Below are 72,089 nucleotides of genomic sequence, written 5' to 3'. Positions count from 1 at the left end.
TTTGCACATGTGAAGAGGGAATGAAAAACGAGGCACACCTGCGAACAACAATTGGGAAAGAAAGAAGCATGAGAGAGCTACAAAATTTCAGTCGAAGTAAAGTCCTTCAACTATGGCATCCGTCCGAGCACACCTGTGGACGTGATATAGAGCAGAAACGAAACGAGCAAGATGCAACTTGGCTGCAGGGAAAAATTTTATAAGCCTGCCATATGTCCCAGCACAGAGAAGTCGAGTCCCATCAAGACAAAAAGTCATTTTTTGTTATGTGAGCAAACCAAATAGACATGAGGGAAGGAACATGAGGTGTCAAAATTGGAATTAAAACTACGATCTGACATGAAAACGAGATCAACAAAAGGGACAATGATGCCAACCAAATCAATAACGCACATATCCAAAAAAAGAATGTACTTTGGGTGGATATGACCCTTAAAGAATGAGACATGTCTGGACAACCAAAAACAAGTTAAGACACAAGGCAATTCAGATTATTTGATCTAACTCACCTTTATCCTTGAGTTCAGAATGTAGATCAAGATCCTTATGAGAAACTATTGTCTCCCCTTCCTGGATGCCGCAACCCTAACTGGCAAGAAAATTTGCAACTTGATTAACCTCTTTGTAACAGTGCATAACTTGAAAGTTTGGGATATGTTGGGTAAGTGATCTGATTTCCTAGATAATGTAGTTTATTCTCCGATTCGGGGTATGAAAACCATTGAGTGCAAGGATAATGTTCAGAGTCCCCCTCAATTATGAGATTGAGCATGTGATTTGAGATTGCCAATCTCACATCAAATACGAGAGCTTGGGCTTCAACAGTGTTATTAGACCCATATGGGATCCTTGCCCAACCTACAATAATAAGATTACCTGAATGATTTCTAATTATGCAACCGATAGTAGACCTCCCTGGATTACCCTTTGAGGCACCATCAAAGTTAAGCTTGAAGAAGTTAGATTGTGGTACTATCCATCTAACCTCTTTACTATTTATCTTTTTGGATGAATAATTCAAGAGACTACCTTTAAAAGGAGGTTTGACATGTTTCCAATCCCTTAAGACATCATTATCCTAAGATGTGAACAAGGAATCAAGCTTTTTGAGACTAGTTGTGCATGCACTCACCACCTCTGATATAGACATTTTGATTCTTAGTAAAACAGTCTCCAAGGAATAGACTTCTTTCCAGAAGATGTAATTGTTTCTTTCCCACCATATACTCCAAATAATGATAGCTAGAGCCACCTCCCATATGACAGCTAAAAAAGAGTCACCATATAGTTTAGGCCAAGACTCAAAAACACTATAGAGATTGGACTGAAGAGGAGCTTCCCAATTTAATTTCTTTTGACACCATTTCCAACAGCTTTGTGCAAAACTAAAGTTAAGGAGAAGATGATTTGTGGTCTCTAAAATACCATCGCAGAGTGCACAATTGAAAGGAGGGGCAATACCAAGGGCGGATAGTCTACAAATAGTCAAAATTCTACCCCTCAAAGCTAGCCAAGTAAATGATCACGCTTTATGAAGCCCAGCCCCAATCCAATAGAAAGAATAACCTCTGGAAAAGTTCAAACCATGTTTTTTTGATAGCACATTATATCCTCGTTTGATGGAATACGAACCGTTATTTGAAGGTGGCCAAATGAGTTTATCCTTTTGGTCTTTAAATTATATCATTCTCTTCTTCAATTCTAAAGATAGAGTGAGTTTTTTATTATTGGGAGCATCTACCATGGTTAAGTCCTTCCATTTGACTATCCAAATTCCATCTACACAAGACAACTGAAAATAATCACTTACTTTACACCTCCATTTAGATTGTAATGTGTTCTTGATGGAGTCTAACCCTTGCAATTGATCCAAGGGAGGAAAATCGTTCCATGAATCCTCCAAAAATCTAATTGAGTTCCCATCATGCACTAACTATTTCAAATCGGGGAGAAGTGGATCTCTACATTTAGTCAAAAATGAACACATTTGATATCCTAATGGAGGGTCTAAGATGGTGAAATTTTTTTCCGGATTTGGTGAGTCAAGGTATTTTGCTCTAATAATTGGAGCCCAAATCAAACCACTATGAATATATAGCTTCCATACTAATTTGGCACCCAAAGAAATATTTCTCTTATCAAAATTGTGAATACCAACCCCCCCATAATTCTTAGAAGAACAAACATTATCCCAAACCATTAAATGGATTTTACTCTTGGGGTCCCTATTTCCTTTCCAAAAGAATTTCTTCAAATGGGATTCTAGATCAGCATTAACTTTTTTAGGCATTGAGAGAACAAACATCATTCGAAATTGTTGATAAAACTGATTTAATCAACAAAATTCTACCAGCTAGAGATAGCCAAGTGTTCTTCCAAGAATCAATTCTATTTTTAACTAAAGAGGTCATTTTGGACCAAAAGCAGGCCTTGTTTAGACCTTAAAAGAGGGTAATTCCAAGATAACTATAGGGCTAACTACCCTGTTTAAAGCGCCAAAACTCCAATCAATTTGTTAGCCAACATAGGAGAGCAATGGAGGAGAAAAAATTGCATTTATTTGCATTTATTTTTTGGCCTGAAGCCTCACAATACAAGTCAAGAACTGACTCGATGACCTTTGCTTCATCCATAGAAGCATAACCAAATAAAATCGTGTCATCAACAAATAAGATATGTGTAATGGCTATATCTGTTTGTGGAAGAAGAATTCCTTTCCACATCCCACTATAATGAACCTCTACAATTTTCCTACTAAGAGCTACCAAAATGATGAATAGAAAAGGAGAAATAGGATCACATTGGCGCACTCCCTGAGAGGAAGAGAAAAAACCAATCGGACACCCATTAATAATGACAAAATTTTTTGTTGATATGTGGCAATTGATCAACAAAGTATTGTACACATAGCATGTATCCTTGTCGGGGTCCAAGGTCGGGCCGAGCCCCAGGAAAGCGGGCAAAGCCCGTTGCGAGGGTTCGGGGGCGGCAGCCCCTGAGAAAAAAAAAATTATCATTTTTTGTTGATGAAAACCGACATTGTAATAAAACCCTAAAAAGGCCGACTTTGTTTGTTGCCCTAAAAATGCATGTTATAAGCGGCTATGCTTAAGGCATGGTAAGGATGATGTACTATTTTTGCTGGATAATAAGAAAGATTGGACAGTTGTGTATGGTGGACGTAACCCATTCTGAGTGAACCACGTTAAATCTTTGTGTTATCTGTGTCCTGTTTTATTTCTTTATCTTTTATATTTAAATCTGCATATAATTGTTAGTTCATATTTGCTTCGGATCTGCTTGAAACCCTAACAATTGGTATCAAAGAGAGGTTTTCTGTAAATTGGCAGGACTCTCAGATTTGAGTGGGAGCAATGGAGGATTCCAAATTCAAGGTCAAAAAGTTTAACAGCCAGAACTATCAGTTATGGAAAATGCAGATGGAGGATTACCTGTATCAAAAGGATTTGTGGCAGCCATTGAAAGGAAAGGCAAAGAAAGCGACCACAATGTCAAATGAAGAGTGGGACATTTTAGATAGAAAGGCACTAGGATCCATTCGATTGTGCCATGCACCGTCTGTAGCATTCAATATAACAGAAGCAAAAACAACTGTAGAATTGATGGCGACAATGGCTAAGTTGTATGAAAAACCCTCGGCTTCGAATAAGGTATTTCTTATGAAGCGTTTGTTTAATTTGAAAATGAGTGAGGGAGGATCTGTAGTGGAGCACTTAAATGAGTTTAATACAATTACTAGTCAATTGTCTTCGGTAAAAATTACCTTTGCAGAAGAGGTTAGGGCTCTCTTGATTTTATGTTCTTTGCCAGAAAGCTGGAATAGCTTGGTTATGGCTGTAAGTAACTCTGTTCTGGTAAAAATACTCTGGTATTTGATGATATTGTTGGTGTTATCCTAAGCGAGGAAATGGGAAGGAAAAGCACAGTTGAGACTCCAACATCATCGGGTAGTGTTTTGAATGTGGAGAACAGAGGAAGATCAAAGGAAAGAGGAAAAGGCCCTGGGAATGAGAAGTCACGAGGGAAGTCAAAGAAAGGACGCTCTCAATCTAGAGGAAAGAAAGATTGCTGGTACTGCGGAAAGCCTGGTCATCTAAAGAAAGATTGTTGGTCTCGGAAAAACAAAGGAGATAAAAATGAAAATGACAGTAAGGAAGCTAATATTGCAAGTAATACTTTACAAGATGCTTTAATCTTATGTTTGGATAATGTTAATGATTCCTGGGTAATAGATTCTGGGGCTTCATTTCATGCTACACCCTATAGAAAATATTTTCTAGATTATGTTCAAGGTGATTTCGGATAGGTATATTTAGGTGATGATGAGCCCTATCAAATTGTTGGAAAAGGAAAGATAAAGATCAAGTTGCAGAATGGAAATGACTGGTTTCTGCATGAGGTAAGACATGTTCCTAATTTAAGAAGAAATTTAATTTCTGCAGGGCAACTAGGTAGTGAAGGTTGCATAGTTACCTTCTCGGACAGTATGTGGAAGGTCACTAAAGGATCATTAGTAGTAGCTAAAGGTGCGAAGGTAGGCACATTATATCTGTGTACTGGTAACACTTACTCTACCCTAGCTGCTACAGATAAAGTTACTGCAGGGACAACAACAATAGATGTTGCAAGAACAGATTCGATAATGTGGCACCATAGGCTTGGGCACATGAGTGAGAAAGGGATGAAAACCCTTCACTCCAAAAATCTGTTGCTAGGACTAAAGAAGATTGATTTAGAGTTTTCTGAAAATTGTGTTTATGGTAAACAGAAAAGAGTCAGATTTCTCAAGGTTGGGAAAGAGAAGAAGAGTGAGAAGTTAGAGCTTGTGCATTCAGATGTATGGGGACTGGCTCAGGTATCATCTCTTGGTGGCTCTTGTTATTATGTTATTTTTATTGATGACTCAACCAGAAAAACATGGGTATATTTCCTAAAACAAAAATCAGATGTTTTTGAAACTTTTAAGAAATGGAAAGCTTTGGTTGAGAATGAGACAGGAAAAAAGTTGAAGTGTCTCAGATCAGATAATGGAGGTGAGTATTGCAGCAAATAATTTGAAGATTACTGCTCCTTAAATGGGATTCGAAAGCAGAAGAAAGTTCCAGGAACTCCACAGGAAAATGGTGTGTCAAAGAGAATGAATAGGACTATCATGGAACACGCGAGGAGCATGAGATTGCATGCTGGATTACCCTTACATTTTTTGGAAGATGTTGTACATACTGCTGTCTATTTGATAAATAGAGGACATTCAACCCCTTTGGATGGTGGTATTCCAGAGGAGGCATGGACTGGTAAAAAGGTAAATTATTCTTTTCTGAAAACCTTTGGTTGTGAAGCTTTTGTCCATATTGATAAAGAAAACAGAACCAAGCTTGATGCTAAATCTCAGAAATGTACCTTCATTGGACTAATACATTTAGGGTTAAATTCCGACGGAGGTTTCTGACGGACAAGGAGCATTGTGTGAAAATTTGATTTTTTTTTTAAAAATGCCTGTGTTCGTTGAAATTCCGACGACCTATGCCCGTATTCGTCGGAAGTCCGACGACCTCGGGCATTTTATTAAAAAAAAAAAAGGCACAGCGCATTTTCATTTTGAAAGCACAAGCGGCGACCATCTTGCCTCCCTGCCCCTCCCACCGAAGCGATCTCTGCACAAGCAAGGTAAGGTTTTTTTCAAATTAATCCATTTTGTGCATTCCTGCGATCTTGGTAATGTATTTTATCACAGGTTGAAAATGATAGGCTGGGGATTCTTTCAAAATCGTAACCCCTCCAATTTCTTGCTATATTTCGATTGGCCTGCAAAGGTGGAGTTCAAATTGTTTGAGACCATGCCATTATTTACTTCTCCTCACCACAAATCGGCTGGGTAATACTTTTGGTATTCATTTGTTTGTTTTGTTTGTTTTCATTTCACAGTTCCTGCAAATCGTGGCAGATATATATATATATATATATATGTAGTATCGATCTTTTATTGCTTAATTTCTCAATGTTGTCTCTGCTCTAAATTAAACCCAACCAAATATGCCATTATTTTCGATCTGCATTAACCTTGATTATTTTTGTTTAGCACCGATCTAGCGAAGTACATGGGTAGGGATCGATTTGGTTTGTTTGAAGGCTTAATCGGTACCCATGAGGGTAAATTCGCACCCTCCATATCTCCCTTTTTGAAACCCTACGTCCTGAATCTTGTTGGACAAGAACCGACCTATATTCCAATGCTCTCTCGATTATGCTTTGATGGATGTCCATACCTTGTTCGAAAGCTCCTATTTTGGCACATGCAGGGAGGATGCTGGCAAACGTTTAATTATTTGCTATATGTCTGTAAAAAAATCCTTTCGTTGTCAAGGTAAGGTTTATTTATCAACAATAAATATGAGAAAACATTAGTGTAATCTCTAAGACAGTATCCAAAAGAGTAGGGTATAAATGAGGGAGAGATGAATGTCAAGACAAAACAAACACTAGTAATGATGAATTCTTATTAAGACAAATCAAAAGCCATCATCAGAATTCTTGACCAAAGACAATATTTTTGGAATCTTAGAGGGGCTCGTGGAAGTTGCAACTCTGAAAGTTTGTAATAGAAGTTTGTAATGGAAACAAGTGCATGGACCATTAGCTACCATGATAGTTTCTCACACCTGTTAAGGAATAGTCTCCACTCTAGAACCAAAGGTTTCACATGGACAGACATCCTAACATGAGGAATTTGTACCATGAAAAGGGCAAATTAGTAGTCCATTGTAAAGAGCCATTACTACAATAAGAATGCAAAAGTGACAATATGAGAATAAGGATAGTATGTCATATTGTCATGTATTTTTGTGACGGTATAGAGCAAACTCTAACAAGAGCAAAAGAAAAAGCAATTTCCTAGAAGCTTTCAATTAGTTGGCATATCAATAGTACGGTCCAAATCTTAATGAGCAAGGATCGTGCTAGTGACAATTGTAGACTTTGAGGATGTTCCATAAATGGAGGTCAATAAGCTATAGAAAGGCAATAATGATCATCCAAAAACAAGTTTTATAGAGTCCATCAGATAGAGACAACCAAAGACAACCAAACAAAAACAATGACACAAGATTCAATTGAAATCACCTTTTTTCATGCAATCACATGATACAGTGCAGCCATCTGAAAACAATGATTAATGACAGCCAAGTTGTTGTAGACAATGAAGATACCTAAAAGATTTTATATCTTGAAGAAAACCTATAGAAAGGACTTACAAGATTAGTCCTATGACTATTGAGATAAGAGCACATCAAGTGACCAGAAGAAAAAAACATATTATTTGTTGAGTCCATTGGCCTTTAGGAAGGCATGAGTCGTAACTATTCTCAAAACATCACTCATCATTTCAAAAAAAAATCTTTACATTTTCTATTGTAGGAGCAACTATATGTAGTATTTTGCTTTCAGTTTTAACATCTTTTCACCTTGTGCCAACCAAATGATAGAGAATAAGGAGTGATTGAATCAAAGTTGACATAAAAAAACCCTTCAAAATTGCAAAACGCAATTAATTTAAATAAATGGCAATGCTAACTCATAATTGTAATGTATCCATCAAATAAAAATGTGTACATTGCATAACAAAAAATAGAAAGACATAAACTTGTTCGCAAAATGAAAGATAGTATAAAACATAGGGTCTTGCCCAATTTCATCAATTTGTGTTTTAACGATACATAAATGTCAATAAGTGTTTTGAAAATAATACATTTCATTTTAATCTTGTTTAAGAGTCAAATCTAGATTGAATCCTACAAAATCTAGACCATCTAGTTGTCCTGCTTCTTCTCCTGAACGAGGTTGTGTAGTTCATAAACAGTAGATTAGATGAAAAATGATTGGCCACACGTTCAATCGAGTCACAATACACTGTAATTGTGGTTCATCCTTGTGCATGGGTGTATGTAAACATGCACAACAATTCAAACTATGGAAGAATCATGGGCCAAAAGATCATGGAAAGATGAATGTGCCACAGTTGTCGACCGACACCAACATGTGGCATGAGAAACCAATTCCAACAATCAATTTGAAAGATCGACATAGGGTCCAAAAAGTGTTGTATTTTGACACGGACATTCCACGCATCCCTATTGGGGTCATCAATCATTTTTAGAACAATGGTTCTCATTACATTATCAGGAAGTGCCAAAAGACGTGACAGATTTTCACTGCTAGCAATAAGAATGGCCAATAACCTGTAGATGAAGAGAATGAAATACTGTAAGTTTTGTGTTAACTATAGCATTCAAAATATGAAACAAATAAAGGCTTCATCTTGATTATAAATAGGGATAGAAAATCACAAACATTCTCCGCAGCACACATGTAATGTACTTAATTGATGTGTCACTTAGATAATGCAAATCACAAGTGTGACAGACCTGTATAGACATATACATCAATAGAGTGAATATGAGGTGTATATAGATAAATGTTATATGAATATGAATGAAATATAAACATGGAAAAGGAAAAATAGACATTTGAATATGTGGGACTTTTTTGTTTAAAAGACAAATCAGTGAGGTGCCAAGTAAGCCCAAACCGTTAAGTTTGACAGTCCATGTTGGATAAAACGTCATGTATCTCATTGCAAGAAATCAAAACACGGGGAATTGTCAAGCATATCTACACTATCACTGCCAATATGAAATAACGAGTATAAATAAATGCATTGTTTGATATAAAAATATAGCAGTGACCGATAATCAGTCATAAACAGATATGCAAAGTGTACTTCATGCCATGTAATGGCCAACAACATTTTTTCTACAATAAGGCATTAGAGAGGACATCTATCTATATACGTAGAGAATGCGTGTTACACCAATTGAATACCTTCGAATTACCTTCGATGGCCACAGATTGTCAACATGCTAACATGGTATTTTATTTTGTCATTTACAGTCAACGGCATGTATCTAAGAGAAATCAAAATGTCAACCACTAATAACAGTCCTACATTACTCTTAGAAATCATGTGAATGTTGTTTGCCCATAGCACTATCAAAATCCAAACACCTACCTGGAATTCTTTGGGCAGAGTTCAATGATGACTTCAACACCGAGGGAGCAATTTTTGCACCATTTTCATCAACAACAAAACATAAAACATCTAAAAGGACAAGAATCATTGAATGTTCAAATACCCCTTCACTGTGATAGTTTAGAATTAACTTGTGTAGGATGCAATAGACCCAGAAACATTCACATGAGCTTCCTCTACTTCATCCATTCTCTTCTTCCTCTTTCTCCTCGTATAACTTTATGAGGGGTTCACAAACAACTCAAAATTAGGGACATCGTATGACATGTCATTACCACTACTCTATCTACATTGTCGTTGAACTTGAGCATGATCCTTTCTTGCATTAAACCATGGCCACATGTGAATAGGGGTAGTTTCTGTTGGATTATTATGTGGACTGAAGTTGAATGTTAGAGCATAAAAATGCTCAAGATCAAGAAAGAATCTCTTCACATAGAATGCATAAGGATAGGTGGATTTTCCTAAAGATTCACATAAGGATAGGTGGAATTTCCTAAAGATGAAGGGATAAGACTTAACAAAAAGAGGACTTAGGATGATGACAAGGAGGATTCATTTAAGGATATGGCATATTCACCTAAGGCATAGTGTATTCTCCCAAGAATATGGAAAAATTATTGATTGGTGGAATGACATACTAGATCAAGGAATGATACAAGGGTAGATTCACCTAAATATAGGGTAAATTCAGCTAAAAGGGTACCCATGAGATTGTGGTACTGAGTACCTATCTATGGATGGTGTATTTGGATACAAGTATGATTAAACCATGCTTGTGTATGATGAAACAAAGTCCATATCTCTATTATAGGTCCAACATAATCTCTATTATTTGAGACACCATTTTATTAGCATATCCAATTAGGGTAATTTATGGGTTTAATTATGGATCATGTTGTCTATTTCCATGCACTATTGAACTTATTTGGATGTATTGTGATTATTTTAATTTTGAAGTTATAAATAAATTATGTTTGTACCTTAGAAAGGGTAACGCCAATTGATGTTTGGGCAATTTATTTGAAAACTTATGGTGATTATTGCCCTATGTTATGTAATGGATTTATTTTTACACTAAGTAATTAACTAGAAAAATGAATTTGTATTGTTGTACAAGTATGATAAAACCATGCTTGTGTGTTTACATGTTTGTGCATCCTATTGAGAACCAACCTCGCTGTTGAGGAACTCAATAAATGTGGTGTTAAGTAGAAGAATGGAAAACTCAAGAAGCTATGGTGACATATTGTGGCATTAGTAGGGATTATCTCTATTGACCACACCTTTCAAAGATAGTATCCCCTAGTTCTCCTCATAGAATGGACCATTGGATGGCTCATAGCGGTATCCTATCCTACATTTATCTTGATGGCATTGCCGATAGTTGGTGTGTGGTTCTTGGTACGGGTTTCCTCTTACCCTATTATCTTATTTATATCTTTGTTCCAACATGTGGAGATTGATTTTTGTCATGCTATGATGATTTTCATGTTTGCATGTGTTTTGACATTATGCAAATAGATATGATGTCACACCATACTTATATTTTGATATAGTGTAGGTGATGGTTACATGTTGTTGATGGTAGCGATTTGGGTTCAAAGACACAATTCCACACACACACACAAATATTTGAAGATGCATTTTATATTATTCCTTCTTGGTGGTGATTAGTGTTGGAAGATTTGCACACATGTAGAGAGGAACTCATGTTACATACAATAGGTTGTGTTTGATAACATATGAATGTGCCTCATGATGTATACATATAGCTTTGGTGTGTGACATGCATGCACATTTTTCCATAAGACACATTGCTATGTGGCATGTGCCCTATGCATGTCTTCTTTGTGAGGCACGTTGCTATGTGCAATGTGGGCCTAGGTGTGTCTTCTCTATAAGGTGTATTGCCATGATATGTTAGGATTTGTAGTGTGCAGGCCACAAATGCATGCATGAGGGACTATTATTATAGTCATGTTTTTTGGGCATGTAGCCTAGGCATGTCTTCTCCATTAGGTACATGGCCATGCCATGTGGGAGTTTTTGTGTTCATGCCATAAATGCACACATGAGGGACTATTATTGGAGTCATGATGAATCTTCACTCTATTTAGCCACAATTTCTAGTCGTATAGTTATGTAATGTGTACTTTTAAGGATTGTGAAGTTTCCTTCAATTATTGATGATCTCTCATCTTTGTTGCATGGGCCAACAATTTTATTTTATCTTGTTTGAATTAGTTTAATCACTATTGTGAGTTTTCTCTATTGTGTAGTTATTGTGGCTATGTTTGATTTGCTATTGGAATTGAATACATTTATTTGACTTATTATTGGTACTATTTTTTCTTTCTTTCAATATTTATGATCTTTGGTAGTTTAGTGAAACTCTTGCTATTTTTAAATGTTGCCTTCTTTGTTGTGATGTGATTCCTCGCCAACATCGACGTAGATAACCTTGGATGAGTGTATATAAGGAATCAAACATTGGGAAATTTTGAGGATAGGGGTAAATGTTTGTTGTATGGGTAGCTACGATCCACTTGTACATTCTTAGTGATTATTGACGGATGTCTTGGAGGCTAATCCCATTAAACAAACAAGGGGGAAGTCATACATAATCGTATGGATCCTCCCTAGTTGTGTGTGGATTCAAGACCATCATTTCATATGGTTCTTGGTTACTTTGTGAGACCATGGCATCCTCTTAGACCAATATGTGAGCCTTGTATTGTTATCCCTGCAATGTGGATGAATAAGTGTATGTTAAAATAAATGCTTTGCATGCCATATAGTTGCATATGAGTTATTCACATCATCAGATCATGATTTAGAATATGTGAATTATTTTATCCATGTGAAGTGGAATGATTGATTATGAAAATGTGTTATACATTGAAGCATAATCTATAAGATGTTCTCTTCAAGAAAAAATATTTATGCTTTCATAGTGAAATGTTGATGAAATGGGGTCCTAGTCTAGGAAAGTAAACTACAAACTTTTACATTCACCATTTGAAAACATTTTATTGGGGAATAGTCAATTTGGTTCAATTTAATTCCTCTAGGAGAGACCAGCAATATGATTAACTGTTCCATTTTGATGTGATTGGATATGATTAGATATAATTTCATTGAAGATGCAAGAACTAAGTAAAATTATGCAAAATTGACAAGATTAAGCATAAACAGGGAAATAATAAAGCAAAAAGCTAACATAGAGGTACATATTTGGAAATAAGACTCTAAAATGAACCTAATCAGTTACCTATAGGGAAAATGAGGTTAGAGATAATCTACCTATATGGAAAGTGGTTAAACTCTACCTCTAAGTGGCTCATCTTGAGCATTGTCGGTATATGGGCATTGATGGCATATTATATCTAGTTCTATCATTTTTGTGGGTGCAAAATTAACAAGGCAAAATAGTATTAGTGGGATCATGATCTCATCAAAATGGTTTTGGCTTTGCATTTATGATAGCAAATTGATCACACCTTACAAAAGGTTCCAATCTCATACATAGCATCCAAAAGTAAGGTCAATAATGATGTAACTTAATGCTTAAACTAGTGTTCTGGGTAGTCATATACCGATCATTTCCAGGATTGATGCTTAAACTGGAGTTCTGGGTAGTCATATACCCATGGCATAGGGTAGGGGTGACCTGCAAACAATGCTAGTTCTAGATGCCTGTTTGCTTGGTGTATAACTTGTCAAAATTAGATCGATTGGCTACAGGTCTACCATAAAGTTTCCAACTTATCACCAGTGAAAATACAAGAACCAAGGCTTAGAATACTCAAAAATGTCTCTCAGAAAGTTTGCAACAAGTAAACTTTTAGTAAGAATTTGCAGACACAATGCTCAGAAATTCACACAATCAGCTACATTAAATACGTTCTCTATTAAGTTCAATGTTTTAAGATGAAAAAGAAGAGTTAAATGGTTTTGGTTCGATTTGCAATTTTTGTGAAGCTTTTGCACTGAAGTTTCCATAGCCTGATTTTTTTGCTTGTGAAGAAAGACCTTGTCAAGTAATATCAGCGAAGAACAAAATAAGGAGACAATTGCTAGATTATGGTCTAACTTGAAAAGAAAAGGTGATGGGAAATTTTATTGTCCCTGCAAAATTTGTAAGGGCTTAAAGACTAGAAGACTTCTAATCAAAACAACTAAGAAACATTGTAGGCAGCATGGTCACATTGAAGGGGGACATGATTATCATCCACTGGTAAGTTGTTCATTATATTGTTTTAACAATTTATATACATAAGAAATCACTTGATAATGAGATCACGATCATGGTTTATTTATGTTGATAATTTTTATATAGGTCGAGAACCCCAGGGCACATGATATGGACCAACACAACCCGAAGAATATGGTTTTTGAAGTGGAGGAACATGGAGGTGTGAATCTTGAAGCTGAAGATAATGATCCCATGGAAGATGACGATCATGCACCAGAAAACACAATTGAAGATGATGGTACAAATACATTGATCCATGACACATTTAGTACTGGCACAACTGATCATGATGATCAGGATGACCTTGATGTTCATGATTTACCTCTTCTTGAGAAGGCAAATGAGCCCCTTTACAAAGGCTCTCAAACAACTCTTCTCTCTGTTGTATTGTTGTTGGTGAACTTGAAGGTTATGAATGGTTTATCCAACATAACAATCTCATGTATGTTAAGGTGTGTCATACATGTCATTACAGTTAATAAATGGTGAATCATGTACCATTAATATTCTTTATATTAACACCTCAACCCTTTTTTTTTTGTTGTAGATTGATAGGTGAGTTTTTCTTACCACCATCAAATATTCTACCTCGCTCATATCGAGAATTATCTGCCATTATGAAAGATATTGGATTGGAGTATCAAACAATAGATGCTTGTCCCAATGATCATATTTTATATCATAAACAACATGAATTTGGAATAGAATGCCCTGAATGTCATATCAGTAGATATCGAACAGATCAAATAACAAAAAAGGTGCCTCGCAAGGTTCTTCGTTATATTCCCATTATTCCACGTATGCAACGATTATTCAGGTGCAATAGCTTGGCACAATTTATGGATTACGATGCACGCAATAGAAGTCGAGATGACATTATTCGAATGCCTGTGGATGGTTCAGCATTTATGGACATAGAGGAAAAGTGGCCACACTTTAAAGAAGAACCTCGTAATCTCAGGCTTTCATTGGCAGCGGACGGTGTCAATCCATTTGGAGAGTTGAGATCTGTTTACTCGGTGTGGCCTATTTTTGTTATCAACAATAATATTCCTCCATGGATGTCAATAAAGAGGGAGCACATAATGTTGGCAATGATTGTTCTAGGTATTTTATCATTTAATAGTTATCTACATTTAATTATAAATATTGCAGTAAAATGGTCATAATAATTATGTTATGTTTTTGTTCATTCCACTAGGCAAGTACCAAGTTAAAGATATGAATGTATATATTGAGCCTCTTATCAACGAGTTGCTGGAGTTATGGAATGGTGTGACCATGTATGACATCTCTAGACCAATAGGACAAAGACAATTTCAATTCCATGCAATGCTTGTATGGACAATACATGATGCCTCAGGGCTAACACATTTTTGTGGTACGTTATAGTGTTCAAGTTGCACATGATAATTATAATTATAAAAATTAACAAATTTAATAGAATTCTACATTATCTTGTAGGTCTTCAAACAAAGAGAAAATTTGCATGTCCAGTTTGTGGTCCAAAGATGAAATCCCGTCATTCAAAAAGTTTAGGAAAGCAGGTGTTTGATGAGTATAGGCACTTCCTTCACAAAAATCATAAGTACCGGAATACTGAAAAACATCTTTTCAATGGGAAAGAAGAGACTACATCAAAGCCACGAAGAATGACTCCTCACTTACAGAAGTTGGAATATAATAGAATTAATTGTCAAGGTAATGTCATTCCATCTAATGGTTTATGTTTGGAATTTGAATTTTTCTATCGTGTTTTGTTTACTGATGATGTAATTGATGATACTGAAGGTCGTCAAGGCATGGATGGCCAACTTCCAAAGGGACTAAAAAGTTATCCCAGACAATTCAGTAGGTTGCCTTACTACGAGCAGCTACAAATTGTGCATTTGTTTGATACAATGCATATTGGAAAGAATATAACAGAGACATTATGGAAAATATTGGATGGAAGGCATGACAAAGAAAAAATTATCAAAATTTGTAGCGACATTGTGAAATCCAATCATGCAATGAAAAATGTCATTCAATCAAATAGCAATGGAGATCAGATTAATATAAGTGCCCTTCCTTGGTTATTAACGGAGCAGCAAAGCAATTCTATAAAAGAAGTCATACAAAAAATTCGATTTCCCACAAGATTTGCTGCGAACATAAACAATCTCATATCAAAGAAGAGTGAATTTGGGCCAGAGATGAAAATGCATGATTGGCATACCTTCATTAAGGTAATTTGCATTCTTGTGTATTTACTATATATTTGTATATTGTGCATGTACTTTTCATTGTATTATGTTAGAAAACAATGAAAAGATCATTTTATAATTGTTGCAATACGTTCTACCTCTATCTCTCCCAGACCACTTCGACAATAATATCAAGCAAGTCATATATGATCTTGGAAAATACATGAGGTAAGTAGTGATGTTTGTTCAATTTGTTGTACAGATATTATATTTGCCATTTGGTTTACTTGTTATGCAATATATTGTATATTATTTTGTAAAGTCTCGTTTATATATTTTTGCATCTTCAATCTCTTTTAGGTGGTTGTCATCTAGAGAAATCCACAAGGAAGATATAAAATATTGGAAGAGAAAAATCCCTCATCTAATGTTTGAAATGCAAAAGTGTCTACCTTCAACTTTTTTCAATGCACAAGAACACTACCTCATACACCAAGTTGAGGAGATCGAATTGTGTGGACCTGTACACACTAGGTCAATGTGGATGGTTGAGAGGAACTTGAAATTTTTGAAGGCTTTGGTTCGACAAAGAGCACATCCTAAGGGTTCTATGGTGGAGGGATATATGGTATACCAAACTATGGTGTACATTACTGAATATCTTCCTAAGTTTGCAGCAAAAATCCACGTAGATCACATTTGGGATCCCAACCCCATTAATAAATTCGAAGGGGAGCACTTGATGGAGAAAGGTAGATTGAAGAAAGTGAGAGGTAATTATAAGATGTTATTGCAGTAAATTAATTCTTCATCTTCTAAATAAATCAGTTGTAAGTGGTCTATTAATTATTTGTACAGTTGGTCGGGAGTGGGATGCGCTACATTTGTATATTGCAAACAATATTGATTGGATGACGGTGTGGATTGAACGATGTCAACATTCTGGTCGCACATTAACATGGGATGGTGTCGCTTCATTGGTTAAATAAGCTCATCATAATGGAGATTCCAATGTTACACAAAGGGAAATTGGTTTAGCATATGGTTTAAGAGATCAACAGGTACGTATAATTTTATTAATCACCCGTATGTTTATCAACTCATGATGCAATAATTTTAATATGTTAGACATATTGCAGGTCAAACACCACAAGGCTATGTGCTGCAATGGTCATAAATTTTGCATCAAACAGTTGGATGACACGAAGAAAACTTGTGATTCTGGGATAACTATAGTCTTTGAGGTGACCAATATTTCATCTAGAAACGACATACATCCTCAAGAGTCTCAAAATCGATACTATGGCATTTTGGATGATATACTTGAGTGTGACTTTAATTCCTTCAAATTAGTTCTGTTCGTCATCAAATGGTATAGGCTACGACTGAATAAAAATGATCCTGATAGAACTATTATCGAACATGATAATGGATTTACAATGGTTAATACAAGGTCGTTTGAACGAGTTGGGGATGAGCCCTATGTTCTTCCAAGTCAATGTGAGCAGGTATTTTACTTGGAGGTTCCACATAAACTGGGTTGGTCATTTGTTGTTAGACATGATCCAAGAGGAAGGCCAATAATGTATAATGTGATGGAAGAAGAAGATACCAAAGAAGTAGAAGATGATATAGATGATGATCACGATCAACAATTAGTCAATGATGTTCCTGACGGAAATGTACATGAAGAAGAAGCTGATGATGATGATGTTGTTGCTGCTGATGATGATGATGGTGGTGATGGTGATGGTGATGGTGATGGTGATGGTGATGGTGATGGTGATGGTGATGACGATGACGATGACGAACACAATGACGACGACGACGATGATCATCATCATCATCATCATCATCATCATCATCATCATCATGGTCATGATCATGATGGTCATGATGATGAGTTGGATGAAGAAGAAGATCAATGACATGAATGAAATGTATGAGATGCGATTATTATATTATCTATTTAATATTGATATCTTGATAGAAATTGATTTGACTTATATGGTTACATAAATAATTCATATGTTTTGAATTCTAATGCCATTACTTAATTAATTCATGATGCACCTCTAGCTATGTGATAGATGGTGATTTAAAATACATATGTGATGGATTACATGCTTATGATGATACATGTGACATTTTTTGAACTTTGTGTTTATTTATGGAATGTGGACTACTTATTAGCTATGTGATGGATGGTGCTTTATGATACGTATGTGATGGATTACATGTTTATGATGATACATATGTGATTCTTATGATGCTCAATTACATGTATGACGATACATATGTGATGCTTATGATGCTTATGATACTGCAGTATTTATTGTTTATCAAATTACAAATGTAATGCTTATGATGCTCAATTGTTGGTGCAGGAACCTAAACCCCTTTGACGAGGATCATGCACAGTCTCATGGATCGACAGGTATAAGTCAATACACCTTATAGAAATAATATATTTTTAAAAAATTACAAGAAAAACAAACTTCCTCATTTTTTCAAACCTCAACATTAGCAGCAAATCTAATACAATTATCAACACTTGAGGCCCTAGTTGGACTTACTCAAATTTTAATCTCAACACCAACTTTATGACCGACTTCTTCATCAATATTACCCTCATTTGCAAAATATCTCTCTCATTACCAACTAACTCTCTCATTTGATGGTGCACAGGTATCACCAAATAGGTATTTGTCAGATGTGTCTTCCTCGAGTGAGGGAAATGCAGGAATAGAAGAGGAAAGTGAGACATGTAGTAGATCTCAAATAGGGAGATCAACTAGAGGTCAAAAGATTAGAAGAAAATTCAATAAACGCATGGAATTTTTTCTTGCTCAAGGGGGGTCATGTTCTTATGATGATGAGACCAAAGGCAACATTGAGGTGCCCTTGAGGTACAAACATCTATTGAAACAATGTGTACCCAAGGAACTTCCTCCAATAAACACTGATTTTTGTGTTAATGAGAGGATATATCGCATAGCACCTTCGTCATTACATGGTTTGGGCCTATTTTCCATGGACAACATAAAGGTCTATTACAACAAAGTTGCTGAATTGATGGAGTTTGTTGGACCTTGTTACAATTATAATGATTGGATGCAGATTGTTCGATATAAAAAAAGTATGCGTAGGTATGCACTGTCAGCCAATTATATACAACAAAAAGATAATGATCAAAGTAAACGAGTGGTTGTATACATTGATGGAAGGCCAAAAGCAACAGGGAATATTGCAGGTTTTATAAATAGTACACGACCTGGGTCAACTAATAAGCAACCCAATTGCATATTTGAGGCACGTGAGGGAAATTGTGTGTTTGTATGTGCGATAAAATCAATAAGTGTAGGGGAAGAGCTGCTAATCGATTACAATTTGAATCGTATCGATACAAACAAAGTTACTATCATGGAGGTGGTATGTACTATATATATACCATTTAAGCCAACTTCCAATTAATGAATCCAATAAACCATTGTATTATTAAGTTTTTTTGCTAAGTCTATTGGTTTCATTTCGCTAACGTTTTTATATTTTTTCTTTGTCACAGGGCCACATGGATCCACCACATAGCACAGATAGGGGTGTAGGTCCCAACACTTCTACGAAGTAGGTAAACCTCATTGTAATTGTACAAATTAGATAGAAGCAAACTGTTACATTATGATCTTTTCTTGAGTGTTTTGAAGTAATTTTGATAGTGTTAATTATATTCTTGTCACAGACAGATGTTCGGGATAAGGGAAAGGAACCTGCAGTACCTTAGCACCTCCATAGGGATGTGGGGCACTTGACAGTGTTATGCGCTGATGACATCGCACTTAGCGCAAACCCTATACAATTTGTACAAAAGAATATTAGAAAAATTAGGCAAGAGATTGTTGATTTGGCAACCATAAGCCCTCAGACTAATGAGATAACAAAGAGGGTGCAACTATTGTTGCGGACAATGGAAAACTTGCAAGTAAGCAGTAATGAAAGCTTTAATCATAACAAAAGTTCAATAATGGTTTATATTTTTTTCTCTTTTATGTCATTAACTAAAATATGTATGTGTTGTTTTTACAGAAATTTATAGGCCTCATCATCCTGGTGGTGATGAGGGTATTGTGGGTAGTTCAGGTGATGACCATGTTCTATATATTAAAACCACTCCTTTGGACTTGTGAACTTGCTTTTTTAATGTTTTACATATTTAATGTATTACTCTTCAGGTGCTGACATGGGTCCGAGGTCGACCCCAATTGTATTGTCGACTGCAATGTCAGCAACATGTAGCATGCAGACATCGTCTGTTGCACCGGCTCGTGTTGACCCGCCCACTGGTGGTAGATCCCTCTTTTTCTCTCTCTTTCGTTATGTGTTTATTACCCTTGAAGTGTTCTTTCTTGGAGGCATTTCATAGTGGATTCATTTACTGTGGCAGGAGATGCGCATGAGGATGCGCCAGAGGCGAGTACTGGTGATAACATACCATCATTTCCTGGATCTTCCCATATTGCTAGTACGGGAACGTTGCAAGCCACATTGGTGGTGAGCGACGAAGAATTGATTCCCTTGAAGATACAGAAGGTTCCAGGTAATTTAAAATTATTATTATATATAGTCTAATTGTAATTTACTTATTGATCACTCATTTTGGACTAATGGTCCTATGTTTTTTTTGTAGGAAATGATATTTTTTATAAAAATCTTAATGACATTACATTGCAGATATTTGGGCCCACCATACGTAAAAGGTGGAACATCATACGTGAACTAACCCTTATCCACTATTTTGATTTCATATCATTGCTAGAATAGTTTTCCTTTTATCCATTTCTTGAACTATATCAAAGGTAGCTTCAGTTTCTTTCTAAATCTAACAGGTTTGTTTTTTCTTTAAAGGTGGAATGACCAAGAAAAAAAGTTAAAAGATGAACTCACAAACCATATGGTAGGGTTGTTTGGAAATGACACATTCGACAAGACTAAGCTCCTGGAAAAAGCTGGCACATATCTAAAGTATGTGAGGGACCAATACAGGACACATTTAGAGAAGAACGTAAAGTATGAGCATCCCCCCATGATTCCAGAGAGGGAGTGGAAGGACCTGATTTTGGATGCAAAGGAGAGAATTGAAAGGGAAAAAGGAAATACACCACCAGACACCAGAAGAAGGTATGTGATACTATTAAGAATGTGAATATGTACTAATTATTCATTATATTTATATAATCTAACATATTTCAAACTTTTCATAGATTGAGTGACACGTCAAAGGCAACCAAGGCAAGACAAGAAAAGCATGGGCAACACAAACTCAGCTCTGGTGGTTATATGAAACTTGCCGCATGAATTGTAAGAATCGGTAAATTAAGTATCACATCAAAATATTTATAAATTGTAAACAATTTTTTTTTTTATCAAACAATACAAGCAAAATTCACAATACTAAGCAAAAATGCAGGGCTCTGAATTCAATAGACCGCCCACGGAAGATGACAAGAGAATTGGCTACCAGCAAGGCTATATAGCTGTGGCTGAATGGCTACGAGAATTGAGTGGGCAAACACGAGATTCTGATGCATCTGTCACAATGGTAAATAAGCTAAATGAAAATTATTTCAAATTGAATACTTAACCAATAATCTATTTGATGTTAAGTTTCAACATAAAGTGACTATATTTTTTTTAAATAAGCAAGCAATGATAACACTGCACGTGACATTGGAATGCAGCATGATAATCGTGGAACAGAACCTGTACATGAAGGTCCGGATGTACATCCTAGTAGTGGAGGTATTCATTTGCTATTCAAATTTTTTTATGTAATTATTAATACAATTAAACATCTTAAATTGAAAATTAGTGTAGTAATTAATGTAACCTTTATTGTTAATATTTTAGAGCATGTAGTCGGTGGTGACCAAGTGGAGCATGATCCGGGTAGACAACATCAGGAACGTGATGTTCCCCAATCAGGTAAAGAGGACCACTGTTATTCCTTTAAATAAATTTAATTGCAATTGGTGTATTGATTAATGTAACATTTCGTATTTCAACTGCAGAGGATCTAGAGGGTGTTCAGCATGTCGAGATTGAGGCTAGAAAAAATGATGTGGAAGATGATGTGGCCCCATCAGGTAAAGAGTGTAACGGTTGTGTTCTTTAAATTAATGAAATACTTGTAACAATAATAAAAAAATGTTTTGAATTTAACCCAATTCTTTGTTATTGCAGAGGACCCCCCTTTGGTTCAGCATCCTCGTCCTTTGTATAGGACTAGGCATACATCAAGAGCATGAGAAGAGGGCAGAACATCCGAAGATGGGGGAAATGATGAAGAAACCGATGTTCCACTTAGTCTTTTCATAGCTTCAAAGAAAAAACAAAGAAAGAAATGATTGTAATCTACCTTATTTGATAATGATTGATTTTTATGTGTTAATGAATGTAATTATGTGCTAATGAATATTCATGAATGATATGTGTTGATGATTATTGATGAATGTTGCATTTTAATGAAAGTTAATGAATTTTATGTGTTAATGAACGTTATGTGATAATGAATGAATGTTATATTTTAATAATGGATGAAAGAATGAATGAATGTTAGATTTTAACGGGGAATTTAGAGTGATGTTGGGCGGGGGGCGAGGGGTCAAATGAGCTTCCACCTTCACGTGGTTGGCCCTATTAAGTAGAGAATATTAAACTATTCTCGAAACAAAGCTAAGCTCAATAAGATAACACACTTTTCAATATTTCATTATGTTGCACATTTAATCTTATTGAATAATGTATGTATATTGAATCTTAATTGCAGGGTCCGACAGAGCCAACACGAACAACACCATGGTGCGACTGCAAAAGTTGTGAATATGCCTCATCATGAATAAAGTTGAATTAGCGCATTCTCTGTAAAATCTCAAATGCTCTATACTTTGGAAGTTTTGAAATTTTTATGATCATATCGGTCCCTTGCCTAAAAGCTTTTTTCCTTGATTTGTTTGTGATACACATTGAGAGATTTTTGTTTTCCTTTTATTTATGCATGTCTTAACCATTCTCCACATGCTTCCCATTCTTATTTAGATTGTTGTATTTTTACCTATGTTGGATTTCGTAGTTCCACGTACATGTTTTCTATGTTCTGTGTAACTGTATGAAAAGGTGTAAAATGTGGGTATAGTCCAAAATCTTGATTACCAACAAGCTATTGTTGTTTAATAGTTCCAGTGTTTGTATTAATTGAAACAGTTTAACCCTTTTAACATGTTTCATAGCAAACCTGCACTTTGTATGCAATCTTATTGTTACAATTCAATTACTGAGGTGATGTGATTTATCTTGACAATAGAATGTCGGAATTTATCTGAATTTATCTTGACAATAGAATGTCACAATTTAATACCATTATCCATGATGAAAACTACCAAAAATGGAAATTTATCTTAGTTCGCAATTACAAAATGCTTTTGTATAGGCCTCTTGAAGATTAAGTACATCAAATTGAGACTTTATAAATTGAGTGTATGTATTAGCAATCTCCCAAATTGTTCAATGGTCTCCAAACCTTGTCAATTTTTTATTTTTATTTTAACTCAAATATGTATGGTATAGGCATATCATTGGTTGTGTGATTTTTTTTTTCCTTAAATGCTTCTACGACCAAAAGAGACAAGTTTTAGATGAAAATGGGGTCTTCTGGGCCTTTCTGACACAATGGTAGGTTCTTTAGACCTGAAAATGCCCCAAAAACTAGTCGATTGCCTTAAATTACAAACAAATCCTTATTTGTGAGCATGCTTCTTGATCTCCAATTTTGGTGGAATGAAAGATAATATTGAATTTCTCAAACCTTTTGGATGCTTTGAAACCACCAAAAAAAAGCTACTTTGATCATTGAAATGTTGTAGTGACTTGGATAAAAAAAGAAAATTAAGTCTAAATTTTAGAAGTTAGTTTTTTCTTGTCAAATTGTTTTCAATTTTCAAATCATCCAAGGATGCAAGAGGAGTATATTTTGTTATGACAAGATAAAAAAAAACTTAGAATCTTTTGAAACCATTGAAACACAGGGACCCCTTCCCCCCCTCCAAAATCCCTATTTTTTCAAGATGCAATAATTAGGGGAAACATCCCCTTGCCGCACCACTTAGGGACATCCTAGGGACTCCAAGGAGTCTCTTGACCATCTTGAGGATGCCTATGAGTCTCCCATGGCCCCCAATTAGAAACTCCAATTCTAAACAAAAATGGTGAAATTATTGTGAAAATGTCATCTGTATTAAAGGTTTGGCAATGCCCCCTAACCTTGATGGGGGCTCTGCCCCAAACCCCCCACAAGGGGCACTACCCATTGACCCCAAACTTCTACCCACCATTCTTATTGTTAATGCAATCGTTTCCATTTTTTTTATGTTGACTAGTTTAAACACTTGGTATGCCAAAGTTTCATCTACAATTCTTATACTTATTCTTAGTTTGTTCCCAAAGTTCCAAAACTCTACCACCATTGTTAATGTTCAAATTTCAATGCAATCATTGACATATTTTTAATGTTTATTGTAAAATTTACATAGTGTGGCAAAGTTTTATTTACAGTTGTTATACTTATTTTATACACATCCTTTTATAATTAATTTTTTAAGTTATATATATATATATATATATATATATTTGCATCCCACCCCGCCCCCTTCGTCACTCCCCTGTCGTCCCCAAACTTAAGCCCTTGGTATGTTAAGATATGAAAGCTCACAATAGTTTCATTTGATATGTTAATTGAGGAAAAACCTACAATATATAGCTTCCAAGATTCCAAACCCATGAGGATCATGAAGAGGTAGAAAACCAAAAAAAGAAATTGCTTATCCAATCCAAATTTGTGACAAGGAAAAAGTAGAATCTCAATCAAAGAAGGAGAATGTGCAACTCATTATCTTATTCTACCTAAGTAAAAATATTACTTAATTAAGCTTTTTAATAGTGGAATATCACACTTAGGATAAAACATATCCAAGGTAAGTAAAATATTACATTGATAGGCTTCTTTGGTTGCTCTAAAAGTGGTGCCTTATGAATTATGTTCTTGGATACTAAAGTTTCCAAATTCTGGGCACTCTTGATAGCTTCTCGTAGAGATTGTGATTCGAAGGCTTTAACCAAACCTTTCAATGGTTTATGTTGATGTGTTTTTTATGCACCATGCAACACAAAATAAAATACTAAGTATTCTATCCTCTCTTGAACAAAATCCTCCCAAGTGCTAAACTACGTGATCAAATGGGATGACTCCAAGATTCCAATAGTCAGGTCTTGACTTTATATTGCAGATAGACTCAATGATTGTGATGTGATATCTTCTGGAATCACAAGGGGGACTTACGTTGCTTGGGTCAAGACCTATCCATTCTCATGTTTCATGATTGATTTACACTCCATGATTTAGGTCTTGAGCAACATCTCGACTTAGCCAAATTTTGTTTTTTGTACCCTAATTCTTTAATTTTGACCCCTTACTAGCATTGCCTTAGGTTTTATTGGAATTCTTGCTTCTCTAGCATGGGCGGATTTCTAGGGTTCATTCGCACAAATTGCTCTTGATGAGCAAGCTAGTATCATGACCATGACTTAAACAAAATTTTAACTTAGTCAAATTGTCTCCTCCCAACTTCTATGAGTTCATCGGCTTCATTCTTCATCATTTGGATGTCTTTTGTCATTGGAAGGTAATTCTTGACCACCATACCTCAATCTTGACCTATGCTACCCTAAAACCCTAGAACCTAGTCATGTTTACAGTTGAGATCTTGGTGACTTGATCACTTAATACAGCTTAATCATGCAGGTCTCATCTAACTCTGACTCCAACACTTAAGCAAATCAACCCTAGCAACCAAGTACTTTGGGAAATATCTTGTAACTTGACAACATTGGTAATGATGGAGGAATGGAAGGTGAGACCTATAGAGGTGAGAGAGAGAGAGAGAGAAGGTGAGAGGAAGAGATAATGACCTGGAGAGGTTAGAGAAAGAGAAGTAGAGAGGGAGAGAAGAAGAGAGGGATGGAGAAAGAGACCTAGAGAGGGGAGAGAGAAGAGAGATAGCAGAGAGGGATAGAGAAGAGAGATAGAAGAGAGATACCAATGTCAATCTTTTTCTATAAAAAAAAATTTCCCGAGAACTCGGCCTATCGTCGGAATTCCGACTCCACAGGGTAAAATTCCGATAGAGGAGTGTCGTCGGATGCACAACATCCTCGTCGGAACTCTCCTGGAGGCCGTCATAAAATTCCGACAGAGGAGTGTCATCGGAGGCACAGCATCCTCGTCGGAACTCTCCTGGAGGCCGTCATAATTACGACGGCCTCCAGGAGAGTTCCGACGAGGATGTTGTGCATCCGATGACACTCCTCTGTCAAAATTTTACCCTATGGAGTCGGAATTCTGACGAGGATGTTGTGCATCCGACGACACTCCTCTGTCAAAATTTTACCTTGTGGAGTCGGAGTTCCGACGAGGATGTTGTGCATTCGACGACACTCCTCTGTCAGAATTTTACCCTGTGGAGTCGAAATTCCGATGATAGGCCAAGATAGCGATGGTATTCTTTCTGGGTATGAGCATCCATGGCGGTCGTCGGAAAAGTTGGAGGTGATGTCGGAATTGCGACGACCACAAGGATAGTCGGAACTTCCGACAAAAAGTTTTCGACGACTTTTTTTGTTGATAGTGCGACGAAATTTCGTCGGAATTCCGACGATTTGCCATTGAAATTTTGACCCGAATGTACTAGTGATGGGATAGATGAATATGGCTATCGTTTATGGGATTTTGAAAATAAGAAAATAATTAGAAGTAGAAATGTTATATTCAATGATAAGGTTATGTATAAAAAACAGATGCAGGAAAAGAAGCATGAACATGACAAACAAGAGTATGTGGTGTTGGATGAGATTTTTGAAAATGAAATGCCACAGGTACCTGATGCTCAGCAACAACAGATTATCCCACAAACTCCTACAAGTGTTAGACGTTCTACGAGGTCAAGTAGACCCCCTGAAAGATTTTCTCCTTCTTTGTATTCTATTTTATTAACTGATTCTGGTGAACCAGAAGAATATGAAGAAGCAATGCAGGTGGATGTCAAACAACAGTGGGATCTAGGCATGAAAGAGGAGATGGACTCCTTGATGAAAAATAAGACTTGGGACTTAGTCCCTTTACCTGCAAAAAAAAGAGCCTTGCCTAACAAATGGGTTTATCGGCTGAAGGAGGAGGAAGGAGGTCAAAAAAGATATAAGGTCAGACTTGTGGTAAAAGGTTTTGCATAGAAAAAGGGTATAGATTATGATGAAATATTTTCTCTAGTTGTAAAAATAACTTCAATTAGAACTGTACTTAGTCTTGTGGTTGCAGATGATTTACATCTTGAACAATTAGATGTCAAAACAGCTTTTCTCCATGGAGATTTGGAGGAGGAAGTTTGCATGCTGCAACCACAGGGATATGAGGTCAAAGGTAAGGAGAACTTGGTGTGCAGGTTGAAGAAAAGTTTGTATGGCCTAAAGCAAGCACCGCAACAATGGTATTTAAAAATTGATAGTTTCATCGCTGAACACGGTTATCATAGATGTCATTCTGATCATTGTATATATTTTAAGAGATTGGATAATGATAGTTATATTATCATGTTGCTTTATGTTGATGACATGCTTGTTGTTGGGTCTAACATGCAACATATAAATGATCTTAAAAAAAATTAGCTAGATCATTTGCTATGAAGGATTTGGGTGCAGCTAAGCAAATTCTCGGTATGAGGATTACACGGGACAGGAAAAATAGAACCTTGAATTTGTCCCAAAGAGAATATATAAAGGTGTTGAAAATATTTAACATGCAAGATGCAAAAGCAGTTAGTACACCTTTGACTAGTCATTTCAAATTGACTAAGGAGATGTGCCCAAAGGCACAGGAAGAGGTAAACAAAATGTCTAACATCCCGTATTCATCAACTGTTGGCAGTCTGATGTATGCAATGGTTTGCACAAGGCCAGCTATTGCACATGCAGTGGGAGTTGTGAGCAAGTTTATGAGTAATCTAGGTATGGAACATTGGAATGCTGTGAAATGGATTCTTTGGTATTTGAAAGGAACTACTACGAAGGCATTATGTTTCAAAGGATCTAATGCTGCTCTGAGTGGATTTGTTGACTCTGATCTGGCAGGTGATATTGATTCACGGAGGAGTACTATAGGGTATGTTTTTACTATAGGGGGAACTGCAGTCAGTTGGATTTCTAGGTTGCAAAAGGTTGTTGCACTTTCAACCACTGAAGATGAGTATGTTGCTGCTATAGAAGCCAGCAAGGAGATTATTTGGTTACAATGTTTTCTAGAGGAATTGGGTCAGACACAGGAGGATCGCCCATTGTATACCGATAGCCAGAGTGACATTCACCTTGCAAAGAACTCTGCTTTTCATTCAAGGACAAAGCACATTCAGCTCAGGTACCATTTCATCCGGATTGTTTTGGAGGAGGGTCAGTTGCGGCTTGAGAAGATTCACACAAGTGAGAATCCTGCTGATATGTTCACGAAGGCAGTTCCACATGAGAAGCTGATTTCTTCATCAGTTTCTATTGGTCTTCTTAATTGACAAGTGTGGAATTTATACCAGTCAAGTCCAAGTGTTTTATCTAGTGGATGTTGCAAGTACAGTGGTGTTGTCTTGTATCAGTCTCCAAGTGGGAGATTGTTTGGTGTGGAGCCTGATCAGTCTCCAAGTGGGAGATTGTTGATATGTGGCGACTAATCAGCAAAGTATTGTACACTCAACACGTATCCTTGCCGAGGTCTGGGCCCGAGCTAGGCCCCGAGAAAGCGGGCAAAGCCCACTGCGAGGGTTCGGGGGCGTCAACCCCCGAGAAAAAAAAATTTGTCGTTTTTTGTTGATGAAAACCAACATTGTAATAAAACCCTAAAAAGGCCGACTTTGTTTGTTGCCCTAAAAACGCATGTTATAAGCGGCTGGGATGCTTAAGGCATGGTAAGGTTGATGTACTATTTTTGCTAGATAATAAGAAAAATTGGACAGTTGTGTATGGTGGACGTAACCCATTCTGGGTGAACCACGTTAAATCTTTGTGTTATCTGTGTCCTGTTTTATTTCTTTATCTTTTGTATTTAAATATGAATATAATTGTTAGTTCATATTTGCTTCGGATCTGCTTGAAACCTTAACAAATTTAGCACTAGAGATGCAAGATAAAATCCATTTGCACCAAAATTTGGAGAAGCCAAATTTGAGTAAAACTTGGTTGAGGAACTACCAATTCACTTTGTTGTAGGCTTTCATCATGTCAAGTTTAATGATCATGGATTCCAACTTATAAGTTGAGGTAGAATGAATGATTAGAGTCCCTTCTAGTTGTTTCCTTCCCCGGAATAAACCCACCTTGTTGCTAAGAGATGATTTTTGGAATAATCTAGGCCAGTCTAATTAAGATTGCCTTTGTAACTATTTTGTAAATAGTATTAGAGAAACTGACCTAAAATCTACAAATGAAGAAGGAGAAGCCAACTTAGGGATAAGCACAATATGTGTAGTATTGATTTGCTTCAACATGTAGGCACTCTTTCTTGATTCCTCAACCACCCTCCAAACATCAATCCCTAAAAAACCTAGCATTTCTAGAAGAGCAAGCATGATATATATATATATATATATATATATATATATATATATATATATATATATATATATATATATATATATATATATAAACACACCATTAAACCTGCACAAAAGCTCAAACAAGAGGATTAAAGCAAGCTAAAACAAACAAACAAACAAACACAAAGAAATCTAGGGTTTTAACAAAAAAAAATCTACCACTAAAAGAAACAATACCCATGAATACAAATCTAAGCATGGAGTTTTTCATACTCCATTTCATATCCATGCCCTTGTAAAATAATGGCTACATTGCTTTTCCCCTTCAACCTAGACAAACCAAAATGAATGAAATGAAGAAAGAAAGTTTTTTTTCTATTGTTTCTTTTAGGATCAAGGTCTCTACATGTTGCCCTAAAATCTAAGGGTGGAGATCGATAGAGTTAATCAAACGGTTGTGGTTTCTTGCACATTCCATTAGGGTTTGGTCAAAAGGTAAATAAAGTAAAATTAATTAATCCTAATTAGCTCCATGGTGGGGGCCTATGTTGCTAGGCACCTATCACTTGTGCTAAGAAAAACAACTTAAGAAGTCAATTTAATATTGGATTTAAAATGAATCTAATTAGTGGAAATTCCATATTTAAATTGGATATAAGTAAAAGAGAACCTTGAAGAGAAACAATTGGATATAAGTAAAAGGAATCTTAAAGAGATAAACAAATGATAAATGTTTTAGGGAGATTATTGAGCCAAGTGAGGAAGTTAAATATGTGGTTAAAACTTAAGTATTATATCAGTTGAAATTAAATAGATTTTACTGAACCTAGATATTATCATTTGTATATTAAGTATAGGGCAAATAAGGAGGATAGAGATTTGAAAAGATGTAAATTTAAATGTTTGAGATTTTTTTTAAATTAAAAATTTTAAAGTATTTAATTTAAAGACTAAAACCTTTTATCATGGAATATTATTCCTAGAGAGAGGACCTTAATATAGTGGTTATCTATCGAATTTGTTCAGTTAGTTAATGATTATTAATTGACTTAATTAAGGGGGATATATCTTAATGAGTTATTGTTAAATTAAAGTATGGTGGCGTAGCTTGGGGCGCTAGGTGTGCACAATTGATTTGAGAGACTCTCAATTTAATTTATAGTTGAAATTAACAGTTGAAAAAAAAAATGTTATGCATTTAGTCAAAATTTGGTGGTCAAGTTTAGGTTGTGTCATGTTTTCTTCTTGAGTAAGGAGTGGGCATGACATGAGGCACCATATATTAGACTAGAGTGGAGGTCCAATGCAAATGTGAAACTCTAGTTCTCTCCATGTTGGAGCTTCTCTAATATGCAAGCATGCATACCATCTCATATATTATTTCTCTACATATTTAGTACAAGCTCAAAAACATTATTTGCATAATTGAACACTAGGGAAGAGTCTACACAATTCTCTTTCTTCAAAGCCCTTACAGTCCCTTGAGCCTAGCAAGCTTCTCTAAAGTTGTAGTTGAAGCATAGGACTAAAAAAAATTTGTACATGAGAAGCAGTTCAACATGTTGGATAGGTTATGTTTCTCTCTCATTTTGACATGCTTCTGAGTAGTTGCTTGAACAAATCGCCAAATTCTTAGAATAATAAGGCAATTGGAAAGGTGCAAATGACAAGGAGCACTTGCAAATTTTACAAATTGACTTAGGAATAGTAACATTTTGTATCCACTTTCTCCTCTATATAGTTTCTTTGTATGGCATGAGTTGCAAAGATATCATTTAGTCATAATCACCTCACTATCTAATAGGCATTGTTGAACCTATACTTGATCATTTATATTCACATTTATCAAATGTCTTCTCTATTTACATAGTGATTTTTTTTAATTGCGAGATGTGATATTACTCATGACCAGATATGAGGTAATGAAAAGATCTCCATGATGAATTGTCCTCTTTTTAAAATGGTTACCTTTCCTTAAATTTCCAACAAGATGTTGCTATTAATCTAATTTGTTTAAAGTTGCATTTGAGTCTTTCCAAACTAATCTTGTGAGCAAGTAATTCTATGAACATTTTGGAGCAAGAATTTGAGAAAGCTTAGCAAACTTGCATGGCAGCAAAAAAATTGATGGGTAGCCACTGAACCAACTCCATCATGGATCTTTACCAACCTATTATTTTGTATTCTTCTCTCAGTTTCTCTATCAATCTCAAAGATGATAATCTGAATGATGTTTTGACCTAAGGAGATCAACGGTTTATATATCATAAAACATTTAAATTTCAACCGCTAGGGCTGGGTAGGCATTTCTTGATCAAATATTCCTTTTTCCACTTTTAAGTTAATGACATGATGATCTATCTTACCTTTCCAAAGTTAGGAAGATTTTTGAAATTCTAAAAATGGTGCAAAGAACCATATCATTATGTGAAGTGATTCATATGAATGTAAGAAACCATAATCTCTAGAACAAGGGCCGGAAGGAAAGAAGGAATGCAAACTAATAAATGTCTTTGAAAAGACGATACACACAAAAAAGGTTGAAATCAGTTGTCCTTGATTTCGGCATGGCCAAAATCGTGGTCCAACCCCTATGAAACTTGTCCATTCCTTAGCCTACGTCCTCCAAGGTCAGTCAACTTCCCTCATAAGTCGTGTCGGTTTGCGTCTTCATTTTTTTTTTCATTTTCATGTTTTTGCCTTCATCTTTTATTTTATCTTTTGTCTGCACTTCGGGTTTTAAAACCTCGAAATGCAGTGTTTCTTGTGTTTTCCTGCACATCGGGTTTTAAAACCCGAAGTGCAGTTTTGGTCTGCATTTATGTGCAAGTCTAAGTGCAAGTTAGGGAATTTTTCCCAACCTGCAACTTTGTCTTTATGTGCAAGTTGGGAAATTTTTCCTGACCTGTAGGTCTACGTGTAGGTCAGGGATTTTTTCCCGACCTACAAGTTCGCCTAAGTGCAAGTCGAGAAATTTTCTCGACCTGCAAGTCTACCTTTATGTGCACGTTGGGAAATTTTTCCCGACCTGCAAGTCTAAGTGTAGGTCACGGAATTTTTTCCAACATGCAAGTTCGCCTAAGTGCAGGTCGAGGAATTTTTCCTGACCTGCAAGTTAGGTTTTGCCCTTCTTGCATATCGGACTTTAAAGTCCGATATGCAATCTTTGATTGATTTTCCTTGCACATCGGACTTTAAAGTCCGATGTGTGAATTTTGAGTTTTTCCCTTGCGGATCAAACTTTAAAGTCCGACCTGCAAGTTTTTTCCCATTTTGTCTCCCAAGTCATTTATGACTCCTGTTTCTTGTTCTGATTGATGAAATTTGCTCGTCCGATGGTGATCATTTTCAAAACACTAATGATCCATGTTGAAATGTTTGAGCCCTCTCCCAGCAAATCGACAGAGAAAAGAAGATGCACTGATGAGATTGTTGATATGGCACCAGACAAAGCTAAGATGCAAGTTGCTTTGACTTGTTTATAGAATTTCAGAAATCCAATGAGGAGAAAGATGAATAAAGTGTCCCCTTTTTGACACTTTCTTTTCATGTAGTTGCATTGTTAAATGCTGCAAGTTTTCTCATAGCTACATATTTTCTTTCTGTTGTAGTTGTAGTCAAGTGGAATTGTGCAGTTGAATTAGTCAATTGTGCCCACATTTTTCTCCACTCTTTTCCTATGTAAGGAAGACCCTCATTTGTAAATATTTATCTTGAATATGCTTAGCAAAACTCTGCCAAATTTTTATCTCAATTAAAACTTTGTGCTTTTGATGTAAAAAAATGGATTGAATGAAATAAAAATAGCAACCCGCTAGTTTCCAAAATTTGCGTTGGACTCAAGATTGTGATTGTGATTGTGATTGGAATCATTCTTATGTTTAGTTCTCATAATCATTCTTTGTGATCCTGAATCTTTTGGTGAAATTGTTAAAGTTTATGAAAGAGCTTTCCAATTGTGGAAGTAGACTTTGTACTCCTTGCATATTTGGGAAATTTTTTGATGTTAAGTGATTAGTGGTAAGCTTTGTATTGCTGCCATTACTTGTAGTTTTAAGGATTGGTGAAATACACTTGAAGACTTTGAGCTGCAAGTTGGATTTCTTACCGTTTGTGATAATTAGCTTAGTTAAAATTACATTCAAGAAAGACTTTGTGCTTCTTGATTGTAAGCTTTGGTATAATTTGTTGGATTAGTTTGTTCATTTCTTTAAGTATCAAAAGTGATAGAGAATTGTAACAAAGTGGAGGGAGAATACATAAACTCTGAAAAAAAAGAGTTATATGCCCAAAACTTACCCACAGATTTTAGTTTCTTGTTAATTAGAGAAGAAATTTCAAAGGGAACCTCCCCTTGATAAGAAGAGAGATTAATTTCTCAACATAGCTATGTGTGAATCATATATTTTGTCATTGGTACGCTAGTGACAAAATATTCACCCAACAAAATCAGACCATATATTGCATATTTGTAGTGAGAACAATGCATGAGCTTGTGTATGTAATTTGAGATACATCTCATTGATGGTATAGATAGGACATAATCATTCATGTATATAAGCTCAACGAAATTAACTTCCTTACATGTAAAAAATATTTAGGGGCATCTCCATAGAGAATCAAACTTAGATTGTTGCTCTATATTTGTTGCTCTTTCTTCCCATTTCAAGACCTTGTACCTAACCTTGAAACTTGACTCTATGGAATATCAAATAAGCACTTTAAAATCTACTGATAGCTCTTAATTGAATCCCAACGGGTTCCCTCTTCTCTTCTAGTTCTAATAGTTTTATAAGCCTAACCTCCATGGCTTTCTTTTCTTATTTTTTTGTTTGTTTAGTCATTTTTTTGCTAAGAGACCTAGAAATAACAGGGAAGCCTCATTACCATGTAGTAAAGTGAAGGGCACATATTGATTGCCCATTTTGGGTTTAAGCATTCTACTTGAAATGCTAGCTCGAGGTGTTGGTGTCATCCCTTTTAGTGCTCAAAACCAATCCTCTTAATGATCCTAATTACACTCTTTTTGTGAATTTGACAAATCCATTACCCTAGGGGCAACAATTTGACATTGTTTCATATAAATACCATACCTCAAAGAAAATTCAAATAATTTTACATTAATGAACACTTTTTATTTGTCTTACATAATTGAATGAGGAACCCCAAACCTTGAGATAATACTTTACAAAAAAAATCAACTACTACTGCCTTTATGGCTTCCTTCAATGGAACTGCTTCTATCCACCTCATTAAGTAGTCAATTAATGTAAGAATCCCTTTGTACCCTACATGGTAAATAATATTTATCATGCCAATAAATTCAATATCCCACTGACCAAATGGCCGATAGGTAGGGGACAATTTCCACTCTTTTGCACATAGAATTGGCGTTATTATTTTCTCACCCATTGATGGCAATCTGTGAACATGGTAGGCCACTGATATCTATCTTGCATAATATTTGTGGTTGTGATAGAGAAAAAAAATGTATCCCCGAACAATCCTTGATGGAACTCTTGGAGTAACATATGTACTTGGTCTTTATCTACATGCCTAAGTAGGATCCCATCGAAAAAATTGGAAGAGTAAACCATTGACTAATTCCCTTCTATCTGATGAAGATAAATCACTAGGGTACTACCAGGTTTCCATGAATTGAGTTCTTTCATCAATCCATGACCTTGGCTCTCCTTCATTTGCAAAGTGTTGAACAGAATTACTATCAATATTTGCTTCTTGAGAACGAGTATGTGCATCTTGTTGTGAATTCAAAGGTGTTTCCTCTGGAGACAAATTTGACAGACCTTTTGGCTTGCAAATGAAGTACAAAATGAATAATACTGCAAACAGTAAAGTACCTGAAGAAGCAATTATTAGCGTAAATTAGTGAACAATGAACATTAATTACAATCTCAATAAACACATTGTAATCTTGAAACCAAACTTCGTTACAAAATTATTATCATTTTGTTCTGATAAATTTGAGACTGAACTAACCATCAAATATGAGATATGTCTGCCAGCGAGTCCTATATGAGACCTCAACCTTCCAAAAATCAACACCATCCTGCATGGTAAATGGAAGTAAAGACAAACAAAATATTAAATTATGAGAAGCAAAAATTCAGGTGGTCATTCACCGTCTAAAATATGACTGCAAAGTTTACATGAAAATATTATCAAATATCAATTAGTAAATATCTAAAATAATCAAAATTTGAGGGAAAAATGTAAATATGTAAAGGTCCCATGAAAATGTTCTAAAGCAAACAATTGAAAAGAATATACCATAATTGTATGAATTTAATAATTTTATCACATAATTTATTATGAAAAGAAGAAATTAATATTCAAATTGTCACCATCAGATTTTATCAACGGTTTAAAAGAAACCAAAAACTAAAACTTGATCATCATGCATTGATCAATTTCACAACTTATAAATGATGGTGTAGTAAATCTTGAGCAAAAAGTCTAGATATGATAAACTCAATATATACTTTAAAGGGTGACAAATCATATGAATGACTTTCAGGACTGGCATGCATAGAAGTAACTCATTTAAGAGATTTATTGGCAAGTTCCTTGGATATTCCAACAGAAACAACTTTGATTCCTCTACTTCAACTACTTTTTTGAAATGTTACAGAAATAGAAAGGATTTGCTAGCGCAAACATCCCAACACAATTATTAAAAACAGTGAAGAAATGCAAATGACTGCAGAACATGGAGAAGAATGAAGCTACATCACATATACACATTATTTTCGTAGGAAACCCAACACATGGAAACTCAAGCAAGGAAATGGGTTGTGCCTCTGTTCTTCCAATATATTCCATCAATTAGTAAAATGCAAATTGTAAAAAGTGGCTCCAAATAGATTAAATCAAGTACTATGGATTTAAATAATCTCTCTTTCACCATATTAGTACTATCTGTCCCGCAAACTCGGGCTATAATTTTCTATGTTGCTCAAACTCTAAAACAACTGCTGTTTCTAAGGGTGGTGTTTCTCAGATCATGAGATGTTCCTTTCTTGAGCCAAGGATTCAGGTGGCTGCTAAGAAAGATGTAGCTACTGATCTGGGGCCCCTATAAATACTAAGTTGACTCTTTTTGATCTGCTATTATTATGATTCTAGGTATCAGTTTGAGTTGTGGTCAGTTTCAAGTTTTGTATGCTGGGCTCTGCCTTGTGCCTTGCTGGTTAGGCCATTTAGTTTTTTGGGTTCTCAATTTAGCCTTTACAGGTTTTGTCTTCACCAGTTTCACCAGCCCCTTTTGTACAAGTGCTTTTAATTTTAAAGGTTGAAATCCCCTATAGAACCCTCAATTTACCTATTAAAACAACAAACATGGCCATCAACTTTGTAGGGACACTACCCATCAGTCACAGCCCCTAATCCATGTATCTAACTTATATCCTTATTATTTTCACTTCACCTATCATATTATTATTATATAATATTATTTTGTATTTCAATATGTAATAATATTACATATTTACTAGGTACACCTAATATGTATATTATAGTTGCACATGCTAATATATATTTGTCCTGGAAATATTTTCCATGTAGATGCCCTAAAATTGATCAAAAGAATGGAATTTCTCTATTAAAATTAATTTAAAAATGTATGAAAAAGCTTCTACCCTGGTGCTATCTTTGTAAACTGTTAAAAGAACAAAATATCCACTTTCATTTTCATTAGCATTAAAAATGAACGAGAGAGTTTTTAGTTTATAAAAGTGTGATGGATCCATACTAAACCATCCAATGCGAAAAAATCCTGAAAAATTTGTGACATTAGTAAATACCTGTGGCTTATCAGGAGTTGTCAAGAGGCCAACCTTGGAGCCCCTTAGTGATGGTAAAATTTTGCATGATTTCACATCCAGTGGACACCAAGAATTTGCTGTCTCTGTCTCATATGTTTTACTTTTGATCTCCATACAAAATTTTATCTGTATAATGATCATTAAATAAATTCAGAGAAGTGAAGAATGATAACCACCAAACAGAATAAGATCTCCACTGTATGTAACAATGTTCTAGAAATTCACTTACTTCAACACTCTCTTCATTAAGATTTCCTAATCCAAAATAGTAATCATTATCACTAACAGCTTGAAAACTAACCGTCCCATGACCTGTTCCATAACAGTATATAAATAATATGTTTTATTCAAAAGAAATAGTTTCCACCAAAATATAGGTGAAAACTTCCAAATGTGAGTTCATGAAATAAACTTACATACGTTTAAAGGATTAAGTAATACACAACATTTTCACAATGTAATCTGTTTGAAATTGTGTAATAATGACCTCAGTTACTTAGAATTGAGAGTGCCATGAGTTGACCATAGTACATTTCAGGATAAAAAAAATGCACCTACCCATAATTTTCCTTTTGAAGGATGCAATTCAAACAATGTTTATCATGTGTCAACTGGACAGTACTGGGTAAGACCAGGATTAACTAAAAAATTCTCTGCCAGTTCTAGGATATTTGTCTTTGAGCATGTCCATGTCTGTGTGTATGAGCACATATGTATATGTGCATGTGTGTATACATGTAACCCATTGAAGACATCAAAGGTCTTCATTGGACTTCAGCAGCGACAACAAACCTTGTAGAAATGGGCAAAACTAAGAGAGAATCAAATAATAGAAGATATGTTAAGCACCCTTATAGCAGTTTGACAGGACATCCTTTTTTGGATTTTCCATATGATAACAGAAAACACTCTAAAGGAATATAAGCTTTCAGAGAAATGCATGGGATTGATCTTCTCCGCTTATTGGCTTTTTCGTAAAACAGACCAATATATAATATGAAGAGGGGCAGTTACATAAAAATTCCGATCCTGGGTGTGAGGCTGAAGACTCTGTATCAAAAGTTACTGCTGAAAACACAAGCATTTGAAATACAAAACAATCCTACTCAAATTTTCCTTTACCGCTTTAAACTTGTAAAACAGAGCTACTGACAGGCATATAATAAGGACTCAACTCAGATAAAGATGTAAAGATACAAGCTATTACGCTAGATATTTTGAAAGATCAAATATCAGTCCAGTCTGTGGTGATCCCTGGTTTCCTGGCCTGATGTCTCCAAACTGGGCACATGCTGAAAGAGCAACATGATGATATATCCATGTGTGTACATGCCCCATATAGCCCTTTGACCAAAACGAGTAAGAACTTCTCTGTGGTTCATATCTTTCTGTAGTTAATACCAAGTACAAACATGTGGATATGGAAGTTCTTGCCTTTCGTTGAAGAGTTTCAATTCCTGTCTGCCCAAGAATTCAATACAAAAGCATACATGTTAAAGAACATGAATAATCCTCTCCAACACTGTAGAGCAGCTTACTCTACCTACTTCTCTCTATAACACAAAATCTCAAAATGGAAGGGCCCCTGTCTGTACTTATGTCGGTAGAATCCTTTGTTAATAAGATTTTGATCTCTCTTTTTCCTTCATGTTCCTTACAATGGAATATAGATTATCTTCCACAGGCAATGGCCTAGATTTGTCAAAAGAGAATCCATATTGTTCAAAAAGTACTCAATTTAAATGAGGCAAATAAATGCAAACAGCCAAAATCTTCAGCTTGGTGGCTGATACTTCTCCAATATGCTTAGGCATGAATGAAAGCATACATGTGCTCCTAGGCACAAATTCTAGTTAGGGTTAAACAGCTTCATCATATCCTTTAAGATCTATTAATGGTGTTTTCTGATTAATCATTAAAATGATATAGACTAGAGTATCCATGCCCATTTTGGATTGCCTCTTCGTAAATAATGGAGAATGGTATGTAATGTCCCCTACTTGGAAGCTGCCATATTTCCAACAATTATTATACATTACTGAATGCATTACCAAGTTATTATGCCTTTTAACAATTAATTCTACATTTCATAATTCATAGCCTTCTATATTATGCTCTAACCTTGTTACAACCAAACCCTAAGGGAGGGAGGGGTGATTATGTTGCCAGGGCACTGAGAAACCAAACTACAAGAGGCTCGCTCAAGGTTTACAGATGCAGACCCTTACCCCATCTCAGGACTATACCCTCAAGGTTTACAGAATCTGATCCTTACCCCATCTCAGGACTACCTAATTGGTTGGAATTAGACCGCCTTTCCCTTTGCACAAATCATTCCCATCCTCCATAGGTATTAGCAGAAGTCTAAGGACTGGACTATACTTTTAATTTTCTTTCATGTACTATGAATGTTTCTGAAATTAAGTATGACTATCATACATATTGCAGTCTATATTAGTATTACTACTAAATTCTGCATAAAAATATTATCAGGCTTCATATATTAAGCATACATATTGAGCACATCCCCATGCATACAACCAAGAACAAGGATGTTAGTGCCTGTAACTTAATAACAGTTCTGATCTGATATAATCGATGGTGATGTCACTGGATGCTTTGATTACTTTCCTTTATATATCTCAATGTGAAGGAAGAGGTCACACCTCTTCATCTTGTATGCCCTTTGGCAAAAGACATACCCTTTTATTATTAGCACCCTTTGAAAGAGTGCAACTCTTCATTATTTCTGCCCTTTGAAAGGGACACAACCTTTCACAATCAGATCTGCACTTCTAATTCCCAAATTATCCCCCCTCAAATGAGGTTCTCTTCTCCCTTTTATATTGGTGTTGGAAATAAGCCACAACCGGACCAACAATGGACTGGTCCAAGAGGGGCCAGTAGCTCAGTGGTAGAGCACTTCAGCAGCGTATGGAAGGTCCTAGGTTCGAGTCCTAGCTGGTCCATGTCTCAACATGGTATCAGAGCCAGGTTCAGGCTAGGAGCCCCAAGCACACGAGAGGTGTGGCTTAAGGGGGGGTGTTGGTGTTGGAAATAAGCCACACCCGGACCGACGATGAACTGGTCCAAGAGGGGCCAGTAGCTTAATGGTAGAGCACTCCAGCAGCGTATGGAAGGTCCTAGGTTCGAGTCCTAGCTGGTCCATGTCTCAACATATATCACATGTTTGAGGGAGTCCAACTTTTCATTTTGTCTTTTGACCATTCATTAACTTAATTAAATTTTAATTTAATTTTAAATATTTTAATTTTATTATTATTATTTACTATTAAATTCTATTTCAAAGTGGGGACATTACGCGGTATTCGGTATTTCAATCTAATCCATGCATACTTATTTAAAAGTTTCCCTTAATTTATGAACTCCCATTGAAGTGGAGAATAAGAATACTTGTCACTATTACTAATTTACTACTACCATTTGTAGTGAGATTCTATGAGAAGGAACCCTGTCCACTTCTATTTCTTACGTTAATTGTTTGCTACAAATATACAAAATAAACAAATTGGAAGCGGCCAAAATAGGTGTTCCCCACTAGCCAATGATCTCCAAGAGTATTTTCACCAGCCCCAAAGTCCAGGCTGGTCCTTTAGTGACATTACTTTAGCTTGCATTGGGGATTCTTTAGCTGTTGGGAATTGGGACTCTACAAAATTATGTTTCTGCTAGAGACACTGTTGATGTGTTCATCTATACCATCCAAAGTTGCTTTTTTAGCTTGGATTGTATTCAACTGTTAATTTTATGCTTTTAGTTTAAAAGAGTTTCAGGGTTTATTGAGTTTTTCTTTCAATAACTAATATACTTATTTTCCCAGTCTCCTTTCCTTTTCAAGAGTTTCTATCTTCTTTGGCAATCCCTTGCTGGTGGTCTCTTAACTTATTGCACTTTGCAGCCCCACTAAACAAGCTTGGTCATCCATGGACATGAGCATAATTTCTTTCTTTCTCTAACGTTCTTGCCCAACTACCAATGCAAATACAACTCCTGTTTACTTGTCTCTAGATGCAGATATCAATCTTTTAAAAGGAACTCAAATGATAGAAGTGAGGAGGTGACTTTAATGGATAACAGGACATTACTCCATGCTTATTCTAATGTGCGTGCAGCAAAATATCAAACATCAACAATCTAAGCATACACTCACATGAAATATAGATCATTTTTACACCTGCCAGCTTGATCAGAATAAAACAGATTTACACCAATGAATTGGTTACATATCGCAATTTATGTTACTTGCAAGTTCTATTAATCAGATATCCATCAAAAGTCCTGAAATATTTGAACAACAATTTGATTACAGGAGAGAAAAAACCTGCTCTAGTACAAATATCATGGATCATTTTCATCTTGCTCACCAGTTCATCCTTTTTAGAAGATATTCTCTTTGGATTCTTCATGTGAATCAGAGTGAAATGCCATACGCTCATTTTGTATTTAACAGTAGCAGTATAATTTTTAATTCTTATATAAAGTCAGTTGGGTATTCCTTTTATTATATTTTTAGTACCTGATGATTTTAGGATTCAACTGCAAAGTTTCATGTCAGGACTGTCCCACAATTCATGAGTAGCAGTTCACAAAAGCCCATCTCTTATGATCATGACTGTTCCACCTGGTAATCACTGATTCAATAGGGTGCTCAGAAGGACGAAGCAAAGGAAGTTCTCTAGAGGTTCCCCATCCCAAAACTTTTAAGAAAGCAGATAATCAGCCATCAGAGTCTCTATAGAAGCTGTAATGTCCCCAAGTAAGTTTAACCATTTAAGACGTCATAATTCCAACATTCTCAAAGCAAATAGAAATAGAAATAGAAATTAACATCATGATGGAGTTCAACTTAAAAACCTTACAACCAATGTAAGTTTGGAAAGGATTATGATCTTGAATAGGACGCTTTGATACCTCAGCATGATGACTCCCTCAGGTTTTTGGATCCAAGCCCAGGCCTAATTTTGGGACGACACCCTCAAGGTCTTACATGGGTCGCTGATCTCTACCCATCTTGGGATAGACACGCGATGGTTTTACACAAGCCTTTCCCTATTCATTCATACGACCTTCCGACTACATTCATATTAAGGATTAACAATTTGTTTTTGTCTTGTTTAATTTTTCCAACTTGTTCATTTGCTAATTACGGATAAGAGTTTGTATGATAAAGAATAAATAATTCTGGATTCATACATGTGTGACAGATAAGAAATTAATTATTGAATTATTGTGGTTTTATTAAAACACTGATATATTTGACATCCCCTTTAGGTTTATTCTAGTAATCATTGTTGAAATATGTAGCATCGGTTGGATGAACCAAATGTCTAATTGGCCTTACGACCTTAGACATTTGTCTTGTATTTATCCATTAATCTATCCTTATTATTATTTTGATCATGATATAGATATATATTTATCTATGTGACTATTTATTTATTGATCGATTATGATTAATATTATAATCAATATTATGAATAATTAGTAACAACCTTGTGTTACTAATTATTCATAATATTAATTATGTTATTTCATTATTAACATTGTCGATTTAGTAAATGGCCGCATAGCATTTGGAACCCGACAATATTATTGTGGGTTATGTGTTAGTCAAAGGCTGCCGATGTGCTCCACATAGGAGTTACGACTCCTTGAGGAATCATGTCGGTTCCACAAGGAGTCGTGACTCATTTGTGGACCACTATTGAGTACAAAGGCCATGTTGTCGATGGAAGAAAACGGACAAGGTGAACGGTTAGCAGATCAACAATCTGGGAAAGGTGACAGCCGTGAAACTAATAAAACACTTGTGTATATCACGTTTATTCTATGCCTTTGCAATCTGCAACTTCTCGGATTGAAGGCAAGGTTAATGTAATAGACAATAGCATAGAGAGAATACAATAACCGGCCATCATCTGAAGATCATCATTATTCTGCAGTACGATACGATAAGAAATATAGATACAGTTCGACCCAATATAACAGTGCATGATAATATTCTGCAGTCGGTGAATATAGATATGCAATGATAGAACAAGGAAGTCGACATACAATAGTCGACATTAGTTTCTGCAGTCCGTGAAAAAGACTCACATCTGTCAATTATCTCCTATAGATCATCAAAGGATATCAACAGTCCGTATTAATAATCTACAGGATACTGCAGTGCGTAGATTTAATAATCTACATCAAATTATTATTATTCAAAGGCAGTGAATATATAAACCCTGCAGATCATCATAAATTGAATTAATACCAAACTGATATACAAAGTTAAATAAGAATAAAATACTTGCTTACCTACATTTGATCAAAATTTAACAATCATGAATTAAATTACTGATGTTGTATTTTGCTGTATTATGGATGACTTTCTTTAAATATATATTTCTGTGTAAATTATGTGTACCTTGGCAGGATCGCAGCGGAATTCCTGTAAACTGATCCCAGACGCGTATTCCCAGCCTAAGGAAATCGTATGCAGTGGATGTCAATCAATGACTAGTGATTAAAGCAGCATATATTCAGACTGAAGTCCAGACGTGATTTTTCCTCAGCGATTTCCTCCCCTTTATATCTCTCAATTTGAGGGAGAGGTCACACCTCTTCATCATGTATGCCCTTTGGAAAGAGTGCAACTCTTCATTATTTCTACCCTTTGAAAGACACAGCCTTTCATAATCAGATGTGCACTTATTATTTAAATCAGATCTGCACTTCTCATTTCCAAATTATCCCCCCTCTCAAATAAGGTTCTCTTCTCCCTTTTATATCTCATTGTTGAGGGAGTCGCAACTTTTCCTTTCATGTCTTTTGACTTTCATTAACTTAATTAATTTTTAATTAATCATATTTAATTATATTATTTTATATTTTAATTTAATCTTTAACGTTTTATTATTATCATTTATTATTAAATTCTATTTCAAAGTGGGGACATTACAGAAGCAATATACCCCCTTGTATTTCACAGAGATGCACCATGTAGTAAGACTAGAATCAGAAGCATAACAGCTTCTAGAGCATAGCTGCAAAAATGCAAAGCCTGGATAAAAGTGGGAATCAAGAAAGTCTCATTGCTAATCATGAATTTATTGCATTCAAGGTTGATTTCCAGGTCGAAATTTTGATACCCAAACTTGGGCTGAAAAAAGAAGATTGTTTGGCTTCTTCCCAAGTTGAATTTCCTTCATAATGGTTTGAAAGTTTGAATCAATGTGTCAATGATTTTGCATTATTAAAGAGATATATTTTAAAAATATCAGCGTTCTATTTCCTTGCAATTATTTGGTACAATCAACATCGTGGATCTGTTTTGATGGCATATATTAGCAAACCATGCCCTTTATATTATGTTGAGGTGAGTTGAAAAAAATGTTGCAACTATTTCAATATCAATAAAAATAAAAGTAATAATGTATGGAAACTTCATACAGGCAATATTTATTGTTGATATTAATTAGGGAATGGCGGATTCCAATTGCCTTAGGCAACATTGGAATCCACCCAAAAGGGCTAGGCCCTTTCCCCAAACGTGTAGGGCAGAGCCCTATCCTCACGGCAACCTTAAACTTCGCCTCACAAGCCTAAAACACTCAACGTGTTGCTAATAGGGCCAACCCTACTTACAAGGCATTTAAGAAAACAAATATAATTAATTAAAGTTAATTATAAAGGAAGCCGACCTATCCAAAAGGGTTTCTGTCCTCATATAAGTAAAGGTAAGATCTCATCATTATTCATTCAATTCGATCTGCTTCTTCATTCATGCAAAACCTACATGCCTACCTAATGCGAACTCCAAGGAAACACATGATATCTTCACTTACAGCAATCTGCCATTAGAAGGAGGTGCGAAATACATGACATCTGCAGCAACATACATCTGCCATTAGAAGGAGGTGCAAAATCCATCATAAGGAGTCAGTGAATTCCTTGAAGGTCTGCAATCTAGGTTAAGGCAACATCAGCATCCATCTCTCACATGACAGCAAGTGAATGTTGAAGGCAGCCACCTCAATCTGCCATACCTCCAGTGACAGCAACATTTGAACCTACAAACACATGAGATAAGTGTTGTAATGTTTGCATAACTATAATCCATAATCAGATCTGAGGATCTTTTCTGGCTGGGTTTTTCCTCCTAGGAGGTTTTCCCAAGGTAATTGTGTCTTGTCTCTATTTCTTTATCTTTCTTTGTTGTGTTAAATCTGAAACTATAAATCTCTAATCTAATTAATCTAATCAGTAAATAAATTCTGATTTTGTGAGTTTTAGTTAATCTGAAAGTGTTAAAACTTAACATGGTATCAAAGCTATAGGCTAGATCAACTTTTACATTTTAGAATTTTAGTACTCCTTTATTTCCAGATTGTTGTCGCATTCACAGGTCAGGTCAATGGGGTTGAAAGTTGAAGATAGGCTTGATGGGAATCTCAATTTTACTGCATGGAAGATTCGAATCAAGTTGGCTCTAGAGGAAGAAGATCTTCTCCAATTCATAGAAGCGAAAGAGCTAACTAAACCTACGGATACAGCTAAGCTAAAACAATTCAAAAAGGATGATGTCAAGGCCAGGAAGATTCTCATTGATTCAGTCAAAGACCACCTAGTCACCTCTATTGCCTCATTTACTACTGCAAGGGAAATGTTCAGCCATCTACAAGGTACATATGAAGTTAACAATCTCAGTAGGGCAATTACTTTAAGACAACAACTACTTAATATCAAAATGGCAAAAGAAGATTCTGTTATTTCCTATTTTATGAGAATTTCAGAACTAAAGAATCAGCTAGGTTTAATTGGTCATAACATGGAAGACAAAGACCTTGTCATGATTGCCCTAAATGGTCTACCTCACTCATGGGAGTTGTTTATCCAAACCATAAGTGGCAAATCTGAGTTACCTACGCTTGATCGCCTTAAGAATGATTGCATCCAAGAAAAGTCTCGCCTCATCACAAGAGGGCAATCCAAAAGTACCCATGTAGATGATCAACACATGCTTGCAACCCAATGCAAGAAAGGGGAAAATTGGAAGAAGCCCTATCCAAAAAGGAATAAGGAATTCAAACCATTTAGTTCCCAGCACCTCTAGAAGAAACCAAGAGACACCTCGCGTGTCCGATGCTTTAGATGTGACAAATTTGGTCACTATGCTAAAGAATGTCATAATAACCCTACCCAAAGAGAAGCCAACCTAAATGAATGTCTAGCAGTATTCCTACAGATAGTAATACATGGTTGATTGATAGTGGTGCTTCCAGACACATCACAGGCTACTATGATCATCTTTCAGACTTAGTAGAAAAGGATACCAGCCTTCACGTGGTAATCGGTGATGACGCTCGTTATTCGGTAAGAGGTTCTGGCTCTACTTCTTTAAATTTAGACTCTGGTATTAATTTGGACCTTAGTGATATCTTGTTTGTTCCTAGAATTAAAAGAAACCTAATCTCCATTTCTGCTCTAGAAGATAAAGGTTATCAAATTGCATTTTCTGAGGGAAAAGTTCTTGCTTGGCCTAAGAAATCTAGTGTTAAATCTGCTCATATAATCGGTCATAGATATGATAGTCTTTATAAGCTCTCGACTAACCCTATTCAAGCCCTCATTAATGAGGCTCCTAAATCCTATGAGCTATGGCATAGAAGACTTGGACACTTGCATTATCAAGCTCTTCCCTCTCTTAAAAGGTTAGTCAAAGGTTTGCCCAAACTCAGTCAAATTCATGATAATACTTGCAAAGGTTGTGCTATAGGTAAAAATATTAAAAGTCCTTTTTATAAAAGTGAAAATAGAGCTAGAGACAAACTAGAACTTGTTCACTCTGATTTATGTGGTCCTATGTCTTCAGCATCTCCTAGTGGATTTCTTTATTACGTAATCTTCATAGATGATTTCTCTAGGAAAACTTGGATCTACTTCTTGAAATCTAAAGAACCTGATGAAGTCTTAAGTAAATTTAAAGAGTTCAAGGCATTAACTGAAAACTCCTCTGGTAAAAGAATTAAATGTCTAAGATTTGACAATGGAGGTGAGTACACCTCCAGTAGCTTTCATAACTTTTGTGTTGAGTCAGGAATTAAAAGGGAGTTTTGTGTTCCGTACAATCCTCAACAAAATGGTGTTGCTGAAAGGAAGAATAGGACTATTGTTGAGGCTGCAAAGGCTATGATTCACAATCAAGATTTGCAGACCTTCCTATGGGCTGAGGCTTCTAGAACAGCAGTGTATATCCAGAATAGATGTCTTCACCATGTTCTAAAGAACATGACCCCTGAAGAAGCCTTCACAGGATCCAAACCAGACATCAGTCACCTCAGAATTTTTGGAAGTCCCGTTTATATTCATGTGCCCAAGGAAAAGCGATCCAAGTTGGATCCCTCCGGAAAGAAAGGCATGCTAGTCGGCTACAGTGAATCCTCCAAGGCATTCAGGATATACATCCCTCGTCAAAGGTATGTTGAGGTAAGTAGGGATGTTACATTTGAAGAAGATATTGCTTTTAAGAAATCAAAAGGTTCTTGTGTTATTGATGAAGCTAATGACAATCAAGTTATGAATGTTGATACTAACCCTGAGATTCAAAGGGAGCTGGTTGAACCTCCACCTCAAGATGAACATCATGATCCACCAGAGCCCATGAATCCCACTAATATTCCTAGTGACATTGTTGTTACCAAAAAGAGGCTTCTTTGGGTAAGAAACACCATTCAAGAAGCCGAAAGATTTGTTGCCCCCAGTGGCACCTTCCGTGAAACTAAGAGACCATAAGTATTCTCCAACTACGTTGCATTGATGTGCAATCTCATTGAAACTAAACCTTGCAAATGTTGAAGAAGCCTTGAATCATCATGCCTGGAAGCTTGCTATGGATGAAGAATATCAGTCAATCATCAAGAATGATGTTTGGGATATTGTGCCCAGACCCAAAGGTAAATCTGTTGTTTCCTCTAAATGGTTATTTAAAATTAAACATAATGCTGATGGTAGTATTGAAAAATATAAGGCTAGATTTGTTGCTCGTGGTTTTTCTCAAAAGGAAGGCATAGACTATGAAGAAACTTTTGCTCGTGTTGCTAGATATACTTCTATTAGAACAATAATAGCTATTGTTGCTGCTAGAGGCTGGAAACTACATCAGATGGATGTTAAGACTGTCTTCCTTAATGGTGTCATTGAGGAAGAGGTCTATATTGAACAACCTGAGGGTTATGAGATTCAGGATAGATTAACTCATGTGTGCAGGTTGAAGAAAGCTCTGTATGGCCTTAAACAAGCTCCTCGTGCTTGGTATGAAAGAATTGATAAATACTTGTTAAGTCTAGGTTTTCATAAAAATGATGTTGATTCTAACATATACTTTAAGTTAGCCAATGATGAAATGCTAATTCTAGTTCTATATGTGGATGACTTATTTCTTACTGGTAAAGATGAACTTATTGTTAGATGCAAGGAAGAACTAGCTTCAAAATTTGAAATGAAAGACTTAGGTCTAATGCATTATTTTCTAGGTCTAGAAGTATGGCAAAGATCTAACGAAATTTTTCTAAGTCAAGGAAAGTATACTATTGACATTTTGAAAAGATTTAGAATGGTGGATTGTAAACCTATGTCTACTCCTATGGAATCTAACTTAAAGAAGTTAAGTGTTTCTGCAACTAACTCTGATTTTGCAGATCCATCAGAGTACCGGTAGTTGATTGGATCACTGATGTATCTAGTTAACACTAGACCAAACATATGCTTTGTTGTGAATGCTCTCAGCTAGTTTATGAGCATGCCCAAACATGTTCATCTTGTTGCAGCCAAGCACATTCTAAGGTACTTGCGAGGCACAGTTGGTTTTGGGCTGAAGTATCCACTTAACACTTCAATAACCTTGGAAGGTTATTCAGATGCAGACTGGGCTGGAAGTGTCAAAGACAGGGAAAGTACCTCTGGTATTTGCTTTAGCTTGGGATCCGCAGTGATCTCATGGGCTTGCAGAAAACAATCCTCAGTGGCATTGAGTATTGCTGAAGCTGAGTATATTGCAGCAAGTGTAGCTTCTAGAGAAGCTGTGTGGCTTCATAAGCTTCTTGCTAGGCTGTTTGGTCAGCCTTGGGATCCTGCAGTTATTCATTGTGATAATCAGAGTTGTATCAAAATGTCTATCAATCCAGTGTTTCATGACAAGTCAAAACATGTGGAAACCCATTATCATTTCATTCGGGATATGGTGCAAAGAGGTGCTATTCAGCTGAAGTACGTCAGCACTGATGAGCAGGTTGCAGATATCCTCACCAAGCCTCTATCCAAAGTGAAGTTTGTGTACTTCAGGGACAGACTTGGTATTGTGGAAAATGAAACCCTAATTGAGAGGGAGTCTCAATCTCAGTGATACATTTTGTTGTAAGATGGTATTGTAATCTTCTCAAGAAGAAGTGTAAATATTAACCATCCTCTGCGGGCAATGTAAGATGGTATTGTAATCTCCTCATGGAAAAGTATAATTATTAACCATCCTCTGCGGGCAATATAAGATGGTATTGTAATCTTCTCAGGGAGAAGTGTAATTGTTAACCATCCTTTGCGGGCAATGTAAGATGGTATTGTAATCTTCTCAAGGAGAAGTGTAATTATTGACCATCCTCTGTGAGCAATGTAAGATGGTAGAAAAGATCCTCTCCACCCTCTACGGGCAATGTAAGGTGGCTCCAGTCTATGCTTGTGTGCAAACTGGAAGATTATATTATGTAATTCCATTCTTTGCTTGTGTGCAAGATGGAAGATTATAGTTATGGTTCTCCTCCCTAATTAAGAGGGAGTGTTGATATTAATTAGGGAATGGCGGATTCCAATTGCCTTAGGCAACATTGGAATCCACCCAAAAGGGTTGGGCCCTTTCCCCAAACGTGTAGGGCAGAGCCCTATCCTCATGGCAACCTTAAACTTCGCCTCACAAGCCTAAAACACTCAACGTGTTGCTAATAGGGCTGACCCTACTTACAAGGCATTTAAGAAAACAAATATAATTAATTAAAGTTAATTATAAAGGAAGCCAACCTATCCAAAAGGGTTTCTCTCCTCATATAAGTAAAGGCAAGATCTCATCATTATTCATTCAATTCGATCTGCTTCTTCATTCATGTGAAACCTACATGCCTGCCTAATGCGAACTCCAAGGAAACACATGATATCTGCACTTACAGCAATCTGCCATTAGAAGGAGGTGCGAAATACATGACATCTGCAGCAACATACATCTGCCATTAGAAGGAGATGCGAAATCCATCATAAGGAGTCAGCGAATTCCTTGAAGGTCTGCAATCTAGGTTAAGGCAACATCAGCGTCCATCTCTCACATGACAGCAAGTGAATGTTGAAGGCAACCACCTCGATCTGCCATACCTCCAGTGACAGCAACATCTGAACCTACAAACACATGAGATAAGTGTTGTAATGTTTGCATAACTATAATCCATAATCAGATCTGAGGATCTTTTCTGGCTGGGTTTTTCCTCCTAGGAGGTTTTCCCAGGGTAATTGTGTCTTGTCTCTATTTCTTTATCTTTCTTTGTTGTGTTAAATCTGAAACTATAAATCTCTAATCTAATTAATCTAATCAGTAAATAAATTCTAATTTTCTGAGTTTTAGTTAATCTGAAAGTGTTAAAACTTAACATTTATGAGCAAGGTCATATCATATGACAGCAATTACTAAATACTAATGATACTTTGGATTTAGTGTTACATACCACTTACAGGTCTCCATAAACTGCAAGAATCTGGATTGGATGGATCACTAACCCAATTACTGAACTGAGCTGTTCCTGAAAACAAAAACAAAAAAGAAAGAAAAATCACTCCGTATGAAAATTTTAAAAAATTAGCATGCTATGTAAGTAAAGGATTTCTGCTGACAAAACTTATGGAAATTTATCTATTGTAGCTGTATGGTTACTTAGCCAATGGTTAAAGCATATGTATAGTAACTCAAACAATGGGTACGGTGTAAGAAAGCCTTGACCAATAAAAGTATGATTAATAGTTGACAAAATCTTATCCATTCAAGTAATATGTAAATCAAGATTTAAAAGCAACTCTTATTTATGAGTTTGTAGTCCACATTGAAAGCAGCTAGTGTTTAAGTGAAGAAAATTCAATGAGGGAATTGTTTCATCAATAGCTAACCTATGACTACTCTCAAGTTGTCAATCATAAGTGTTGGGAGTTATATAAACACCAAAGATATTGATCAGCTTGGGTCTATATATCAAAATTATCAGGAGCAAACATGCGAGTGCAGATCAGATATAAGTGTAACTTGATTCCCAAATATAGATTTAGGAATTTTGAAACTACACATTTTCATGCACACAAAGATGCAACTGCAAGAATATATAATGCAAATGCAGACAGACGAAACAATGACGATTCATTAAAGCCTTGATTCATAATTCGTAAACCACACTTACAATAATTATTGGAATGTGGATGTGTCTCTAAAAGTCAAATTGATTAACCCATAAATCATCAAATTTACAAGGACCAAACTTTAAAGACAATAAGTTAAATATCAAAATGAAAATTCAGTAATGAAAAGCTCCAAAGATCAATGGTATTGTAGCGTCCTAAAATTGCGACACTTGCAATTTCGACCGCATTTGGGTCTTCACGATGGCGATGCAACACTGAACCTGAATGGAGACCCCGAAACTTGTTCATGACACCAAAAACTACATTTTTCAGCACCCTGGCCTGATCCTCCTTGCACCCTGTTGTCCCTGGAGGTGGGACCATGGCGCCCAGCGCCCTGGTCCCTGGCCCTATTTTGGGCCCGGTCTCTTTTGGGGCTTCGGGTCTTTAAGTTTGCAAATTGGAAAATAATATTTCCTGGTCGGCCTAAGGTCGGGAAAATTAGTCTTTCAACCCTAATTGACAAGTATAAAAACTGCATTTCCTCTCTCATTTTGAAAAGGATGGAAAAAAGGCAAAAACGATATTCAAGCATTCAAGCATTTCTTCAAGCAATTGAGCATTCTAAATCTCCATTCAAGGCTAAGTGTTGCATTCAAGACAAGGATTCAACCATTGAAGAGGAGATCACTTACAACATACAACATACAACAACATTTACACCTTCGCATGTAAGAATACAAACATTCTTACAACAAGGTTGCAGGTACGCGGTTGTAATTGAAGATCTGGAATCCTTGTGCAGAGACGAACAGATCCCCCTTCGTTTCGCGGATTTTTCGGAGGACCGTGTGCACGCCGAGCGCCATCGTCCCATCAACTTTCGCTCAAATTTGCAGAACAGCACCGTCTCGACATTTTACTGCTAATTCCAGGTCCGCATCTTCATCCCATATTCCTATCTTTGTTTATAAGCGAATCTTTCCTACTTTACATGCATTCCTAGTTCAGTCTTTCTATCTACATTCTTTACAAAAGAGGGTATCCTTGATGTCTTAACCCTTGAAACTCATATAGAATCCAATCTTGCATTGTGTGGGATTGGATCTTGTGGGTTTCAACCCCTCTTTTGAATGTAAAGTCTCTCCTAAGTGAAAACCATCGACCCTAGTAACTCTCCCTTCTCTCTCCTTGGAGTTGGGGAGGGGAGAACGACTAGGGTTCGATTTTTCCGCTTTACAGGTATTCATCTCAATCTCCACCTTATACATCATCCAACTTGAAATCACTTAAGTTTGACGCAACCCAAATGATAGGAATCATTACTAGAAGCATGCTCAAAAGGTAAATTAGGTGTTAGTTATCCAACATAAAAATGTTTTCACTTTAGCTTCCATCTTCTGTTTGAAAACATAGCTATTTTCAGAAGACATGTCTAGTTTCCTTATTAAGGATTTACATCCTGCAACATTGAAGGCTTGTATTTGTAAATGTAGCACATCGTTTCCATGTTTAGCACTCACAGTCCTAGATTAGTTATGTGTCATATGGATAACAGGCTATGGGTTAAGGGTAACCTTAAAATTTATTGTTTGATCGCTTTGAACTATCATAGGCCTTGTGTCATATCTATGGAAATTTAGGGGGAGCCAAGATCAAAAACCTTATCAAACTTGCATCTTAGAAGAGGCAAGAAGGAAAATTGCTCAAGGTTGCAATACGTATACTCTGCATATGCACATCTTAATTATAGAGAAATCACCCTTTCAACTCCCTCTCTTATGTTAAAGAGGGCCTTATTTCCTTACATAAAAGATTTTATAAATGGGTAAGTGGTTACTAACTAATAGGATGAGAGGACACGAGTCACCATGGATATGATTGTGACCATTTGATCGCCTTTAGTAGATCTGAATCATGACCCTCAATGTCACGTCAAAGGTGATCATAACAATTTCTAGTCTCAAATGACCAAAAGCAGGGATAAACTTAAATTTATGGTTGGTGAGTCACCACAAAATTATTCTACGGTATAATAGTAAACATTATACATTATCAATATCCTTATCATCATGTGGTATGATTTTGTATTAAAATCTTTTAATAGGGGATATTCTATAGCATTTTATCCATGGGTGGATAGATGGTAGGAAGTAATACTTAATCAAATTCCCCATGGCTTCAATAAGATAGACAGTGTTTTTCTGGGGGGAGACAATAGGGTGTAGTTGGCGTTTAGTCCAGTTTAGTTTAGTCCAGCTCCATTGAACCCCCCTACTATAGAAAGCCCCCCCCCCCTCCACTAATTTATAGCAGTTGCGAATCTAACCTAACTCCCTTACTTCTCCGGGTTTGCATGCCCAGTCTTCTTATTGTTGGAGTTCTAGTTGACTATGCAGAGCTAAGCGAGTCTGGCTCAGGGATCAAACTAGGGAATCACTCAGCAGGGTGGGGGGCAATGAGGGCTGAATTAGAATGGAATGCACAGAACGGAAAAAGAAGAGAAAGCCAACTGAGTTCAAGCATTATTCCACATGTAATGATTGAGCACCGGAACACTTGCACTATTGATAGGGATAGGGCAAGTCAATTTATGCCTCTAGTGAAGTAAAAAATGCTGAGACCTCATGCAACTTGTTGGCTGAGGTGGTGATGGAGGGATGGGTGAAGAAAATTGTCCAAGTAGTGATGAACAATGCAGCTGCACTTGCATCAGTTGGTAAAATGCTACAGGAAAGATATTTGAAAACTTAGTTAGGTGAAGAATGTTGTTGAAGATGCAAGGAATGTCACAAAATACATCTACAACCACACGAGTCCTAAATCTCATGAGGGAACACTCTAATGCCAAAAAGCTCAAATGCTCAAGCATCACTTGATTTGCAACAAATTTCACCACCTTGTAGACAATCACTAAAAACTATTGCACAGCAATTACAAACTTGATACAAGAAACAAAAATATTCTAATGTATTCTAATGAAAATTTTACAATTTATGACATCAAACTTTATAATGTTACAATTTGGTAATTTTGTAAATGTCTAATATTTTAATTTTCTCATTTTCTTTTTTTAATTTCTAATTCAGTTTAACTTTTTCTGATTTCATTTTTATATGCTCTCCTATTTTAGTTGTCAAATTGTTGGTTAGGGTTTTGCTTTTGGTGGATGGAAATATAAACTCCATGGGATATCTGCATGAGGCCATTGACAAGGCCAAAGTAGTAATTCAGCATCTGCATGGGTGAAACAAATATGAACTTGTCTGACAGATTATTGATCAGGTAGAACAAAAAACTCCACCTACATATTCATGTTATTATCAACCATTTGAACCCTATGTTTTTCTTCTCTAGTTCATTCAAAGCAAATAAGGAGGTTATGGCTGTCCTTGACATGACACTGGACCACAATAAGAACCTTAGAGACATCATAAATGATGAGTTATAGGTCTATAAGGAGGTGGATGGGAGATTGTTTTGTTCACCTTTATTCATTTGTAGAAAAGTCTCTCTACAGCCAAGTTAAAAACGTTTAGGCTTTAACTTTCAAGTGCACTAAAATCCTTACAAAGTTATGCATGTTGTCCTTGCAAATTGTGGTCGGAAGATTTTGGTACAACACCTAATTTGCCCTTGTCATCCACATTTTGTCACAGCCTTATAGCACTTATGGTTGTGAGTGTGATTAAGTGTTTTTAAGGCCATTCACATAAAGAAGCACAATGGATTGACTAAAAAGCACTTGAATGACCTTCAATTGTGTGCAAAGAAGGTAAAGGAGAAAGAGACATACAAGGCACTCGATTTCAAAGACATCAATTCATATTCCAACTGGATTGTTGACAATGTGGAACCATTGACAACTAAAAATGGTATGGCTAATTAGGAGATGGGGCAGCAGAATGACAAGCAAAAGTGGAAACATAGGAGGAGGAAGGTCAGCTATCAGTGGAGGACTCATATTAAGTAATGGGTGTTGATTATTGGGAAATTGGCAGCCTCCTAGTAGGGGACATTACAATGAGGTACCTTGATTGGGATCTGAAAAATCTTTCTTCACACAAGTTACCTCAACGGTTGTCAAGCCAAATTCCTTTTTCTATAAATTTCTTCAATTAAGATATTAAAAAACATCTCTTTAATTGTTGGTTTGGTATCCACATGAAAGTCATTGAAAGCAGTGCATCTTGAGGTACATCAAAGATACCCATTCTTTGTGAATGGTGGGAATGGCATTCTATTCACAGGTTTCACTGATTTAGATTGGACTGCATTTATGTGATTTTTGATGCACCAACTTAGGTGGAACAAAAATGCTCCCCCTTCAAAGGGATTTGACTCCCCAAGGCTTCAATTGCCTAGTCAAGACTACCTAGATTTCCCTCAAAGGTTATATATTTGTTGCACAAGGGGTTTTCTGGTTTGTTCACCTACAAAATACAATAGATCAGATACAAAATATAGAGTTTCAATGATTTCCAAATAAAATCTAATCTAAACAAATCTAAAACCTATTCTAACCAAAATATAAAAAGATCAGAATGAATGAAAGGTGGGGAGAAGAGAGAGTGAGAATGTTCTAAATATTCTCCAAGAAAGCATCACACAACCATGTCTACACACTCCTTACACTCCTAGACTTCAATCCCTTACACCCCAATTCAAGTTTGATTATAAAAATGAACGACACATAATTAAAATTTCATAACAAATGTAAATCTTAAATTCTAATTTTTCAACATTTGGTTTGGAACTTATTTCACATAACTAATATACATATATAATCAAACTCTAAAAACTATAATAATTCGGTCTTGGGACTTTTGGGCCTTTTGAGTATGATAGTGGCCTCCATTTTGCTCCAAAGTAGCTAGAAATTTTGACCTCTAGAACTTGCCTTGAAGAATGTACCCACTTCAGATCCACACAAGAAGGCAAATTTGGTGACCTTTTAATGCTTCTGAGAAAAGAACCCCTCAAAGATTGAGAAGGCTCCAAGAATCTCTAAGAAAGCATCACACAACTGCCTAGGTGATAGCTAGATGAACACAACTTATACACCAAGATGATGTAATTTGAAGAGGAAAGAGTGAGAAGCATACAGAAACTAGGATGTCTAACATAAACTATGCAGAGATCAAATAAAAATATACACTACTTACAATATACATATGATAAAGCTTTGAATTTCCACAATTGTTTACAAGAAGAAAACTCATATAAACTATAATGATCCAAAAGTTATAGAATCACAGTTTCCAAATTAAAAAATAGAGAAAGAAATGTAGCCGATATCATATTGAACTCAAAAATAAAATTGTACAAATGTTCTGATAGCTTCTAGCTCTCAATTTTCGAACCCCTTTACAAACGCAATCAGCCTAAGTATATATCATAGTAAGTTCCCTTAGTTTTCCACAGTAAGTTTAATGATTGATTATAATAATGAATGCCATAGGTTTGCAAGGTACAAAGAATTGAATTAGTTAAATTCCTAATTCAATTCCCAAGGTGAAATCTGATCTACATTTCCCTGACAATTTGTCTTCATTTAATTAGGCCCCCACAACATCCACAACACAGAAATACTTTTTTTTCCTAGGATAATGACACCATATAGAGATAATGAAGTTGTTGATGGGTACAAAAAAGGCATTCCACAGAATCTTCTTAAATCCACAAGTGGTGGATAAGATTAAGACTGAATTTGGTAGGTTTGTCACAAGACGAGATCATAGTATTTGCAGTCTTCAAGACAAGTACAATATGGATGCTTATACATGGTATTACTGTTAATTTTAGGATCAGACTGATAACAGTAAGCAGAAAATAACAAATGAAACACACATAACACAGCAGTACCCTGGAAAACCTCCCTCTTGGAGGTGAAAAACCCAGCAACAAAAAATCTCAGATTATATTAATTAAACTCAGCAGCGGATTTACAATCTTGCTTCACACATGAAGCATACTTCAAATTAGGGCACACATTAGGCAGACTTATCTGAGATATACTCTGCTGTAAATACTTCAATGTTCTGAATGCTTGACCCAGATATGACTTGATGTCCCTAAGAATGAATTCACAAGCCCTAGTTGAAAGTTCGCCACCTCTAGACAAGGTTCACCAACCTTGAATGATAGTTCACCTGACTTAGCTGGACGTAAAGATGAATTCGCTGCCCAAGATTGTAGTTCGCTGACCTTATCCTTGAGTTCGCTGCCTTAAGGGAACACTTGGACAAATTCGCTGCTGTATCAGATTCGCAAAGGTGAAATGATGATTATGATTGCTGATTGTAACTTGTATATATATGTAATTACACTACCCAGATTGCATTAGGTCGGCCTTGTGCAATTTGTATTTACAATAACAATTTTGGCGCCCAAAATAGGACATGCTCAATATGAATTATAAGTTATATGTTTTGGGGCCAGACCAATATATGATATACAAGTTACATGGTTTAGGTCTTGCCCAATACTTATAGCAAGTTACAATTACAATTTATATGTTGCCGTCCACTTAAGGCCAGACCCAAACAGAATTTACATATGAAATTATGCCATCATTATGGCTAAGGCCGACAGGCCACTTAGTCATCATATGTACTAGGTCAGCCCTAGAAGGATCCGACCTAGCTACACATCAACACTCCCTCTTAGCTAGGGAGGATTCCTTCTCAATAATCAAGTCATATAGTGACAACCATCATGGCTACTCTCCAGAAAATGCAAATGAACACAACCACCATGGCTACTCCCAGAGGGTGGGTCCATCACGGCTACACCCATGGATGGGAAAACAAGTGAACACAAGTGCCCATCACGCAATCATAATGTCGTCATCTCAAAATGACGTTCACCATAGCTACTCCCAGAGGGTGAATAAGCACAAGTGTTAAAACATGACATCCACCATACCTACTCGCAGAGGGTGGTTCCACCATGCCTACTCACAGAGGGTGGAAAAGGGCTTTCACCTCAAACTTCTCCCAGAGAAGAGTGCATTACCACCATGCCTACTCGCAAAGGGCAAAACAAGGGCTTTCACCTCAAACTTCTCTTGCAGAGAAGAATGCATTAACAAGGGTTTGCACCTCGAACTTCTCCCTCATAGAGATGAACTCATTAACAAGGGATTGCACCTCAAACTTCTCCCTCACAGAGAAGAACTCATTAACAAGGGTTTTCACCTCAAATTTCTCCATCACAAAGAAAAATGCATTAACCAAATCTTCATGATGACGTGGCTCCCTCTGAAGCTAGAATGTCAGGCTCCCTCTGAAGCTGAAAACTGATATTTCCTCCTAGAACAAGAACCCTTCCAAGTTGACATTTGACATCGGCTCCTCTAGAGGTGTCCCTATGTCAACTTCTACAGAAGAAGCGAGAGGAGTAGACCTAGATTTGCACTCTCGAGCAATGTGGCCATACTTGTCACACCTAAAACATTGAATGTGAGATAAGTCCTTTTTCGGAACAGGATTTGGACCTCTATCTCTATCCCTCTTTCTTCTTTTGCCTCTTTCCATAGAAGTATGTGTAGCAAGGACTTGATTTTCCACATCATAATGATTATGCTCAATTCCTCTTGATATCAACCTTGACTCTTCTTGAATACAATCAGCACGAAGGCGAACAAATTTGGGACATTTGGATTTCCCACTTATGCCTTGGATAAATGGCTCCCAAGAGTGAGGAAGGCCATTCAACACTAGCATGACAAGATCCTTGTCCACAACTTCATCTCCAATGGCGCTAAGATGATCTCTCAATTATGCAATCTTCATGAAGAAAGATATGACTGATTCTCCCTTTGCCATCTTGACTTGGTGAAGTTGTTGTCTCAATGCAAGTGCTCTACTTGTGGTGTTGATTTCATACATCCCTTCCAATGTCTTGAACATATCTCTGGCTGAAGACATCTTGGAGATGATAGGAACAAGATGATCCTTCACGGAGTCAATCGGGATCTCCTTGGCTTTGACTGTATTCTTCTTGAATTGGAGTTTCTCTTCTTGATCTTCAAGTTCAGGCTAATCTTTTCCTTCTACAAAATGAAGTAGATCATTCTCTTCAAGTGCAATAACGACTCTAACCTTCCACGATGTGAAGTTCAAAGCTCCATCAAGTCTATCTTCGACCTTTAAACCGGTCACCATCTTCAATGTTGGAAATGGCATGAAGAATGTGAAGTAGGAGCGTTGCTATCAGAAAGTCTGATCACAACTGAATCAACCTTAGCTCTGATACCATGTTAATTTTAGGATCAAACTGATAATAGTAAGCAAAAAATAACAAATGAAACACACATAACACAGCAGTACCCTGGAAAACCTCCCTCTTGGAGGTGAAAAACCCAGCAACAAAAAATCTTAGATTATATTAATAAACTCAGCAGCAGATTTACAATCTTGCTTCACACATGAAGCATACTTCAAATTAGGGCACACATTAGGCAGACTTATCTGAGATATACTCTGCTGTTAATACTTCAATGTTCTGAATGCTTGACCCGGATATGACTTGATGTCCCTAAGAATGAATTCACAAGCCCTAGTTGAAAGTTCGCCACCTCTAGACAAGGTTCGCCAACCTTGAATGATAGTTCGCCTGACTTAGCTGGAGGTAAAGATGAATTTGCTGCCCAAGATTGTAGTTCGCTGACCTTATCCTTGAGTTCGCTGCCGTATCAGATTCGCAGAGGTGAAATGATGATTATGATTGCTTATTGTAGCTTGTATATATATGTAATTACACTACCCAGATTGCACTAGGTCGGCCTTGTGCAATTTGTATTTACAATAACAATTTTGGCGCCCAAAATAGGACATGCCCAATATGAATTATAAGTTATATGTTTTGGGGCCAGACCAATATATGATATACAAGTTACATGGTTTAGGTCTTGCCCAATACTTATAGCAAGTTACAATTACAAGTTATATGTTGCTGCCCACTTAGGGCCAGACCCAAACAGAATTTACATATAAAATTATGCCTTCATTATGGCTAAGGCCGACAGGCCACTTAACCATCATATGTACTAGGTCGTCCCTAGAAGAATCTGACCTAGCTACACATCAACAGTTACTTCCATGTGCAAAGTTATATGTTCCCTCAACCTCTTGCAATCAAAATTATTCACAAATAAGCATTTCTAATTTTAATTTTAACATTTGTAGCATTCCTTCACAATTTTAAGTTGTATTGACTTTCTCCAATTTCAATAGGTTGCAAGTTCTTCTTTCGCCTAGCAGAATTGAACTGCACACTCCTTTATACACTCAACTAAGCACAACCAGTTGGCTGCAAAAAAAAAAGATTTGGTCTACATCCATTCCAACTTGCACCTCCTAGAACATAAGGAAATTGACTACAAGGGCTGGTGAAGAATTGGGATATAGCCCCTACAAGTGCCAACTTGCATGAATCAATTTTAGAGCTTGCCAAAGTCAATATAGATGATGACAAGGCTCCTATGTTCATGTATCCAGTGGGAGTGGCACTACGGTTGCTTGTAGTTCAAACCACGTTGAACCAAGTGATGAATTAGATCTAGATGCTTTTGATAGAGAGGAAGATACAATTTTTTAATTGTATTTACTGTTTTCAAGTTTTGTAATGATTTGACATATAGATATGCACTGAATTAGGAAAAATGTGTTTTCAATTCTACTATTTAACTTGTTTTTAGTATCAAGTATCAAACATGTTATTAAAATTTGTAGTCACTAGTGTACATTTTTTTGTATATTCACACACACACAGCCATACCTGCACCCAAGAATTTTTTTTGCCATACTGGCACACCTGAACCCAAAACTTGGCTCTGTTCTTGTACCCCTACTAGAAACATAGTTCTCCACCTTTGTGTCTATCTCTAATACATCTTTGGATTATAAACTTTGATGTGGCAAATGCTATATAATCACAAAATTTTGCAACAGAATTTTATATTTTTATTGTTTGCATCATCAATGTGTGAAATGTTAAAATTATATGTTAAATTTCTTCACAAGATATATGAAAATTGAGAGAAGAAGTTAACTTGATCAAAGAAAATGCCTAAAAATCAACAAACTAATTACAAACTTTGCATGCCAAAATATTCTTCATATGACACAAGGTGGATTGACATTTTGAAGCAAACTCAAACTTTATAAAAGGTTAAAATTTTATGTGAAAAAATCACCTTTTGCAACAATTATGAACAAGCTGGATGTGGAAGGTAACTTGTATACCATATTTACTTCAGATCGTTGGTTTAGCCAAAAGGCCCATTCCTAACCTTGCAAAAAGTGATAAGAAAACACAATTAACTTTACATTTAGCATCAGAACATGTCAATTCTAGCCATCATTTTTTTCTAAGAACAATTCTCTATTACAACTCATATAGAAGATATGTTCATATCTCGAAACAACTATATCCGTCCACATAATTTTTTGATCTTTGTAATATAAACCAAAAGGGTTTGAAGTTTTGCCTTATGATGATTTCCTGAAACCATAACATTATGTTCCGCAGTCCATTCTTTTGTTTTATTCAATAAAGGTTTATTTTCAAAAAGATAAAGGCGGAGTCCTGGAACTTGATCAATATTTCTCACCTATATAAATCCAAAATAAAAAGTCAACTTTTATGTTCAAGAAACTAAAAGAGAAATGCATGAGTTATCAAGAGACCCTTGTACCAAATTGACTATTTCTGAGAGCATAAATGTATTTTAGAAATAAGAAATATGCTTACCTAAACAAATATGCAAGATTAGTAAAATAATTACTGATATATATCATATAAACATCACAAAGACTTACTAATATGCTCTCAACAAGCTGTTCGTTTGCTTTTAATAAATAGGAAGAGTTGAGTCCAACTTCCATTTTCTTAGAGCCATATGCATCAAACATCAACCAAAATGATCCTGAAAATCATTCAAAAAAGAGAGATTTACCATGACATTGTACTGGACAGCTAATAATAAATCAAATTATGTGCTAATACAAACTTAATATAACAAAAATAACTGCTCTTTGTAAAGAGTAGCGTTGTGACATTTTCACACATCGCCCCATTGCAAATGGGGACCCCCTATTTTTTCGCTTTCTAGGTTAGTTGTCTTAGTTTAGTCATCTGGCTTGGCAGTAGTTTTAGTGTTCTCAACCTTTTACTTGAGTAGGTGCAATGCCTCTGATTGTCAGGAAGTGATCAAGTCATGTCTATCTCTTTCAGTTGGAATGAGGTCAATTTAGCTCTCATTGTCTTGGTGATGAGCAATTTGGGATGATCATTTCATTTGATCATCACCATGCAGTTTTCAAGTTCTAGGATGGGAATGTTGAGTTTAAGTGTGGAGGACAGTCAGATGAAGTGAAATGCTTGGTCAGAGGGTAGTCAGTACATAAGTAATAATGAAGAAGCCTTGTTGATGATGAGGTTACTTTTATGAGATGAATGGAGAACTCTTGAAGTGGATGAAGTGATACAATCAGAAAAATGGGACAACTCAGGTTATTTCCAGTGACCCCCCAAATCCACGAACTTGCTTCATCTTCACTTCCAGTTGGTGCCTAGATCCCCGGCCAGCTTTTTGGAGTCACTTCCACTGACCCTCCAAAAGTCCGACCACCTTGGGATAATTTCCAGTTGGCTATCAAAAGCCCAGCTAGGACGAGCATGTCCTTCTACTTGATGAGATCAACACTTGTTGAGGTAAATACTTAATGTTTTGAAGGACGATGTTGCTTCAGATTGGTAAAGTCTGCTAAGTAAGAGTGGAAACGCCTTAAATAGTTCATTGAGCAAGTTATATTGATACTTTGGAGTCACTTCCAGTGACCCTCCAAAAGCATGACCAGCTGATGAACACTTCCACTTACCCTCAAAATCCACGATTAGCTAATGAGGACTTCCAGTTGTCCCCAAAATCCATGACCAAGCATATAGCATTTCCACTTGAGGTCCAAAACCCCGACCTGCTCTAAACCACTGCCAGTGCCCCCCAAAAAGTCCAGCCATCAGTCATCATTTCCACTTGGCCATGAAAAGCCTGGCCATGTTGCACTGTCAGCGGCCCCTCAAAACCCCAGCCCACTCTAGGATATTTCCAGTGGCTTCCCAAATCCACGGCTTAGGTAGGTAATGAATAACAGCAAGTTTGTAGACCACTTGATGGAATCCAAAAAATCAGAACTACAAAAGGTGGAGTCTCGGACATAAAATCTATAAAAATCAGACATGGAGTCTCAGACCTAAAATCAGATAAATCAGTCCTAATTCATTAACCTGAGTGGCAGATGTAAACTTTTCAGACTGAGGAATTTGATTGATTTTGTAAAATTAGTAATTATTTCTTTCAGCTTGCGACATAATAATGTGTCATTTGCCTCTTGCAGGTCTGATTGCAAGTGAAGGTGAAGTCGTGGTAACATCACCAGGGCAAGGGTCAGCACAATTCGAGGTTGAACCAAATCGCAACCGAAACCAAGAGCAATCAGGTTGCAAAGAGAATTGAATGCTGTAAGGGAGGAATATGGATGGTTGTGAAGCAGATTTACAAGTCATTGGTGATGCTGTTTAAAATCTTCATTCAAGAAGTTATGTATGAAGGGAGATGGAAAGAAAGATGAAGAACTTGACGAAGTAAAGAGCTATATAACAACAGGAAGAGAAGGACGTCACATCATGGAGACATCAAAGAAAGACGCTACAAGGCAAAGAGTAAAGATCAATATCAAAAGGGGAACATACAACTATCTTGAATTTCCTCCGGAAATCCAAGAATCATTGCCAATATAGCAAGAAAGTAATCCAAGATGGAGGCTTCAAGTGAAAGTGATCAATTCAAGCAAGATGATGCAATTTGGGAACACCTTCAACCATCATCTCATTCCCTCCATCATCACTACAGGCACTTGGAAATGTTGAGTATCAAGAGATATGCCTCAATCACAAACACTTGTGACGAGTTACAAGGAGCAAGTCGCTGAGGGGGCGTTGAGGTCATCACCTATCTATTCGCATCATTCCAAGTCAAGGCATCTAGATTCAATGCACCTGAGTCATCCAATGAGGCAAATAGCTACCACATGTGGGCACAAAGTCCAATGTACCTAACCCCATCATTCATTGGTCAATAATTCAAGGAAGGAAATGTGTCCTGTTTATTGTAATTTTATCATTGGACAAGCATTAAATGTTATGTAATGGGTCTAACAAACCCTAATTAGGGTTTATATCTTTCAATCTTGGTCACTAATGAGGATTTGATCTTGGCCATTCAATTGTAATGAGAGCACTATAAAAGGCTCCACTCTCTCATTTGTAAAAGTTAACAATTCAATAGCAGGTAGCTAGAGTAGGGTAGGAAAAAAGGAGATTGTTGCCAAGACTTTGTTGCAAGAAGCATGTTATTTTTATTGAAGATATGGTGAATTTCATGTGTTGATTCAACATTTGCATGGTTTCTACTTCTCAATTATTTTCATGTTGGTTAGATGGATGGAAGTTACTGTGAATGATTAGTGGAGAAACCCGCATGTTAATACTACTAGTATTTTGCTGATTGTAAAGTACCTTGCATGGTCAATTGAACTCTCTACATAAGCTTAACTTTGATTGCTACTCACTCATTGATATGCATTACATTGATGGTGTCTATGTCATTGGTAGTGATTTGAACATCATTTTGCTCTCCTTAGAAGATCACACCAACTTTACTTAGTTGTTCCTTGCATGGCGAAACAAAGCATGGTTGAATTTCACTAAATCATTCATAGTCTCTTACATTCTTAGACCCCCTAGACCCTATCTCTTTTGCCTTTTGTTTTAAAACCAACTTAACTTCCACATTCCAGCAGCATTCAAGCAAGAGTTCAAGTAAAACATAAGTCCCCCTTGTGATTCCAGCAATATCACATCAAACAATTAAGCTATCTACACATCAAAACCTGACAATAGAAACCTTGGAGTTGTCTTCGTTGATCAAATAACTTAGCATCCGAGGAGATTTCGGTCAAGAGAGGATAGAGTACCTTTGATATTTTATTATGAAGTGCATAAAAAACACATCAACAAGTAGTTTCTAGTTATTTGTGATAATTAGAGAATATATATTAAGTATATAACAATCATGAACACTCCAAGCAGCTGTAAATTGAAAGAGTTATTTCCAATTTAAATTAAACAAAGTGGCATTTATAACTAAGAGCTAGGAGATAATCTAATGCTTGTATCAAAGATTCAAATGCCATTATATTATTATAAAATACAAAACAACCCTCAGCTTTGTACAAGAAAGGTAGACAACAAATCAGAGGAGGTCAATGATTTGGTCGATTTAGAGCCACAAACACAACCTTCAATGTTGAGCAAGGTGCAACGAAGTGCAAGGACTAGAACCTCTCCCCAAGTTTCCACTAGACCAAGGAAGACGACGATAAAAAAATTTGTAATATGCAAATTATGAATTATGATGATGATTTTCAAAGGCAATCATCATAAATTCATAATAGTTGGCAGCTAACTATTGTATCAAGATTCCACATGATGATGCAATTTTGTACTCAATTTGTATTCAAATGAATCAAATTGGATAGAAAATACTTTTATAATCATTTATATACTCATAGGATATATTTTGTCATTAGAAGTTTGCAAAAACAATGTGTTTTTAAAGAAATTTAAGCAATTTTTTAAGTTGCAGAGTCCAAATTTTGGGTCTGCCAAGTTTTTGCTGAGTCTGAATCTACCAACTATGGTTCTACTAGTGTTATTATTTAAGGCTTTTATCCTCTTTCTAGGCCATGGCCCCAATAGAAGCCCTACTAAACTATCTAAAAGTACTAATATCGTGCAAAAAAATTATAGATGGATAGAAAAATCATGCATTTTTCCAATGTAATTATAAGACTTCAATATTTAACCCAATAATACAATTGGGTTATATTTGGAAATATAACATATTGGTTAGAATTATAAGAGAAAGGTGACCTGTAAGATTAGAAGTGCTTAAAGTACTTGTTTGTTAGCAAGATTCTCTTACTTAGTACTTATTACTAAATTACACAAAGAAACTATTATTAGCATTAATGACTATTCATTGATTAGAAGTGATATTACATCTCTCCATGTGATTGTGTGAGTGCTTCTTCAATAATTAATTTTTCCTTTTATATCATAATTTATAGAAAATTATATATTGGCCTGTCCAAAATCCTTTATGTATTATGATAACTATAAACAATTTTTTTCCCCTCCCGGATAATGAGGTAAGCAAGAACAAAACTAAGCAAAAGGTTGCTTTGTGAATTATGCTCAAGGAAGGATTCTCAGAACTCAATTTTGATGGTTGGTGTGTTGCAACTTGCAAGGTAACCTAGGCTAGGCAGGTGTTGGGAGTGATGGTTTGGTCACCCTTGGGCTAATTTGTCAAAGGGGGCTTTTTCTTTCTAAGCAATAAAATGAATAATGAAGCAAAGGCCTGAATCTTTTTGGAAGGCCTCAAGATGGCAACTTCATTTTCATGTAACAATTTAGAGGTTGAAGGTGACTTTTGTTGAGTCATTTGTAGGGTGAATAGCAATTCGGTGCTAGAATGGAAGCTATGGAATATCCTAGAGGAAACTTCAATCGCTCCTCCCTTCAATACATTTGCTCTAATAATTGTTATAGGAAGGGAACCTAATTGCAAACCTCCTCCCTAATGAGGGATAGAGCATCTCTTGTTTTCAGCAAAGGGTAGTGATTCACCCAATGAATGCAAGATATCTAACTTGTTGATATAGGATTTTACAACCCCAAAAATATTGTGGAACCAACTTTTAGATCTCCATTTTTTAAGAAATTGGTGTGTATTGTAATGAATGGGCAAGGGGGATGGTGGCCACTACCAACATGTGAAGACTTTGCACATATCATCTCATTGCCAATTTTATAGCACTCACTTGGCAATTATGAGAAACTCTTTTAAAAGCTCACTGATCCCTATCTGGCAATGCATTCTTGGCTATCATTGTTTTGGTTTTTTCTTTTATTGTCTCATACATAGTATGATGGAATCCAAAAGGCTCTTGCTTCAACATTGCACCTCTAGTAGGGACTCCACTTATTTGGGGCTATTTACAATCACCACTTCCACAATACCTTTTGCATCCTAGACGAGATGACCCTAAATTTTGTAAAGATTGTCTTGGGAGAAAAGGATCTTTCTAACAATAAAGCTCTACACCCCTAGGCCTCCATAGTTATTTACTTAAAGTTGAAATTGAGCTATAGATTCTAAGTAGGATCATCCCAAATGATGAGGTGAATACTCAAGGGTCCAATTGTGAGTCAAGCTCTCCTATAGGAGATTTGGCCCCCATTCTCCTACAACAAATTGAAGAGATTCTCAAACTCGGCCAAGTTTCCATGCCTTTGCTGAAGAATCTTTCAAATGTGGCCCTATTTTATCAGAATCTAGCTTTATATATTGATAATCTGAGAATAATTTTAAGGGATGGTAGCTAGAAATTTCGAAGTGCCTTAACCCTCCCAATGTTATCCATCACCAGCATAGTAAGAGCTAAACATCACCCTTTTTTGGAGCCTAGGACTAAAGTCATAGTCTCTCTTTCTGGCTGTTGTACTTGTAAGGAAAGCTTAGTGTGGAAAACACTCTCCTAACATCAATTCAGAGGGGAATTAAGCAAATGTGTCTTTAAATTCAAATCATAAATCATCAAGATGTGCACTAATGAATAAACAGAATAAACACAAAATTATAACATAGAATGGACACCAGATTTACGTGGGAAAACCCTTACGGGTGAAAAACCCACCACCAAAGAAAGATCACTTTATTCATAGTAAACAAAAGATTACAATAAAGTTCTTGATTCCTCCTTCACAAGTATTCGTTCTCAGACTTTCAGATCAACTTCACAAGACAGAACATTACAATCATTCAATCAACAAGATAACAACCACACAGAGCCCCTTGTATCACTGTACACATTGAGTTCCTATAAATCTCCAACAAGTACAGTTCAACCGTCCAGTTTGTTCAACCGTCGGGTAGCCCAAGCGTCGACCACTCTAGGTTCATGGGATTACATTATCCCACATTCGTCCGGATCACAAGTCGTTAGGCATTAAACTACAAGAGCTCAACTCCTTTAACTGTTCCCGAGAGAAATTTTTGACCGCTGACCCGTTTGAACACCCATGGCCTCCAAACACTCATCGGCACAACTCCCACGAACTTAGACCGACAGGAAATCATCAGCCTAACCCCTTGCATCGGCATAGCACTCTCCGACAAGTCAAGTCACACTGACATGATCTCCATTGGCCTGACCCCACCGACATGATCTCCATTGGCCTGACTCCTTGCATCGGCATAACACTTTCCGACCAGCCAAGTCACACCGACATGATCTCCATCGGCCTGACTCCTTGCATCGGCATAACACTTTCCGACCATCCAAGTCACACCAACATGATCTCCATCGACCTGACTACGGTTAGATTACACCAAAAAGTACAAAAGGGAAAACCAGTTTGAACAGATCTAGACCAGGATGAAGCTTATCACGTCAAGTGAATTCGAGGCACAAAATCCAACAGTACTCAGCTCATGACGGAACTGGTATTATATAATTTTATTTGGGAATCGGTATGTTGTTGCTTCACACTGTTATGCACCCTAAAAATTTTAGCAGAAGCTTTTCTGTAACAGAATGGCCCCCGATAAAACCCACTCTAATCAAGCAAAACAAAATTGAGAAAAATATATATAATTTTTCAAATAAATGTTTAGATCAATACCAGAAAATAAATCTAATTTTTACTTGAACGACATATTATCTAACATGATCTGTTTTCAAATTCATACACAGATTTTGCCAAAAGAGGCATTCTTACTTTAAAGATAGATGCTCTCTTACTAGACGCTATATATATATATATAGCTTCTGTGCAAATATAGAATTATAGTTACTTCAATGTAACATATAACTTTTAGTAATGGAATCTGAAAAAAGGTTTAATTATATAATTTCACAGACATTAAAAAGAGTGCGTTTTTTCCAGACACTGAAAAAGCTTTTAAATAAAGCGTGGTATAAAATTGCTAATATCCTCACTTACCAAATATCGCAAAGAGGGGGAGAACAACAACAACGGCAATCCAGAAATCTCTAGAAGTAGGCTCGTGCGGCTCAAGAACTGGCGCCCTATTCTCCCTCGAGTAATAATCGCGCCTCCTCCATCCCGAATTATTCCTTCTTCTAGAGGCAGAAGAACTGATGAGGGTTGAGGAGCCCTCTGTACTGAATGCCGACCTTCCGCTAGAGAACGCTCCGCCTGAGCCAGCTGAACTGAATGCCGACCCTCCGCCAGAGCCCCCTGCTTTTTTAGCTCCCATAATTTTCAAGAAACAAAAATAAGAATGGTTTTTGTCTTCTTTGCTATCAAAACAAATAGCAGAAAACACAGGATTGTAGAAAATTGAGATGAATGCGTCAACCGTTAGCTGTTCTTTAAACTAGTTTTTCTTATTATGAGTACCTCCCTCCCTTCCTCAGAAGACAGAAGGAGCAGACTATGAAGATTAGTAGGAAGGAAATAGGAACGGACCATGAAGATTAATAGGAAGGCGGTAGGAAGCAGACTCTAAAAATTGGAAAAAGCTGGCTCCAGCTCACAATTATGGGGTCGTTTTTCTAATTACCAGCAATCGAGCTCCAGAAGATTTAAATTAATCTATGCTTTCTTAGGCTGTACTCTAGTAGGCACTATGTTCTTTCGTCAAGTTGAAAGCTACTTTACCTTGCTTCCAAAAAGTCAGTTCTTTGCTTACAACAATCACTCTCAGATTACATATAAATTGCAAGAATCTTGGATAAAATATATTGTGATTTATACTGTTGATCACACACTTAAAATGACAAAACAATAAAGTCACTTTGTTGCATTAAAATCAAATTGAGAGTGACAAGGAACAATGGTTGATTCATAAGAAAATTGAAAATTTGTATTGAGGAGTGAGTAGTTTTATGGTTGATTCATAAGAAAATTGAAAATTTGTATTGAGGAGTGAGTAGTTTTATGTCATTTTTTATATCAAACAATATCTTTATTATTTACTTACTTACATTCAATACATAAGATTTGTGAAGATTGTTAAAACAAATGATTACATTTGATTGGGTTTTTATGTCTTTTGTTTTAAAGAAATAAAATTTTGTACACTTTCGTAAATTTTTCTAGATTTTCTTTTTTCTAATAGAATTATAGAAATAAATAATTTGGTTAAAAATAAATTAAAAAAAATAGATTGTGCAATAGAAAAAGAAAAAATAATATGACTGTAGAGTATTATTATCCAATATAAGACTATTTGTAAATAGTAACATTATTGTCCACGTCGAAATATTAATCAATGGTACTACAAAAATGCATAAAAAATTTGACAAAACAATTCAAGTTGACAACATCCTAATATTACTTTACATTGCTACTAGCCAATAGAATCACATATTAAAAACAATTTGTAGATTTTAAATAAATATAAATGAATAAAAATGTGTGACGACAACCCAAAGGATCCAAATTATGTCACATTTTTTAATTTTTTTATGTTCCAATAAATACATGTGATCGTGATAACAAGTAATATACATTCGGGGCAGTAATCAATTAAATAGTCATAACTCATAATTTTAATTGCATCATAGATGATAATGGAGTTAAACAATTAGCATTACCTAGTAGCATACTTTGTGAGCTATATGAGATAATGTAGACTTCTCCTCCATATCTTACTCTGGATCGCTTGAGGTGCAATGTGATCCCTCCATAGTGGATTGGTCCCTATCCACCCCTCCAAGCAGATTTTGTGGCTTGTGGTGAGAGAGAGACATTCATTTGATCCACCTCCTTAAGTCCAAACAACTAAGGTGTTGACTGTCTCAATGTTTAGATACTTAAAACATGGCATTCCCTGCTATGAGATCATTCGAGTTGTTATCTATCCATTCCCATTAGAAATTATCCTTTCCTTGCAATCCATCAGACGACTAAGCAATGAGGACATCCATCGTGGGCATGCAGCTATCCCCCAAGCCCACATGCTCCTAGCGGAATCCATCCAATTACCCTGGATCAACGTGAGTATCCCTCGCCTACGAGCAACTAGCGACATACATTCGCTAACTAAGGGTACAACTGATAGTCTACCAGCACAATACGCTCCTTGACTATTGTCAATCTTAGGCGAATAAACTTATCTAGAGTGGGTCACAATATTTATCTCTCGGTGATCACCTTGGATAGAGAGGAATAGTCTATGTCTTAGAGAAATACTATCCTCTACCTATGCCTTCATAGGGTCCTAACTCTATCCATTATCATAAAATTTAGTGTATGTACTTAGCTTAGTGCTATAACTGGAAAGAGAATCCTTATCAAGGAGTAGGTAGTTTCCCAACCTACCTAATGAAGGCTAGTAATGTAGACCATACCTAGGCATCTGGTGACGAATCGTTAGTCTATCCCGACCATGCTAGAATGAAGGAAGGACTATATGCCCATTTCTTCCTA

At 36.2% G+C, this 72,089-nt stretch overlaps 1 protein-coding gene across 6 annotated transcripts; it reads right to left on the bottom strand.

Annotated features, from left to right (window-relative positions):
* Nucleotides 1–34,320: 34,320 nt before the first annotated feature.
* Nucleotides 34,321–70,350, bottom strand: LOC131029622 (E3 ubiquitin-protein ligase APD2). 6 transcript variants are annotated; one of them, XM_057960185.1, is made up of 10 exons: nucleotides 70,125–70,349; nucleotides 69,636–69,893; nucleotides 62,324–62,430; nucleotides 61,993–62,115; nucleotides 61,699–61,789; nucleotides 50,837–50,911; nucleotides 37,300–37,382; nucleotides 37,050–37,196; nucleotides 35,227–35,296; nucleotides 34,321–35,087 (listed from the first exon to the last, which is right to left on the bottom strand). In XM_057960185.1, the coding sequence occupies exons 3-10, from the start codon at nucleotides 62,414–62,416 to the stop codon at nucleotides 34,867–34,869; spliced, it is 903 nt and encodes a 300-aa protein (XP_057816168.1). In that variant the 5' UTR covers nucleotides 62,417–62,430; nucleotides 69,636–69,893; nucleotides 70,125–70,349; the 3' UTR covers nucleotides 34,321–34,866. The 6 variants fall into 6 exon arrangements, with proteins under 6 accessions (XP_057816168.1, XP_057816162.1, XP_057816164.1 ...); XM_057960179.2 differs by having other exon boundaries at nucleotides 69,636–70,350; XM_057960181.1 differs by lacking the exon at nucleotides 37,300–37,382 and having other exon boundaries at nucleotides 50,844–50,911; nucleotides 69,636–70,350.
* Nucleotides 70,351–72,089: the final 1,739 nt, after the last annotated feature.

The sequence above is a fragment of the Cryptomeria japonica genome, chromosome 3, assembly GCF_030272615.1.
Source record: "Cryptomeria japonica chromosome 3, Sugi_1.0, whole genome shotgun sequence".
Taxonomy (NCBI): Eukaryota; Viridiplantae; Streptophyta; class Pinopsida; order Cupressales; family Cupressaceae; genus Cryptomeria; species Cryptomeria japonica.
Note: the sequence above shows the minus strand (reverse complement) of the source record. Positions and strands in the feature narration are given on the sequence as shown.

Excerpts from the sequence above, each read along its gene's own strand:
- LOC131029622 (XM_057960179.2), bottom strand. The coding sequence starts at position 69,912 with ATGGGAGCTAAAAAAGCAGGGGGCTCTGGCGGAGGGTCGGCATTCAGT. Across the intron at positions 37,383-50,836 it reads TTTATGGAGACCTGTAAGTG|GTCATGGGACGGTTAGTTTT; the intron begins GTATGTAACACT and ends GTTATGGAACAG. Across the intron at positions 35,088-35,226 it reads GACATATCTCATATTTGATG|GTACTTTACTGTTTGCAGTA; the intron begins GTTAGTTCAGTC and ends TTGCTTCTTCAG.